Source organism: Centroberyx affinis, unplaced genomic scaffold, assembly GCF_046629955.1.
Source record: "Centroberyx affinis isolate AG114_WGS23_722 - 3 ecotype Tasmania unplaced genomic scaffold, CSIRO-AGI_Caff_v1 ptg001577l_1, whole genome shotgun sequence".
Lineage (NCBI taxonomy): Eukaryota > Metazoa > Chordata > Actinopteri > Beryciformes > Berycidae > Centroberyx > Centroberyx affinis.
The window spans coordinates 434,556-499,497 of NW_027280027.1; the positions used below are offsets into that span (position 1 = coordinate 434,556).

Genomic DNA, 64,942 nt, shown 5'->3' on the forward strand with positions numbered 1-64,942 from the left:
TAGTGGAAAATATCAGGGTGGGTGAACTATGACCTCCAGTCGGTGATCATCATAAGGCAATACAACTACCAATATGAAGAAAAATCAGTTATAGGCTACTCTCAGAAAAACATGAATTAATGGTATCTTCCTTTCAGAGATCCTCATATAACATGCATCAGTTTGATACTAGCCTACTTACTGTGTGATGTGTGCTACGAATTTACACCAGACATTTACAATATTTCCACCTAAAAGGCTGGGTAAGCTCTATTTAATCAAATAAAAATGTGGCTAAACGGATTTTAGGTGGGTTCACCCACTAGCCTACATCCTGAGGAGGAGTCAACAGAAAGAAGCCTTCACTGATAAACATGCATAACTGCCCTCCCTCCCTGTAAAGCAACAACTATTTTATGTAAAATTGTACCAGGAACATATAAAACGGTACAATGTATTGCTGTGGGTGGGGGCTGAGTTGTTAAATTCACCATCAGCACTGATGAAAAGCGATGTGCAACAATGCTATTCACATCCAACCAGAGGCAGAAAGAGGAGCAGACTGAGAAATTAATAGAATAATTCCTATATTTATGGATGATTACTTTTCTTGCATTAAAAAATGCTAACTGTAGAAGATATCATGACAGATGTCATTTTAGAAACTCTGTATTTATTATGTATTTTTAAACTCATCAGACCCACTATCACCTCTTCACTGGGCATGACCACTGGGGTTCCAACATCTGTATGATTTGCACTGTACCACTTCACATAATATTGATCTATGCCTGAGGTACACTACCAGGATATTTTGCTGGATATACCAGCTTTCTTATCATTCTCTCTTCCAGTGGGAAATACTGTGAAATAGAGATAACCACAGCAAACCTCGGAAGCAGCAACAGACCTATCACTTGTTAAAGTACATTCTATGGCTTACATAGTCACTGCTGCAGTATGACACATTTAAACCAGTGACACCCAGTATCATCACAGGATAAACCTGATGCTCAGATGTTACAATACTGTCCTGATGAAGCATAATCCCTGAAAAATTCTGGCCTACATGTAGTAGCTCTTCATAAGAAAAGGCAAGGAATCTGCACACTACTTGGATCAAAACGACTGGACACAATGGAAAAGAACATGACCTAAACACACATGCACATACAACCTGCGCTACTTATTTACTGTATATTGTAATGGATAGGAAATGCATGAGGTGATAATACATCAAATCAAATGGTTCTTACCAAGGTCTATTCCAATCCCAGCCAATCAAGGAGTCAAGACACTCAAACTGAGTGAGGTTTAGTCATGAGTGGTGTCTCTTAAATATTCCACTGTCATCTTAGTAACCTCCCCTCAGGTACAACTACTACATGAGGGCTAAGGTCTGCTTATTTGCATACAAAGGCCTTTTGTTGTGGGTAAAGTCAGGGGATAGAAAGTTTTCCAATAGCCGATATTCACTTTTGATATTCACTTTCATCCTAACTTTGATTTGTGGCCTCTAGATTGGCTGATTATCACATTTAAGTGAGAAATTTGCTCTCTGATCTGGACTATAAGATACCCATCATGTACCATACTCACAAGGCCACAGATGAATCACACACATGCTGGCAGGGATGTACACACACACATACACGCACACACACAAACCCCATTTCTTCACTCATACTCAAAAACAAAGTTGTTCTACATTTGTTTTAGTAGTTGTTTTGAATTTCTATACCAGGCTGTAAACTTTGATCTCCAGTCAGTGATCATCATATGGCAAACAACCACCAATATTGTTTGCCATAAAAAATATATGTATATATATTTTCAACATTTTACTAATTTATGTTTTTTTATCATAAAATATACATTTATTTGATACTACTTAGTCATAGTCATATGTATAGTATGTAGTCGTAGTCATGGTTTGACCCCGTTTCCATTTTACAGATACCATGCATGTTTGTGAACTGTGAACTGTTGTGATGGTCTCAGCAAATTAGCATACAATTGATCACTGTGTGGCATTGATTTGAGTCTTGATTCAATCAAGATATTTTGGATTTACAAGATATCCTTCTATGAAATGTGTGAATGGCTGTTTTGCGATGCATTATATTGAAGTCTGCTCTCTTTTCCCCCAATTCTTCTTTCTGATTTGTTCCAGCTAATATAAAAGAGGGTTCCATGCAGCTTTTCCTCTCCCTACTCTTCCATTTAAGTTTGCTCCATCTCAAGAGTTTCGGCTGCATACTTTGACCGTGACATGACCTCCCCTCCATTAATTGGTTGGCCATAGGGGAAACTGGAAACTAGCTCTGTTACACTTGTAAGTAAGAGAGAGGGATTTCCTTCCTGTGCACCGTATCACTAGTCCTCCATTACCATATCACCATGACCCCAAGCAAAAAGGAAGGATTACTTCAAAACACACAAGATCTCATTAGCTTTTGTGCTCCTTAAAATCTTTCACACCTTAATAAGCTATGGTTCAAATCATGTGCCTACATGTTGATGGCTAGTCTATCCCCATTATCAGGACCTTTACGTTGTGGTCTAGGTTATATGGACAAGAGAGACACCTTTTTAGTAAAATGTCAGTTTTCCCAGTAAACCTTTAGGGTCTTTTCACACATGGTGGCTCATGGTTTATTTCTAGTGGAATTCATATATTATAGGTATTAGCTGCCAAAATAAATTAATAGCTTTGATTCATTTTCTTTATCCATATTTTAGGTACAAAACCACATTGAGATAACAATAGAAAAGGGACCTTATACAGAGCCACTCACAGGACCATGCATGCATGATTATTATTTTTTTTTTTACTATTTTGGAAGAATTTGATTGCAAGCTGTCAGTTTGGAAGAAGTCCTAGTCGTTTTGGCCGCTTAGGGACATGTCATGAGGGATTTTTCCCATGGAAACGGCAAACTCTGATGAGTTTCCATAGAAACGTCCTCTACAGTAATTGTGCAGAAGTCCAAAGTCCATCTCCCATACCCTAATGCCAGTCATGAGACTATTCTCCTCACGGCTGCGGAGGTAGCCATGCCAGCTGGCGACGTGGCCCTCCATGATCCAGCAGCATGGAGACGGAAGTCGTTCAAGTTTTTCACAACAGACAGACTTTGATTACTTCTCCTTGCTGTGACCGTGCCTTGGGTCTTGCTCAAGTAACATCACTGCTGATCTCTGCCGTTTGTTAGAGGTCAGGTACTGAGCTTTAACGACATTAGAGGGTCGCAGCACAGAATACGGCTAGACAGGCGGGGTCATAGCAGGAGACATCAGAGGACAGTTGTTAAATTGTCTAGATGTGGGTAACATCATTGCTTTAATGTGATAATAAATTCACTAACAGAGTGACATCTCATTGCTCATTTAATGCTTATTTATTATAATTTCCTTCATTGCACGTGCTTTCCCAAAGGAAGGGTTTCAGTTTGGCTGTGTGCACATGGAACAGCATGGACCAACAGGCCAAGAATAAACCTGAGCTGTAACTTTTACATAAGAGAGACGCACACATACAGAAAAGTATACCTTGAAAACATTCTATCCTGGAATCTTGTGATCTGAATAAAGACATTGTCATCGAGTAGGGTGACAATCTTTATAGATTATATCTCTTCCCCATGCCATCCACATGCTTGGTTTATGTCAAAATCTATTGTACTGTCAGTCCAAAACACTGTCTGCTATGCTAAAGAATGAATTGTCATAAACTAAGTTGCACTGAGTGGGGAGTTTTAGAAAGTTTTGATGGTAGTGACAATGTCCCTGGTATAGTTGGCTATGGTAAAAATTAAAAACACCAATATAAAGTCCCTCCCACAAAGTTCTTATGGTTTTAGCTGGGGGTTAATGCAACACTCCCAGTTGATACTGGAATGCCATCTGAAACATCATCTTTCCCAATGGTCATAACGTTTAGAGGGCCCAGATGATCAGAAGTGATGTGCTACATCCTCTGCTGATTCTGATTGGAGCAACAGTAGGTCTTCAGCCCCTTGATCTGGCTATACATGGAACAATGATACAGAAAAAATCCATGTCCAACATTGTCAGTTATCCTACTAGAAAATCCTTTCCTAAACATATTTCTTTCTTGACAAAACACCCAGACAGATAAATCATTGATTTCCTCTAAACAGTTAAGCATTAAAACCCATTTGTGTACTCATAAGTAGCCAAGCATGTCACATCATTAAGAGTAGCCTACAAAGGACAGGAGCAGCAAGGCTGATCAGTGTTGGGGAAAAGCTCCACATGCTCTCAAAGGACCTTGAAAATGGAAGCTCTGATAGGTCTACATTTTCAGCTTTCAACACTTAGTCTAAGCTTTCAATTTGGAGAAACTAGATGGAGAACCATTACAGTGGGGTCTTCATAAGATGCACATCGCCAATTTATGAGCAGCAGGCATTTCCTCACAGCAATAAGAACTGAGCAGTGAAAGGTGGTAGCATAAAACCTTTATTGGACAACTTGAAACAATATTTACAAAGGGAGAATACAAAATGCACTTTAAGGTCTATACTGAAGTAGGCAATATCTGCATTAGTGTAAAAAAAAAAAAAAAGCAAATAAACATCATACCGGCCTCTTACATACGTTTAAGTTGATAATACAGCTGGAGGACGGCTAAACAGATGAGTAGCTATTCACAACTTACAAAATTACACCAGGTATGAATATGGGAAAAATAAAGCTTGAATCAATTCATGGAATATATTTTCCAAACTGTTAAATGCCTTCAAATCAAACTTACTATATGAACATAAGACATTCTGTCATTATCCCCATCTGAACATCATAACCTGCCCCATTCACAACCAATTGCGCTAATTATATACAATGATGTAGCTGTCCTCTTGACTTCCATACACTGACAACATTTAAACATCCTGTAAATAACTAAGAAAGCTAAAACGAGAAGGCAGGCCATAAGTGTTAATGTCAGTCCTGAGGAAAAGGGTGTAAGACGGGGGGGAGGGAGCGAAGGACTGCAGGGACCTAAAGGTGGTACTACTGAGCTTCATCCTCTGGACACGAGTGCCATGTCAGTCTCTCCTCATAAAAGGAAATGACCACCTGGGGGCAGCGGGTGTTGGCCTCGCGGGCTGGGACTAAATCCGCTTCATCTGAGTCTTTCCTGTAGCACAGGGCAAAGAGGGAGAAAAATAACTGTTAACTGTAGACCCATTTCTATTACAAATCTGCCTGCAAAGTTATTTATCACCCCATGTAATAAGATAGGTACTTTATTTAACCTGGAGGGAAATTCAGTTATCACAGCAGCAACGCACATTTATTATTTATCCCAGAGGCCTACAATGTAGCTATGGTTTCATCACAAGTGGCAACAACAGATTTAATTATAGTTAAATAAAAGGTCTCAAGTGTGAAACATGCAAAAGTGCCCAGGTGTGAGCTGTGTGCAGATAAACAGGGTTACTTTCTTATTCGTGACTCACCATTTCATCAAGAACATTAACTCGCCACTGCTGTCTGTTGCCCCGATGATCCTCTCTGGTTCTAGTTTCCTGGCAAAGCCACGGGGCTTCTCACTCTTAAAAACAGTGACAGCAAAAGACATTCATCAAAAGGAGCTTACACAACGAATTGGATCAGTGTTTCCTGTAGACCTTTCTGCAGATATGGGGGTAGTTCACTCCTGGGCCCATTCCAGGATCAGTTCAGTAGGTGCTGCAGTTTGATAACAGCTCTTATTTGGATATTTATAATCATGATATATAAACAATTGTGTTGTGATTGTTATTTTTGTGTGGGCTGAGCAATAAGGCAAGGTGATGTTTTACCATTTACATTTTTCTGGCTGTGGGAGCAATTTCCAGCTAAATCTATGTAAGGGAAACACTAAATTGGGGTCACCTTGCTGGAAAAGTGATAAAGGTTAAAGGGGCCTATGAAACAAAAGTAGGCCTAAGTGAACTCACCACATCCTTCTTCTTGGCTTCTGTCTCTGGCTCATCTGTTGAAGACTTCCTCTTGACAGGTGCAGGCTTCTCCTTCACATTCTTCTGTGCTTCCAGAAATGCTGAAATCAGCTCTGGGCAATCCAGGTTCTCTTCTGGCTCCCACGTATTGTCAGCACTGGATGAGAATCAGAGGATCAGAGTTTGCATGTCTACAGTTGAACACTGCTTAACACCAAATTCCATTATAAACAAAGCAGCAAACAGATTAAATTTTAAAACTGGCTTTGTGTGTAGAATTCAATTTCTTCATGCAGCCATAATGACCATGGACGAAAGCATTGCACGACCCCATACCAGGGAAGCACTTCCAGCTCAGCGGAGGGCAGGTGTCCCAGGCACAGTGAACTCACTCTGTAAATCCTTTCCACTTCAGGAAGAACTCTACTTTCCCATTGACAAGACGTTGGTCCAATACTTTTTCCACAACAAATTCTTCAGGTTCATCCTGTAAGTCCTTCTTGCTCTTTGGGTTCTGCTTCTTGCCCATGTTCTGCTATAAAAACAAGAGAAAAAAGGTCTGAGGGCGTCAACTGATGCTCTTATCCAGATTTAATTTTTCATGTAGCAATGGAATGAAATCAGTAGCCTATGCCATAGGTGGTACATGTTTCAGATGAGAGGCCAGAGCACTTAGTTTGGTGACACCATACCTAACCCTAGCCAAGGTGAGTGTATCTGTCCTACCGAGCTCGTCTTGCTGCCTTTTATCACCAATTAAATGGCCTTAAGGTCCTTTTCACATGGCAGCTAACATAACATTAAAACTGGCTAACGTTAGTAGCTTATTGTGTTAAGTGACGTGACGTTTAACGTCAACTTATTTACGCTGATCAACGCCATAGGTGCATATCAATAACCTTGATGATATTGTAAGTGTTGTGCAAATAAATAGAGTACTTACCCTAGCCGAATGTAACTTCGGGTAAGTTAGGTTAGCCAGCGTGCTAACTTTAGCTAGCTTATTTCAGCCTGAGTGGGAGAAACAATCCTTTGCTTTACTTCAATTACAGCTTCGTGTTTTACTTATGAGCGATGTGAATAACAAACTCAAACCCAGCTTAAAATTTTAAACCCAATTGTAGGCAAGCTAACGTTACCCGAAGTACAAGTTTGTAGGCTGGCTATTACCGAAACGCTCACATCGCAATGTTAGCTGGGCCCCATACAAACATTGTGCCAACAATGAACACTTAGCTTTAGATGGGAACAAGACTAAATGCTGGAACACAATATTCAAAGGTTAGCTAACGTTAATGGAGCTAAAAAAATACACAATACACATTCGAATTAATTAGACGACGGTTATATTGCACTCATATTTTAGCAGACTTTCAATCACTGTAACGGTATAGCGAACTCTCTGCAGAAATTGTGTGGTCTGCTTCAGGTTCTAGCTTGTAGGACAACGTTAACAAGCCTGGGTTCGGCGATTAAGTCGCGTAAGTGCATTGTGAAGCAGCAACGTTTAAAATTACAAGCTATTTCTGCATACATACCTTATTATCTTGATAAAAACAATGGAATATGCCGCAGTGATGCTTCCTAACCACGCGGTCAGCCTCTTAATCTCTTGTCATCTGCGATGCTGCAGCAGGCGCCAAAATTTCCTCTAGTGTTTCTACGGGAACTGGTAAGGCAAACGCGCTTCGCTTTCTCTCTCATACGACTATACTGGATTTCTATAATACAGTTGTTGTGCTTCCTTACAAATCTTATAGGGTACAGATCCTTGAAATAACGTAAACTGTGTTAGTGAATGTTCTATAATCAAATTCAAATACAGGTAATTGTAGCCTTTTAAGATTTCCAATGAGAAAATGATCCAGTTATGCAGGTTTATAGTCTGACAGAGCTAGTGTTTGTATTCCTTTTCATCTTTTTTACTGCTGTGACAGGTGTAAAATTTATTCTGCCATTAAAAGGGTCTTATCTTATATCATCACATTGTATCAGCTGTCATCAATACTGATACACATTCATACAGACAAGGGCAGCCACTGTCCGAAAACAGTGCCACAACGAAGAGACAATGTTTGTTTGTTTTTCTTTATTTTTTAAATCAGAAAGAACAATGTCTGCAAGAACATCATTTTAGGTTTTCTAAGCGACCTCATACCGACATTCAACAATCACCATGCAATCAAAACACTCGTTCCCACCTCAAAAAACAAACAAACAAAAACAAAAAAAACCGAAATGTATACAAAAACATAAAGTCTTGGTCAAACCAAAAATTAAATAAGAATTTGAGGAACAAAGAAAAAACAATACCTCATGAGTTACACTAAAACTATTAGTATATTTAGTGCACCTTTCTCCAATTACTCACTCACTCACACACACACACACACACACACTTTGTATTAACTGCATAAGGGTGTACCCATGAATAAGATGTCAACGTCTACTAAATACTTTGTTCAACTTCTTTTTCAGGTAATCTGAAGTATATAAAAACAACATCCAAACAACATTCGATCCTTTTACCAGTTGGTGATTGTATTATTTTGGAAATCAGGTGGTTTAGGTCCATTTTAGGGCCATTTCAACAATGAAGGATTTCTAGTGACAGAGTGCCCTTAAGTTCCCTTAAAAAAGGTTTTTTGTTTTGTTTTTAATTTTGCCCAAATCCATAACCTAAAATAAGGTGTGAGGTAGAATGTAATCTTACCAAAAACAAAGTACTTGAAGTTAAAGGGCTAAGCAAAATTGTGCTTGAAATTAATTATTCAGAATGTAAATCATACAAACCTAGTCTCTTAAAAACAATTTGATATGGCAATGTACATCTGTGTATCATGGATACACAAAACACTTATCAAATTTAAATTAAGGCCTTTTCACTTTAGTCATTGGTATACGGTATGTCACCATGACATATGATATAGGTGGAAATGTTTTCCAGTATTTTAGCTTTTAAGTTGAAATGTCTCATCTCTACAGTACATGCCCTCATACAACTTCTGACACAAATCTGTAACTTTTAGATCAATAATGCTGTCTCACTTCTTTTACCACATTACAAAATAAAGTTACCATTATGAACAAAAAAACTGATACTGCCCATGGCAGTCTCTAGATGAGAGAACAGCATATTAACCTCTCAGAAACCTCTTAATGGATACAATCTACAACCTCTTGCTTATATTGTATAGATATACAAAGAGGCAAGGCTAAGTGGGGAATAAAACGGACACACTCTTCCCCTTCATAGATTCCCATCCAATCCACATAACTCTGTTAGACTGTCACAATGCTGGCCATGTTGACTTTTATATCTGGTTGTCTATGCTTTCATCAGTCTGTAAAAATGGTAAGAATCGGTGACTTTATAATACTAACAGGCACAAAGAGAGACTGGTAGCATCGCTCACGAGTTAGCTGTACCTCGCAACTACCCGGATTGCCTGTGTCTATAATAAGCAAAATATTGTCCAGTGTGTAAGCTACATTTTTCCCATGAGAATTTTTATTTACAGATGTTTTGAGTTTCTTTTCATTGTTGCCGCTTTTGCCATTTTTGGCTCCCAACAGAGGTGAATCCACACTCGGAGAAAAGGAGATCAAGTCAGGCAAGAGAGTTCAGAAATATGCAAAAACCTAAAGCCTCAAGTCCCAGCTCGCAATGCTGCGTCATTGCTTTTTGTCCTTCTTCCTCTTGTCTGTTTTACTTCCAGCTGTTGTGGAGACAGCGGGCCTTCTTACAGGCTGAACTACAACCCTCCCATTAGCCCCGCACTGCAGGGTGAATCTTTCAGGGCTCAGGGGTTGTCCTGAATCATCCCTCAGCCTGGCTAAGACGTCCCTGGTGAGCTGCTCAATCTGCTGGCCCACAGCGCCCATTGTCTTGGCTGTCAGCTGTTTCTCCCTGAGCAGCCTGTCTCTCTGAGCGTGCAGCCTTGCCACCTCCTCCTGAAGTCCTGTGATGGCATCTAGTTTGCGCTTGCGGCAGTTTTGTGCTGCCAGCTTGTTCTTCCCCCGCCTACGGATGTCCCTCAGAAGCGTCACCTGTTCGGGTGAGAAGCCGTGGCCCTCAAGGACCTCCAGAAACTCTTCCACAGGCATATTTACAATCTGCAGGGCAGAGAACGGGATGTACATGGCGCGGGCTCGCAGCTCATCACGACTTAGCTCCCTGTCTTCCGCCCTCTCCTCCTCTTCATCGCTGAGAGGCTCCTCTTTGATGCCTTTGTGGGGGAGCGTTGCTACTGATGGCTGGTGGAAGAAAGCAGGAGAGGAGTAGCTGTGGTCATGCCACACGCTCTCACTGAGATCCACAGGTGACCATGTTGTGGTGTAGTCAGGGATGCCTTTGGAGGGGATGGAGTCCACCTCACTGCTGTAGCCTGTAGCCCCACACTCGTCCTCACAGTATGAGCTGGATGACGACGACACCTCGGATGTGCCTGGATGAGTGAAGAATTAACACATAGGAGACATTAAGTATTAATGCCAGCAAGCTTGTGCCTCCACAAAACAGGGTTGGGAAGCAAAGACTTTTCATCTAGGAATTACTGTAGAGATTTTAAACCAACCTGGGGAGGCTGGACCTCCAGAGCTGCTCTCCAAGGAGAGACCGGAGTCTGAGTCCGGGTCCTCCAGGACTCGTGGTTCTATGCTCCCCAGACCACCCAGCAACTGAGTATCAATGGTGTCCAGGCCTTCCAAACCCAGCAGATTGATCTGGTCAAACACTGCCTCGTCCAGACAACCACCCAGTGTGCCATGCGATGACACGTTCCTGGTTACATTACATACTGAAGCAAAGGGGAGTGCAGCCGAACCCAGGGTCATCCCTGGTGATGAGTCTGAGTGGGAGGAGTTTATGGATTCCAGTCGGAAGAGGGGTGCTTGTTGCTGGACGACTGGTCTGGCCTCCACTCTCTCCGGCGTCACACCGTAGGCTCCAGCCCTGGTTACCATGGCGTCACGCAGACTGACATCCTGGCTGATGGCACTGGTGATGTCCGAGTCGATGTCTAAAAGACGCTCAGTAACCAAGGTGTCCAAGTCCTAAACGTGAGATATGTACACTTTAGTAGTTCCCCCAGAACTGTATTCTTGGCAATGTAGAAAAGCCTCTCACAGCATTTAGACCATCATGTGACAGTAAAACTCATACTGATGAAATTATTTTAGGTGGGTTACTAGCTCCTTAAAGCAGGTTGTCCCACCGCACCTGTTCAGTGGTAGAAGAAAGTCTGGTACACTTGCACCATTGTATTCATACACATCTTTAAAAAAAAAAAAAAAAAAGTATTTTTCAAACAGATATTCACCCTAATGTAAAGAAGAAGATACCCGAATTTCCCCTAGGGGATCAATAAAGTGCATCTTATCTCATCTTAAGTTCATCATCATAGGGAGGCAACTTACATCGAGGTCAGTGACAGGCAGAGAGAGGAAATGGCTCCAATGCTGGTCAATGTCGATGGTAGGAGGATGGTGCCGCGCTGGATCAGAAGGGGCAGCGTTGCCATTGAGCAGACCCTGAAGTAGAATTCATAGGAATACAGCATTTATACAGTAATACTTTGTTAGCTTGATGCCCAAGTTTTGACTCCAGTGCCAATTCTAGTTCAAGTGTCACAGTTTCAATCCTAAAACAATACCATGGTGAAAATAAAACATTCACACAGAAACATCAATTTAACATGAAAACATGTAAAGCTGCTAAAATGCAATAATCATATAAAATTTTGTTTTATTTTGTTTTACATCAAAAAGCCATTGATTGGGGCTTTTGAAGAGGAGGAACTGAAAACTAGAATTAGATGTGAAACACTACAAAATAGAGAAAAAATTCTAGCATAGCAACATTTCTGAAATCAGGTAAGACACATTTTTCAATATTGATGCACTGTGCAACACTTTCTACTGTATACAGCAAGTAATTAAGGCAATCATAATCAGCCAGGACCGTACCTCTTGCTCCAGTGTGGAACTGTGTGCCAGCTGACTGAATGAGGCAGGTTCCTCTTCTTTAACATGAGCATCATCCTCCTGGTGGGGCAAAGAAAGACAGATGGAGAGAAAGGGAAAGACAGAAGTGGAAAACAGGAGGATAAAGAAAACAGGGATGAGCATAGAAGAGGAGGGGGCAGCCTATTTATTAGCTGGCATACAAAGATCTTAAAGAATGTTACATTTCTGGCTCGGTGACCCCAATCCAGCCATTACTGTTAATTGGATATCTTAAACAATGATTATTGTTCTGTTCTGGCAGAGGAAAAGGTTTGTTGTAATGAGCAAGGGTCGTAACTCCTGAAGGGACTGAACCCAGCTTAGCTGACTCTGGACTACAGTTAACCACAACTGTCATCATCCTCCCGTCAACTGTGCTCATGGCCATTCAGTACGGTTACATGAGCTCAAGAAGTGTGTGTGTGTGTGTGTGTGTGTGTGTGTGTGTGTGTGTGTGTGTCTGTGTGTGTGTGTGTGTCTCCAACAACAACAAAAGGACTATGCATTAGGAATGTATGAGCAGGTGTGTGTAGACACATGCGTGTATAAAACTGGGGCTTAGGGCCTCTTAATATCCCACCAGTTAGGCTAATAACCACAGGGGATGACCTAACCCTGCTAGCTATTGTAAGACCCTCCAGATAGACCAAGTGGAGCAGTAAATGTAGGTTACCACCTGTCTGCCAGAGACAGAATGCTCTTTATATCTCTACAGACAGAAAATTATTTTCCATGCCTAAATAATATAAAGGAGATGAAACCCCTCTTATATAGGAGGGGTTTCACTTGCTGATGCCAGAGGCAAAAATATGACAAAGTGTACCCAACCCAATCAAGTTCTACTCAGACTCTGTTTGGGCTTGTACACTTCTGCTGAAGAGGCTTTCCCACCCTGAAATGGCTCTCTAGACACAGGCCTACTGGCTTACTGTAAAATGGCACAGCTGTAGTCTTTTTATTTGAAAGAGTATATCTAAACAAACCACAACATCTCAGCCTATAAGCCGCTTAACTATCAATTATTTTACACAAAGAGAAGGTAAAGAATAAAAGATGTGTCAACATGATCCTTGTGACCAAGATTTGCCCTGGGAGGGGGCAGTATTCGAGTATGGACCACCGCTTTTGTGTAAGCAAACAGGGTGTGGGTCTAAGCCTCACTTCTCCACCTCTCTCAAGGCCCACAGCTGGTGGTTGAGCCTGAAGACGGGGATACAATTACAAAATCGGCTACATCGACTGGCCTCAGGGGATCACATCCACCAAGCAGCTGTTCCTACCCTGAACCAGGAAAACTGGATCATGAGGGGGCTCAAATAGAGGCCTGAATATGATTACAGTCTATAGATAGATAATGACAATCACTGCCACATTTCAGTAAGAAACTACACACACTTTCAATTATAACATTCAACAGTAATCTGAGTACACTGCAGCTATTAAGGAAAGCAAGCCCTACCTCTTGGCAGATAGTGGTCTAATAACAAAATGGTCATCCAATACAATTGCTTTATCAATGAAGTTAATCTAATACACTTAATCTTACTGTAAAGAGTTACCTGACTTTTCAGAGAGGGCTTACCATGAGTTGTTCCACAATGAAAGGTGACAGGTGCACTGGACAGTTAGCTGGATACTTGTGAACTTGTGCACCAAACCAGTCAATCTAGCTAACTTTAGCCAGCTACTTACATAACTGGTTAAGTCTTGTTTAAAGTACCCATATTGCCATGAACGTTAGTCCCAAAATCCAACTGGACAAGCCATGCCTAACTGAATTACTGAATTGAAATCGGTGACAGGGGATTGGGCTTTTGCAAAGTGAAAGTGAATCTGAATGCACATTGCCAAAGTTGCAGAGATAAGTTATAAGTTATTATATTATGTTGCCCTGCTTCCTGGTGGATCCAACACAAGTGACTTGTGGAACAGAAACCCATCATTGCATAACTATGGATTAACGTTAGCTTGCTAACAGTTAGCTATCTACAACGTTAGCTGTGTTTTAACTAACGTTAGCCAATTCACAACTTTTAACTCCAGTTCACTGACTTCATTTAGCTAACCCTGTACTGTAACTTAGCCAACCAACTTTCCTAGGTTGATTACTGCCCACACTTGCCTCTTTATGAAACCCGCAGGCACCAGCGCTACAAGGCCCTTGTCCATCGAGATGCTGGGCTGTTTGGCACTCCTCTTGGCCACTGTCAGGCAGGTGTTCACCGTCATCGCTGGCATCGTCCCCGGGGCTCTCCAACCCCGAGCTGGTGTCAATGCTGTTGCTGTTTGAAGGCTGTCCAGAGTCAGTCTTGTCAGTGGCAGACACTTGGTGCACCAGCCATGCGTTCAACTGTGTGGGGAACCGCGGAGAGCCCAGAGTCCGCACCTCGTCTAGCAGCCGGCGACTGGCGAAAAAATAGTCCAACTCGGGACATTTGGGGTGCACGCTGTATCCATCTAGAGTGTCTCTCAAACTGTGAAATGGTGTCTGGATGTAGGCTGAGCTGGGTCCCAAGTTAATCTCTAGCAGAGGCGTAAAATAGCCATTCAAGTAGCTGTCGACATCCACACGAACTCCAATCAAACTCAGTAAGATCGTAAACTGGATCAGGCCTTCTGTGAAGTATTTTTTCGCGATTTGCATTTTCTAAATACTTGGAGAATTGCGAATAATGGTGAAATCCTGACCCAACAGTTCCCCTTTCCCGAGTGAACAAAGAGAAAAGCCTAACAAAAGAGCACGCCTTCTCCTGTCAGACAAAGAGGTCCGCCCGTACCGGCGAAAACGTTGGTTAGCTAGCTACTAGCTGTTAGCTATCAGTTTCAGCTAACAGTTAACGTCAACTTCCTGACAGAAACATAGCGTACACAGTTGTTCTTCAATCACTTACAGCGGATCAAATATTTTAGACTGTGCTGTCTATCAAAAACTTGCTAACGGTGCTAGCTTAACATTTCCCAGCGGATGAAATGTCAATCAAGCTAAATATTCTCACCGTAGTGTGCTCACTGAGGAGGACTTCAGTTCAGGATTTGCATAACTCATGCAGACTGGGCCCAAAAGCTTCCACCGCAACAGAGTTTGATTGGACAACAACAATGCCCGTTATATTTTTGACCAATGAAAGCAAAGCATTAGTGTTAACCATCACCAGTCGCCACCCCCAGTCATAACAACACAAATTATTTACATTTATAAGGAAGAATTTAAATTGATGTAACTTCTGAAATGTATACTGAACACTACTGTCGTGTTGACTTCTCATATTCAACAGTGCATGAATCTCAAAGGGATTACTTAACTTCTGTGTGACTGCAGTTCCGGGGAGGTTTGTCCCACTGACCTGCATTTGCACGGTGCTTGGCCTACTGGCAAGTGGATGAATTACAGTTTGAACTTGATCAACTCCGTATAGGCCCAAATATCTCTTATAGCCTATATGCGACCTTCTTGACTAGCTCTAGAATAATGGAAAAAGGGGTTGGGCAAGTTTATTTAGGCCTAGCCTAATATTCATTGTTTGAATATATTATTTGAAACATTTACAACGGAACTGTAATGGTTGAATTCAGACACCGGTTATTCCTGGGATACAAAAAACAATTGATAAAATGGACATATAAAACAAGTCTACTCTTGTACTGTATTCATATTCTGTGAGTGACATTAGGAAATGCTAGACAGAGAAAGAGAGAAATTAACTTTATAAAGGAGGTAGGCTATACTTATCATTATGTTATGAAATGTTATTATGAATGAAAATGTGCTTACACTGTCTACTCAGACTTATTGTACCAGTGATTTTATTAGAATTAATTGCAGTCCCAGCTACACCACTGTCTATAAGTGTGAATAAAAGACACTTTATACACAGTTAATGTTGTTTAAAACATGAACATTAAGCCCCTCAAATCAATAAAATGTATTTCGTAATTCAGCCTGATGATGGAATCCCGTACCATTTCAGTGTACTCTGATGGTGTTGGCAAATTAACTAAATGATTAGTATTGTGACAAAGCAAATTCCGAGCAAACTTTAACAGATTTGGTTCCACTTTGGGACAGCATCATCACCAACTACTTCCAGAGGCCTTTTTCTTAGAGGTGATTTTTCTTCTCTTGACTGGGACAATGTCATTATCACCTACCTAAATGCCTGGGAAAGGGAACTTAGAAGAATTGAGACAGACACTGGTTGGTCCCAGGTGAGGAGAGAAGTTGCTGGATCCCAAAGTGGTGATGGATGATACCAAGCTTGTGCTTTGATTCCATTGCTTGCTCCCAGGTCAATAAGACAGCCACTGTTGCATCCAAGGTCAATAAGAAACCTATTGGTTGATTGCACACCAGTTAGACAATGGGTGGGCCTCAGGCCAAAAAGACAGATATTGGTTGATCCTGTGACAGTGAAGCAGCCATTGGTGGATCCCAACTAGGGGTCTGTGTTTTCCTACCTCAAAGTCCAGGTATTCTGTATTTATTCAGTGTACACCCCTGTACACTGTACAGTGCTGTATGGTTTTACTGTAAAATATACATCATAAGTGGACTAGTACTGAAGCACCTTTATAACATTATGACCCCACCCCTGACTCTATAAAACTATTTCAGGTCAAAAATGACCTAAAGACAATCTTTGTACCCTGATGGTGTACAGCTTTTATTAAAACAAAAAATATTAAAAAGTAAATGTTTCACTTTTTCTAGTTGTGAGATCACTCCAGGAGAAGTCATCAAGTTTCTTGCAGAAAAAAAATAATTTAGGAGGTTTTCACTGCTGTTAAACTCAGAAACAGGTCATTTTTGACCCAAGGACAACAGGAGGGTTAAAATAACACCTCTAGTCCCATTATTTGTACACAAACCTTTTCCCATAGAAATTGAATAGTGTTCACTGTTTAATCTCTATGCATTTTCCTTCATCCTGAAAACTAGCATCACCAACCTGGACTAATTTTGCTGTTGAGGAAAGTTCGAGGCTGAATGCTTCTGTTGTTGTTGTTGTTGTTTTGTGGCTTGGCCCCTTATTGGTTTATGGAGGTGGTCTCCTCCAGCTGGGAAAGCTTGGTGCCTTTAGGTATGTGACTGGGCAGTCAGCTTCTACTGCAGTAGAATTATATAGAAGTCAAATGGAAACACAAACGATTAAAAACTGAGTTACTCACTTTTCATATGCTGAATTTACAAGGGAAGAAAACTCCTACGTCATTTATCTCTTTGTCTCTTAATGTTTGCATTCCAGAATTACACAAACATAATGCACATGGTATGCTAAGGCCTCTGCATGCATAAATGAAAAATAGATAATAGGGAGACAAAGTCAGACTTGTTTTTGAGAAGCATTATAGTCCACTACATACAGTCTCCTTAATTATCTCCGGCCCTTCTCCAAGACCAAGGCTAGTAAGTTTATATCACAAGCTTGATGACTGATTCCCTCTGCTACAGACATTCTGAAAGAGAAAGTGTTTGCGTGAGAGCATGTGTGCATGTGATTTGTCTGTCTCTGGCCAGAATAAACATGTGTTTGCTGATATGTGGTTAACCAATACACAGGCTTTATCTGAGTCAGTGCTGCAAGGTCGAGCCCTGAGCTAAATGAAAAGAAACAATACAGACAGACAGATTAAATAAACAGAAGTTGACTTTATCTTTAAAAGACAAAACATAGGCATGGCCTCATCAAGATATATACAATTTAAATTAATTATACACTAGGTAACATCAAGTACAACATACATAGTAAAACTACTGAAAATTTGAATATTTAAATTAAATCCAGTGTGCTCGTGCTGGTTTGAAGTGTCATTACAAGAAACAAGTTACTAGTTCAGAGTGTCCTGTTATGCTTAATAGAGCTGACAATGCATGAGTCTTAATCTGGGATCTGGTTTAACTGCGCCTCCTGCTGGTGAACAATGGTAATATGAATCGACGACCATTGTTAGTTGAACTGACATGATTCCTATACTGTAAACTGTTGCTTTGTAGACTCGTATGCTACAGTATAAGAGTGTGTTAAAGAATGTATTTGTACAATCTACTTCATTTTTGATTGTAAGCTAAGTCTATTTGCCATAAGAAGACCAAATTTTCACATTTATTATCAGTGTCTTTTGTTATGCAGACTAAAATATGTTTTTGTTGTTGCGTGCAAGCTATCACATTACCCTACGCTATTTGATAAATTTACAGTGTTACAACAGTGATAATATATATATATTTCTTAGAATTTGCAGGCTACATTTCAGTGGATTGTGTTTTATTAATAGGGGTGAATTTATATCCTTTTCTTATCTCTCTATAGATATAATGCGGTTTATGTGAGGCCAAGAAGAAAATAATATTGATAATATCATAATATTGATATTACTACAGGCAATGACTCAAAATACGGTCTATGCATTTGGGCCCAATACCTTTGTGACTCAAGTCCATTACTGCTAAACGGTGAGTTAAATGGCAAACTGGCATTAATATGGGTGTGCTCACAGTAAAGTTTTTCGATTTTTCACTGGTGCAGCATAGCATTTTGACCCCATGAGTGGATGATAATATACAGCGTATGAGAAACACCACTCCCACCAGGTGTCTGATTGGTTCATAGCCCATTGTTGAATATTGCATGACCTATTTAACCAGCTCAGTGCGGGCGCTGAGATGGAGCGTATTTCTGTCCTATGAAAGTCTGCCAAAGTCTGGGATGGGAAGTAGCCTGCGGACTTTTTATGTGCCATAGCATTCTACAGAAGTCTAGAAAATGATATAGGGACATATGGAGCTGGGGCTAAATCACGTCTGTTTCCCAAGAAGTTCAAAACATTGTGTCAGTCCGAGCCTAACTTCAAAAGTAGGCTATAATAGGATGAATATAGGCTAAATCTAAACTATGAAGTGCATACAAGTTAAACGTGTCTTATCTGAATAGAGACATGCATCACACGTCATTGAGTAGGGTATACCTGTGGGCTAATATCGTTCAGTAATGACACGCATAACATCCACACGGTAACATTTGCAGATATTGAAATCAGTCTATAAAAGCATAAAACATGTTCTACAATAATGTAACAATTCATGTAGCGTCACAGTATTGTAAGTATATAACTATTCATGCTCCCAGTCAAGGTCTGGCAAACAGCCTGAAAACAAAGTGTCATTAGAGGTCCGCATCATGCAAGCTTTACAAATCGACTTGGTGGCCCGACAAGTCCAGAGTGTCTAATGCTACAAGCGACTTAAGCTCCAAAATGCGTCGCTTTGAAAAGCTGTGAAGAGTGATCTACTCCGATTGATCTGACGCCAGCGTGCAGTCATTTGATTAATCCACAAGTATTTTCATAACGATGTGAAACACATTTAAATCAACTTTGTGAAGTTCTGACAGATTTATTGGGGGGAGAGCTCTTAAATCACCGCACGGACTCCTCTGAGGATGAAGCTGATTGGTGGGATAACAGATGATGTGTGGGAGGCCGAGACGCATGCGCAGTGGCTTCGTTGCCGCAAGGACTCATGGGTAACCCGAGGGAAGTCGTAGGGAGGAAGTGGAGTTAAGAGCTTGTCCACACGTCCTGATATTAGCCTATACATTATAGACTTTTATTATAGGCTATTTTTATTGTTTTACAATTACACTGCCGTTGGAAAGTTATTCTCACAAATTGGCCTTGGATCAGTTTGAGGCCGATTTTGGATTTTGAGTGCAAGGCAAATGTAGAATCTGCCTGTCAAAAGTAGACTAACTTGTCTACTTTCATGCACCATTGCCTATTTTATTTTATGTTATTTGACAAATATCTGATGAGGCAGAGAGACTTTGTAGGCCCACCCTTCATTGAAACAGGATGAGAAACATCAAATTTGAGCATGGACTTATTGATTAGTTGCCTACCTCATTTAATACATTACATTATAAAGCATCAGTTGTGAAATCATCAAGTCAAATCAAATTAAGTTTAGCAAATTAATCCATTCAATACTCTAAACGTATTTAATTACTAGGTTTGCAGGAGTGACAGTGTAGGCTTTTGAAAAATATTTTTGAAACCTATAATTATTTAAAATATTTTTTTTGTCAGATAATTGTACAACAAATACATAATTTGGTTATTATAGGTCTATTCTAAATGACAAGCCAATATAAATCTATTCACCCAATTAAATGTCAATAACTGTTTTTTTTTGGTTTTTTTATTTGACCCGATTTCAGTATATTTACCACTTTTAATTAATCATTATTTTAGGTCAAAACAATTCTTTCATTAATTTATGGTAAATTCAAATAAAATTCTGTCAAATATGATAAAGTTTATTCAGTGGGAAATATTTATGAGATTTTCTATCCCATGCCTATTGGCCTATTTCGAATATTTTTTTGGACATCTTCAATTCCCTGTCAATAGGCTACTAAGACAAGTTTTTTTTTATTAATTGCTACTCCATAATAATTGCCTTCTAATTAATCTTCCCCTAAAAGTGAATTATTCTATAAGTGTGTGTTGAAATATAGCAAATTTTAGCATACAAAAATAATTTGTTTAAGTTCGTCATTCTAGTGTAAATCTAGAGTGAATTTGAGGAGGCAGGCTTGTGTAGGTTCTGTCCCATGCAGCTGTGAGGCTGAGCGGCTTCAGGCTGCGGAGCTCCGTCCTCCAGACAGCAAAACAACCGACTGGCTGCTCTCCTCCTCCAGACCCCGCTGCTGCGTGATTGACACCCGCACGTGGCCAATCAAACGAACGAAACAAAACGCTGCCTTTCTATTGGTCTACCGCGGCAGCTACAATGCACTGCCTCAGCCAATCACAGAGCGCAGATTTTAAGGCTGCATCTCTGGCAGACTCCGTGGCGCCCCGCAGCGGAGGCATATGGAAATAATTTTACATCGAGCTTGGTTCTGCAAATTGAGTTGTAAGAATGAAAAATGCCCTGCACTTTTCATTACTTTATTTCTCCTCCTTTTCAATACAAGTCTTTGTTTTAATGTTGATGGACTAAGCAGACCTTCTCTACATTATGTGTCCCGCTGCTCTGTGGTAACTTGATTAGACATGTTCTGAGCCGCGTTTCTTTCAGTCAGTGGTGTTCCTGCTTTCTTCCATCAGCAGTGCTACAGTAAATCTATAATAGACACGAACATAGGACTGCAGTTTTCATTACCACGCAAAGCCATGTAATAGACAATAATATGTAACGAACAGATAGACATTTTATGCCCCTTTGCATTCAACATGTGATGCTATTATGCACAGCTGCTGTTTTGCTCAACAACTGCTATTGCAGATTTAACCACGTGGGGGCGCTACTGTCCAACTATAAGAATGGATCACAACAAGGCCCATGTTGGGCTTTGACCTATATCAGGTTCTCACATCTGAAACCTGTGTTCATTGATTGAAATTTTACTGTCCCACATGCCCCATGCCCCATGCTTTTTAACTGAACAAAGCCATAATTATGATCAGTAACATCTAAATTGATTTAAAGAATCCAAATTGCTTTAGCCTTACATAATCTCATCTAGATTTTGGATTCAAACTATCTCTCTCTCTCTCCTTCCCTCTCTCCGTCTCTCAGGAGTGCAGAGGTTGAGGGGGCCAACACTGGGGCGAGGCGTTGACAGGACGTTTCTCAGCGCGAGCAGCAGTTGTGGATTTGATGTCAGAGTGTGAGATGGCTGCCTTGATAAAGCTGGTCTGGCTCGCAGAGATTGGCAGCCTTCTGCCTGGAAAAGAAAACAGAAAGGCCCTACATAAACAGAAGAAAATGGCCCCGGCCGAGCAGAAAAACAGCCCTGTGTGATGTGAACTGGTAGCTTTGGAATGATATCAGCTCAGGCGTGTACTGTAGACACACACACACACACACACACACACACACACACACACACACATAGACATGCACACATACGTATGCCAACTACAGCGCTGTCCTGATCTTGGAGAGCCGTTAAATTTCTTCTTCTAAAAATTATTATTATGGGGACTTATTATTATTAGGACTGTCAGACCTCTGAACCTCCATATGGATTTTTGTGCATATTATGTAAAAGAGAGGCAGTGTGTGTGTGTGTGTGTGTGTGTGTGTGTGTGTGTGTGTGTGTGTGTGTGTGTAGTGTGTCTTTAGGCCAATAGTGCCTTTTTCTGGTCTTGAAGGAAATCTCCATGTGTCCACTCTGTTCCTGTAGCTATTGTGTCTGCTTCACTAATGGACTCCTCTCACCCTGTCTCCTTTTCCTCCCTTCTTTCTTCCCCTCCCTTTTCTCCCATATCATATCCATGTATTCCCCTGGGGTCTGATTAAAAGGCTTTCTAGCCGGGGTGAGGGGAGAAGAGAGGAGAGAAGAGGAGGGAGGGGGTGGCAGTGGAGAAGAGTGGTCCTTATTACCCCATATGTCTGGACAGAGGAGGGTGGAGTGGAGGTCCTCTTCCAGTTAATCAATAGAGATACCGTCCCTCTACTCTCTCTCTCATTCTCTCTCTCTCTCTCTCTCTCTCTCTCTCACTCTGTCTCCTCTCCCCTCCACCCCAGACTCTCCCATTAGAGATAATGTGTCTGGTATTGACACTGCGAGGTCTGGTCTCCGGGCAATATGACAGAAATACGGTGCTGCTCTGTGAGGCCGAGTTACGCGTCAAAACTCTGTGGTTGAAAAAACGTCCTGAGTCATCGACTCTCTGTTTAACCCGGTTGACTGCATGTAGCGTCTCTTCATTGTTGGCCATTCGCTAAAGAGTCGCCATTGAATTAGAGGTGGTACAATGGATACTGAAAACAAATGCTGTGTTGGTCCTTGGTAAACTGAATGATAAATATGATGGTATCGATGTTGAGTATATAACAACACGTTTACATGCACTCAGTATTCAGGATAGTCAATATTTCATCTGTGAGCTGGTACATGTAAAGTCATTATCCTGTTCACAGTAATCCGAATAGGCCCTTATCCTGGACAAGGTACCTGAGATAGTCCAGTATTATCCGGGATACTGATGTGTGTAAACTTGTTACCTCTGCGCAAGCTCAATTTTGCATATTATCATGGTCATTTGGTGAAAATATAGCAGTTAGCTTTGGTAAGTCCAGGTCCTCTCATTTTGGTATGAAGATGACACTGAAATGTGTCAATATTCATGGTTGTTTGGATGGCAGACGGCATCGAAGTAGCAATTTATTTAGTTAGTTGTGGATGCAAAAATGCAATTTGCTGGGTTTTAGCAGACTACTGAGCAAGTCAGGTCGCAGTGGAAAGTTCTACAGTTCTTTCTAAACTCATTGGTGGGCAAACACAGATAGGCATAAATTCAGTTTATTTGTGGGTACATGGATTCAGGGATATTTGAGAGTGGATTATTGAAGGTGCATATAAACAGTCTATAGACATTAACCAGGATATGAGCCAGTATCAAGAGTATTGTGCTGATGTAAACACAGCCAATGAAAATAACCCAGAGAAATGCCGTTAGGTATGGTTGTAGGCATGGTGTAGGCCTCCTAGACACTGGCTGACTGGAACAGACCATTGTTGACTATAGGAGGGGGGTGGGTGCCTGTCTCTCCTGGCTGCCCGAGGGTCGTGTGGGTGTCGCTCTGCAGGGCCGCGGGGCTTCAGACACAGAGCCGGAAACTTCTGAGAGATGCCTGGGGTGGCTGCGGGGAGGACGACCTCTGACCCCCCTGACTCGGCGACCCCCGGGGTCATGGAGGGAGGGGCCGGCGCTACGGGGGATAGGCTGTAATTGATGTGGCGAGGGAGGCCCGCGGCGTCTATTGGAAGGAGAGAGGGTGGGAGGGATGGAGGGGAAACCCGAGGCCCCAGAGGCGGGAGTGGGAGAGCTGACGAGGGCCCCGGTCTGTGCGCCCGGGTCCACGGTGCCGATCTGGATCCGATGTGCCAGGGCGATGGTAGATTAGAACCTCAGCTGTCCAAACCACAGACAAATCTTATTAGTTAAACTGACTGGTTAACTAAACAGGTATGAAGAACAAAATATGCTAGGATTCAAAAATAACATTCTATCAATTATATGCAACGGCTTGAGTTTCCTCGTTGGCATATGCAATTAAAAGCATTTCAGCTGCAAATTGACACAGTCACATGAATGCATAGTTTTTACATTGAACAATTTTTGGCCTGTTTTTTTCCACGTATGTCAAGTATCTGAACTTCTCAATAGTTTAAACGGCTGCTGTTTCCAAGAGGCTGCAATTAGCCAAGTTCTGCTGTACTTAAAGTCTAATTGCCGGGACGTTGAACTATGAGCCACGCAAGTCTTTGTTGTTATGATAACACCGATTTATCCATATACAGACAGGCAGCTAAATGTGTCTCCCTGCGCTATAAAATATTCCCTTTTGAGGTACTTGTCAGTAAAGTGAACCCTTTGCTAGTTTTTGGCAGAAAGTCACAGTTGTTCTTTTTTTCAGCTGCAGGTCAAAGGGCAGACTGAATTGCTGGGGTCTGGGGGGGGGAAGGCAATGGCTGACAGATGTTTACAGAGGCCTGACTGCACCTCTGTGATCATGAGAAGGGGATAGGAGTGTGTGTGTGTGTGTGTAGGAAAGAGAGCGTGTGTGTACGTGCATGTGTGCATCACTGCGTAAAGCCTAATCACGACCCCCCCCCCCCTCCGCACCAAAAATCCCCACTGTAGCCCACTCCAGCTCCAGCTAGGGGACATGCGGTGAATACCCCTCTTTGCTGTGGCCCAAACACCCAAACACTGGGTTCCCCTGTCAGCCGCCCTGGCCCCTACCCTAACCAGATGGCCTGGGTCTGTCTCACCAGGGGCCCAGGCCCGGTGGGCTCTCTGTGGGCCTCCTATCCCATCCATCCCGCCTATCCCGCCCGCTCCGGTCTGGACCGGCGCGCTGACTGCCCCTCATTCACAGCCACGGGATTCCTCAGCGCGCCGTGTTCTCGCAGGCCACTCTCGAGTTACCAGCAACCCGGCGCGGATCGTGTCAAAGCTGTTATTTTAGAGAACTGGGTGAGGAGAGGGGAAAAAATGTGTATGGCGGTGTGTGCGAGGGAGAGAGCGAGCGAGGCAGAGAGATTCAGAGTTTCCTGTCCGCATCACAGCGCTCCTGAGGATTCGAGCGCTGTCACAACGTCGAACATAAACATGTCCTCCCCAAGCTATCCAAACACGCTCAAAGAAAATAGATTGAATGGTGATATTGGTGATCACTGATTCATTCCCCTTCTCCGTGTGTATGCTGACACACTGTATGTTGATAATGTAGCCAATGCAGTATCATTCTGAATTTCAAGTTCTCTTTACAAGCTTGTGAAGGAATTCATAATTCCCACACACCGCTGGGGATTGAAATTTTTACAGGTCACATTTGGGCAATATTTCAATTCTTTCACTCTATACCCCTTCAACTCCAATGAAACGTTTTCTCATGTATTCAAAGGGAGGGGTTGGAAACCCACGCGTTGAAAAATTCACAGCGGCTTCTTGCCATTTTCTCCGTGTAAACTTAAATCGACCGAGGGTTTGCGTGGAAATTGTGGAGCGGGATTTAGCAAACACGCATATTAATGATGATGGCCCTTGATTCGCCACGCTTGACTAAGAGAAAACAGACGGTGTTATGAGGGAAAACGATTTGGCCCGCAGAACATGTTCCCCACTCCAAGACCACGGGTTAGTTAGGCCACTGAGAGAGTTTAGTTTGCATGTTTCCAATCCCTGTATTTCAGTGTGGAAAAACAGCAAAACAAACAAGCAAACAAAGCCTCACTGGAAAATGTTGCCAGTCAGCCAGATCTGCTTAGTACAGAGATCTCAGTGCAATTTTGTGTCCTGCATTCAAAATTGATTTAATTTGTTCTGCCAGAGATGGTAAAAAACAAGACCCTACAGTATGCACTGTAAAATGAAATGAAGTGGAAAGAAGGCTTGTGGTGAAAGCTATGATGAAAATGAAGAAAAAATATAATGCACACCTGGTGCTAATATAAATAATGTAAAGACAGGGATGGAAGTTTTACAAGTCCACCCAATCCCAAGTATTTGTCCTGTCTGTGCTAGTACATAATTGTCCTTACAAACCATTTTAAAAGGGAAGCAATGGAGCTGGCATTGACACAGCAATCAAACAGACAAACTAATGCTCAAAATCTATAGGTTCTACACTTTGTAACAGAAATACAACTAATAAATAGCGGCAAAACTTCAAAGCTATTCCGCTGCAGTTGTTACATGATAAGCTGCGAAGGCACACCCCGCCTCTCTTGTTTAAAGCGGCTGATCCCCATAGCTAATACCCATGATGGAGCAGTGCCTGTGTTTCTTTGGCCTCCATGAGTGACACTGTTGTTGGATCGGGGGGAGGAGGGGTGTGTGCCGCGGACACGGTGCTGGTTTCACGGGGCTGTGACTGGTGGAGTGTAACGCTGATGAAGACTTCATCCAATCTGCTGTGTTCATGATGGGAGAGCAGGCAGGGTGACCCTTATCCTCTCTTGACCTCTCCCCCCCACAACTCATTCTGTATCTGTTTCCCCTCTCTCTTCTTCTCCCTCACTTCACCACCTTCCCCTGCAGCCCATGAATCCACAAATATACGTATAGCTGTATGCACACGGCCTACGTAGGAGATTGCGCGTGTGCTCTTGCATACACACAAGCACACACGCATGCATGCACACACACACATACAAACACACATGCATGCATGATTTCCCGACTAGTTTTAGCGTCCCATGATGGTCTAAATGCTGTTTCAGAGGCCTTTTCTCCCTGCCAAGAGTGAAATTCTGGGGGAAACACTGATGTATGCCTGTATGCACGCAAACACACACACACAAAAAACACCATCCATCCCACCATCTCACTCATGCATTGCCTCTCTCCATCATCCACCATTTCCACCGACATACACACACTACATGGAGCGTGTTCCAGCCCGTCTTTGTTTGTGAATGGCGACGCAGGAGCTCCTAAAGGGAAATGGAGGGGGAATAAATGGAGGATTTTCAGCTTGTTAAACGGGGCATTAGAGGGCTTGTGACTGGGAGTTGTAGGCTATAAAACCAAACGGTTCGGCTGCACTCATGTTTTAGTGCATTGGCTCACGGGCTGACAGCTTTGCTGTTTGGGCGTCGTTTTGGGCCATGCCTTGGGGCATGCTTTACGCTGCTCATTTGGCACAGGGGCGCTTTCAGGACCCACCGGAGGCAGATTTAGGGAGAGCCAGAGCCCCACATGCAGAGTCACTCCCCCGTGGCAATCTGAATGATATAAAACAGCGAGTGGAGGAGGAATGTAAAGCGTATATCATGCTCTAGCAGTTCCCGACCATTTCTGCCTTAGAGACTTTGTGTCTCAGTTTGTCTTGTGTTTTTTTTATTCATTTCTGTGTTGTTACAGGGTTTGGAGTTCTAAGTCAGATGTAAAGCTAAGTGGGTTAGCGCTAGATATGATTTGCTATCAAGGTTTCTGAGAAACAGGCTGGCATGTGTTAGAAATCTTGTGCACATCTGAGTTTGGTGCAGATGCACATGAATACATGCGTGCCTTCACACACACATGCACACACATTCATCCTTTTTATCAGGAGGCCTGGAGGTAATTTTCAGGGGTGCTTAAATGATCTAGGCTGCCATAATGATGTCCGCATGCTGACATATTTTCATATTTTCAATAAAGTATTCCTCCTGTCTGTTCTCCATATAGCACCCTGCCGTCTGGAAAAACAACATCACTCTAAGCTGCAGAACCAGGGAGGAGAAACAGATGAAAGAAAGAGAAGAATAAAAGAGAAGAAGAAAGGAAGGGAGAAAGCTGTATACAAGGCCTGCTGCTCTCTCCATGGGGTTTGGGGTGGAGCATTCCCTGTCAGCAGTTCTTATAAGGTAAAATCAGTTCAGTCCACATCATTTATTACTATGAAAGTGCCATAAATGTGTGAAACTACAGTCATTAGCTTGTTCACTTTTAACTGATCCATCCAGGCAGAAAATTCATAAATATCATAGATATTCCAGGCATATGAGCAGCAGTATCTCCTTCTCTCCCCCTTCAAAAGTTATTGAACCGACAGAGACGATCAAACACAACCTTGTGTGATCTGTATGGGATGTAACTGTGAGCAACAGTGTCCGGGCAACCATCCTAAACCTTCTGAGTATCCAAGCGAGGCATTCAGAGAATCTGAGGACTGCCATGTTGTATGAACAGCCTCCTGGCTGCTTCCACCAATGGACAAAACTGTCAACAGGCAACACAACACAGACAGAGGCAGAGACATTCAGCAGGCCGGCCTTTTCACTAGGAAGAATGTTTGGCCTCTGCCTGCCTGTGTCAGTTGGTCTTTGATTGGCGTAAACTGCAAGATCAATATATCGAGAAAAAAATAAAACATAATTTTTCTTCTAAATATCACCAGTGATATGATGGTAAATAAATAAGTGGGTTAACTGTGACCTGGAAGCATTATATCTTCAGTAAAGCATCCATTTAGGTTTTTTTCTTCAACAGACCCAATCTTCATATGATATATTACTTAAGATTACATCATAAAGACTTTTGTCAGCTTAAAAAAGTGGATAAAATCTAATCCACAAGTTTAAAGGTAGGTAACCTGAGTTTAGCTGGGTTTACCCTCCACTACATCCCTGCAATATCAGGCGCTTTCAGGCGCCTGTTTTTGTTGTTGATAATTTTGTTGTTGCTGATGATGACGCCAAGAAAGGTGATGAAACTGTGAATGATAATGCAAGCGTATCTCTGCGGTTAATGGTTTTGTTTTTACGCACACGTGGTCCAAGCTTTCTCCCGCAACCTCCCTGAACTCTGACATCTTGTCTTCTGACCCTGATGCAGTGGGTCAGAGAGAGGGAGAGAGAGAGTGACAGAGAGAGAAAGAGAGAGAGAAAGAAGTCAGACTCTCAGGAGACACGAGCGAAGAGGGAGAGAGAGGGGAGAGAGGAGAGGGGTTCCTCTCTAAGATGATACAGTCATCTGTCATAATAGTTGTCACAGCGATATGGATCAACAGTTCCCATTTCCCCATCTGCTGTGTGTTTGTGTGTGTGTGTGTGTGTGTGTAGTGTGCGCCTGCGTGCACACATGTGTGAGCCTGCCTGTATGTGTATGTGCTCAGACACATTTCCAAATGGGACCCCGAATCCTCCCATGCAACACAAGCACACAACAGGAGTTTACATCTCACCGGTTTGTATGGGTGTGATGTTCCGACCAAAAAGCTCACTTGTGCTGGGTGGACCAATAGAGAGGAACAAAGTACATCACACACACAAGAGCCAGAAGTGTTTTTCAGTTGACAGTCACTTCATCATTATTCACAAGACGGGCCTTTGTCCCCTTTGTTTTAGTAACCATGTTAAATTAGCTCAAAACAGATGGGTGCTGTCTTGCTGCCAACCCGTCTCTATATGAGTGCTATGTGTGTGTCCTGTGAATGTGTGTGTGTGTGTGTGAGGAAGAAAGCAAGCGAGACAGAAATCATTCATGTACAGGTCTGCCTCTATGTGTGTGTGTGCATGTGCGTGTGTTTCTGTTTGTTTGTGTGTGAAAGTGTGTTTGGGTCCCCCATTACAACTGAGATGTATGCACAAATCTGCCTTTCCTCTTTGGCTGTCTAACTGTCCAGCTGTCGTGTGTGCAGATGTATGTGTGAGTTTATTTGTGTGTGTGTGTGTGTGTGTGTGTGTGTGTGTGTTTTCGTCTGACGGTTCTGTTGTGCAGATGTCCTGGGCTTGTTGTCCTGCCAGTAACAAGGGCTTTTGGGGAGCAAAGTGGAGGGGAGGACAGCCAAGGGATTGGCAAGGCCATGAGGTGCAATCCACAGGGAGTCAAGTTGTGTGTATGAATGTGCGTGTGTGTGTGTGTGTGTACGTGCGTGTGTGTGTACGAGCGCCAAAAGGTGTCGACAGGATTTTTGGGGATCTTTCGGAGTCCAGGATTTGTCGAGTGTGTTCCAAATTTCCAAATTCGACGTGTATGCGTTTATGTCAGCGCATACACACACACACACACACACACACACACAGTTTGGGTATGTGCGTTCCAAACCTGATCTTGGATGATGTCATATGCAGCTGCTGCGCGGCTGACAGACAGTTTCCGCACCACAACATGGGGCCCTATGGTTTGCCTGTCAGGCCGATTGACAGGTGAATGACACCAATGAGAGCCAACCGTCCCTCCCCCCTAGGAGCCAGGGACTGAGTGACAGCCAGTAAGCAGCCAGAAAGAGCGTCTCTGAACCTGAAAGTAATCTATTTAACTCTCTCTCTCCATCTCTCTTCACTCTCTCTCCTTCCTCTCTCTGGGCTTCCCCTTCCTCTGCCTCTCTTTCTCTCTGTCTTTCCTGGCTTCTCTCGCTCTCTCTCTTTTCAAACGAAAAGAGAGAGAGCGCTTTTCTCCATGGGTATTTTCCCTTTTCACTGAAGGCCTCTGTCTTTTTTCACTGTCTCTCCTCCGCCCCTCTCTTGCTCTTTTTCACTCTGTCTGTCACCGCTCTGTGCTGTTTTCTATCACTGTGTCACCGAGTCTTAAGGAGCAGCTTGACTGCCTCTCAGTTCTGCCTCTCAGTCAAAATTGGATGAGAAGTGTTTTAAACCGAGTCAAAATAGGGAGAGGGCTGTGTGTTCTGGGAGAGAGGGAGTTCAGTGTGTTTGTGTGTGTGTGTGTGTGTCTGTGTGTGTGTGTGTGTGTGTGTGTGTGTGAGAGAGTTGAGCTACAGGGGTGGTATTCCTCACGTCAAGCTGTTTACTCTGGGCATAAATCCCTCTGTGCCCTTCTCTGTTGCCAAGTTCCTCTCCTCTCCTCTCCTCTCCTCTCCTCTCCTCTCCTCTCCTCTCCTCTCCTCTTTGCCACCTACCCTTAAGCGTTGACACACTCTTCAAACTATTAAACAGTTTTAGCTCAACATTGCACCGTCCCACCCAAATTTGGAAGACAGAGTGCGGGCCGCACGAGTGTGAGGCCTTTCTCTGAGGCTTTTTTCGGAGCATCCCATCCTGGAAACATTACACGGGCGGGTTATTTTGACGTTCTTCAGCTCGTTTTTTTAAAGGAAATCTTCTAGTTTGCATCCCCGCCCTCACCCACCCTGTGGATTTCCACCCTCCACTCCATGCCTCTCTCCCCTCTCCCCTCTCTCCCCTCGCGGCCCACCCAAGTGCCTTTCAGCCTGGCACTCCGCCCGAGGCCCACACACCCGCCTGACCCTGCCGCCGCCGGCCCGCCGCCCCCGACCCCCTTTGCGCCTGCTGACCCCCTCACCCCCTGACCCACTGTCCCACGCTCTCTCGGGCTTTCTCGCCACGCAACTCCCTGACTCTCGCCCCAACCGCCCACAATCGCCCCCCCCCCTCGTCTCCCGCCACCCTAAAATGTACAGAAAAAGCTTGGAAAGTTTGTCTTGCAAAGGTGTTTAGGAAGGGAGGTGCACATGTGCAATGCAACTATTTGTGTATGTTGATGGGCTTGGTATTCTGGGTATGTGTGTGTGTGTGTGTGTGTGTGTGTTTGGGGGTGGTGGGGGTCTGGCTATGGAAGGTTCATATAATCTGCTTTATTTACCCCTGTGGTTCGTCTCTCTCTCTCTCTCTCTCTCTCTCTCTCTCTCTCTTTCTCGCTGTCCTCCTCTCCCCTCCTTGTCAACTCCACTTGCACTCTGCCTGCCTTCCTCTTTATCTCAATATGTTTCTGTCTCATTTGTCCATCACACTCTTTCAATCCATCTTCGTCTGAGCGGTGTCTCGCTCACTCGGCCAGTCAATCTCCCGGCTCCTGCGAGCGCTGAGCTGTCTCCCGGGAAGTCTCTCGCTGTCTGTTCCTGTCTTTCTCTCCGTCGTTTTTTTCTCTGTGTGCCTTTCCTCTGCCTTGTGAGAAACTCTTAAGGGGTCTTTGTTACCAGCTCGAGTCACTTCCATGGCGACCGGCGGTGACTGACAGCTCTGAAAGAGGTCTCTTCATCGCGGCGGCCGGGGCTACGGATGGCATGGAGGAATGTGTGTGTTTGTGGGTGCATTTTACATCGGAACATGTATATGTATACTTGTGTGTGTGTGTGTGTGTGGTGTCTGCTCGCCAATGTGAGCGTTCATCCTCCGGCGGGTTCATTTTTCTTGTCGTGGGGTTACTGTGATGTTTATCTCAGTGACATAGACAAATAAACTAGGGCAGAGTCAATCTAAACCGGGCAATCAGAGCCGAGCCTTCTACGGTCCTGCAAGTCTGTTTGTTTATCCTCTATGTTTCCTTTGAACCCCACACCCCCGACCCCTACACACACACACACACACACACACACACACTTATATAACCCAAGAGAGAGTTAAGTGTGTGTGTGTGAGAGAGAGATGCAGAGAGAGGCCAAAAATGATTGAGTTCAAGAGAAAAAGATAGACATCTAGAGAGGGTTTGCCTAATGTAACGGCACCATCAAAGTCAAACTGCTGGAAAAATTATACCCACCTTTGTCAGTTTTTTTTAAATAATATGGAAAAAGTCATTCTTTGACAAATGAGGGGGTTCGTCCAAAGTTAGGTCACCATTACGGTAGCTTTTAGTTTGCTTGTGGCTGCAGTTATTTCAGTCTTGGTCAGCTCCCGTCCAAAGAGAAACCCTCCACTAACTATCTTGGAAATCTGACTGCTGAAGTGAAACAGAAGGAAGCTTTTATGCGAGTATTTTGTCGTAATTATTTCAATCTTCAAAATGCGCAAAAGAGCAAAAGACTACGCTACGCACTTTATGCACTTTATCTTGGCTGGACTTTTTCTGGAACGGGCCTCATTATTCTCTGTCAGCCGTTTAAGAGCCGAGTATCTGAGCAGTGATTTTAATCAGAGCGATAACATCAGTCGCTCTGCGGAATGGAAAACAGGATTGTCGAAATGGAAGGCTATGCTATAAGTACCTTAACTGGACTGAATGATAAGAGGCGGGACAGGACGTGGTCAGAGGTTGACCTTTTGACTGACAGGAGCCCCCCCGGCTTGATGGACAAGCACCACAGACCTGTGGAACTCAAGAATGTCGGCTCAAATTTAAACTGAAAACCTGTTTCATTTTCCACATTTCTCTGTGTCTGTGCAGTGTCTAAAAGATGGAAATATGTGTCTGTAAACCCCGTATCAACCCAAGTCAAACATCAACACACTGGCAGTCCGAAACTCAAAGCCATACAATAACACAAGCAATAGACATTCCATAGCACCTAGTGAGAGGGCTTGAACTGTTGAAAAAACAGTCACCATATAGGAAAACCCCAGAAAATACATGGGTACGGCATCTGATATTTTAAAGAACATTGCTCTTGAAATGATCTCGAATTGGGAATAACAGCAGGTCTTTGCCTCCTTTCATTTGAAGTCAGCAAACCACATTACCAAAATACCCAGCTGTCGAAAGAGTAGATTGTATTGTGGTAAATGGCTGACAATCAAAGTGGTCATGCGTCTTAGAAAAGCAGCAAGGGAAACCGTCTTGAACTGGCAGCGGTAAGAAAGCACGCAGCAGACTGGTGGTCACTCATTTCAGCCTTCCAGTGTTCAGAGGGAACCTCCATCATATGGAAGTCAGGGAGGAGAGAGCGCAGACAGGCCAGACAGAGAGAGATGTAGTCACATGTAATTTGTAATTTTAGGTCGGCTTGTTATCGTTAAGTCGGAGTCTTTTTGAAGTCAGCAGGCATCCTTTGAAATGATCCAGCACAATGTCATGGACTGAGATGGAGTGAGTGAACGAAGCAAAAAAAAAACAAAAAAACGATGAGTGTCACGGTTTCTTGAATGTGACAGGCCGCTGCCCCATCTCTCTGAGCTATCAATCTCCGGGGCATTCTAATTGGCCATAATTGGTCATAATTGGATTTAATTGCCTTTGATTGGCTGTAATTGGGGCGATGGGCTAATCTGATTCAAGATCAGAGGACTGGGGGTCCTGTGTGGTTTGTGAGTGAGTATTCCCTCGCCCTCCCACTGACCCGAGATGTGCACATCAAACGTATGCGTTTGAATCACAGCTGATTGCTACCGGGGTTGCCGTGTGTTTTGGGAGTAGAGCTTTGAGTTTTTATGTGTTTATGTAGTTAGCTACAAACTCATTGACAATGCACAGCGAGTTCAATGACAGAAATCCAGAGGGGAAATCCTTTATTGTCTTATATAAATAAATTCCTGCTGTGTATGTGTATACGGTGCATGCATGAACGCATTCATGCATGCAAAGACACACACACTCACACACACACACACACACACACAGACACACACACACGCGCGCACACACAAGACAGCCTCAAAGAGAAACTGAGAGGGTGTGAGATGGCAGGAGAGATCATAAGTAAACAGTAATGTAATACAGCACTAATTTGAATCACATTTTCTTGCCCAGAGCCGCTGAATTCCTAATTGTGCGTGAAGCTGTCCAGAAGTCATGCTGAATTATAATATCCTGGACAGAAAGAGAAAAGTGACTCTGCAGCACGTTTTGATTTGGTCTGACGAGGGACTTTGAGAGGGGAGGGAGGAGATGTGTTTGTATTGGAGAAGAAAATCTCTCTCTCCCTCTCCGTCTCTCTCTCTCTCTCTCTCTCTCTCCCTCTCTCTCTCTCTCTCCCTGCCTCACTGTCTTTTGTTCCTGAGCTCGGTCTACCCGGTGGCTTGACAGGCAGATGGAAGCGATTATGCCGTAATAATAAACCATGGGAGGAAACCATGGGAGAGAGGGAGAGATGACAGAGAGGGAGAAGGAGAAGGAGAAGGGAGATCTTCAGAGCGCTCACGGGCCAGCACACGTGTCGATCGGGCCCACGGATCAGCGCCTGCGCTCGTTTCCATCACCCTGACGGCTCGGACCTACATGGGACCGCCGGGAAAGGAAACCGGGAACGCTGCCTCTTCGCCCCAGAAATGGGACTCGGTTCCCAAAGTCTGATGCGAAGTCTTTGATCACGGCTTGATTAGATCTGATTCGGCACGCAATCGTTTCACACTTTGAGGCCTGGTCTTGAAAGATGAACTCAAGCCTTCATTAAAACAAAGAAATAATTTCTCCTCCCTCTTTTTCCTCCCTTCTCCATGGCAGGTGCTCCGTGTTTTTCTCAGTTTTGTGCTGCGGTCGGACTCTGACAGTAGCCCTGTCTCTCGCTCTGTCTCCCCTCAATCACAGTGTGTTTAACATCTGCCCTGTAGGCCTGCACCTCTCACAGCCTTTCAGCACCCACTGCAGTCTGCAACTATAGACATTGTGGCTCAACAGTGCCAGAAAGAACTCCTAAAACCACCTCAACCACCCAATGCAACGCAATTCAAAGCCATCCCAACTCAGCATGGCATCACTGTCAAACAGACAGCAGTGCTCGTTTACCATACAGCCCCGTCAGACATTGTGGAGACGGAGCAGGAGACTGGGTAAATGTCAAACCATGACCGCAGGAAAGACGTGAAGCACCTGCATGAAAAAGAGAGAGTACTGCTGGCATCACATGGTGAAAAAGCGCTGTTGAAAATAGGGAGAAGTGATTGGAGCTTGGGGGGACAGAGGTTGAGCGGGTTAATGTGTAGAGTGTGCTTACGCATGAATGTCAGTGCGTGTGTGTGTGTGTCACAGGCAGCTGGTCTGCGGATGAGGGAGAGAGCCGCCATCCAGAGGCAAGCCACCCCCCAATACCCCCCCCCCCCCTCCCCCCTCTCCTCTAACCTCTCACCCTTCACCCCAACAGCAGTATAATAAGTCTGTTGAGGGATCGGGGTGGGCAAGGTTGCTTTCTGCTCGCATCAGCATCCTCTCTGTCCTCCAAATTGCCTTTGAAAGCGCAGAGCGCCGCAGGGGGAGGGGGGGGGGCTGTTTTCTATGGTTGCAGCGTTAGCATGGCCCAGACACCCACAGAGAACACATGAATTGTGGAATCTGTTGTGTAATTGTACCGAGAGTCTCAGCCAACGTGGCTATTCAACAGCAACTCGCTGAGGATCAGTAACGGTAAACAAGAAGGAGCTCTTATTTGTTGGTATGAGAGTTGGAAGGGGAGATATATGGCATTCGTGTGTGTCGTCTGTCCCAGAAATGGATGCACGAGTGTGTCTAAATGGAGCGTAGCCCGTCTATCGCCGATGGCGATCACAAAAACAGACGTTCGTGTTCTTACTCTGTTGTGATCCGCTCTGTCTCCCAGGTCCAGCGAGTCACTGCAGTCATCACAGTAAAACAACCATGATTTCACCCAATATTCCTGTCATGTTTCAACAGGCTGTTTATTAAAACCCCTCAGCCGGCCAGCAACCGCACCGCACACTCTCAGCCACGGCGCCCAGAAACACTCTCTCCCATCAGAACCGTCGCCTCCAATATCTCTCTTTTCCGCCTTTTTCATACTCCAGCTCTTATTTTCCCTCCCGCTGTCCCAGTGGTGGTTTCCTAAGTATGACATCATCACTCAGCGCCTGAGTGAGGGCTCGGCGACCCGTGGTGCACTTTGAATGCAACCCGAGTTTGACTTGTTTGAAAAAAAAGCATTCTTTGAAAATTTTATGCAGCGGTGTTGAGCCATTGACTGTAGCTAGTGTGTATTTCTGTCACATCCATCAATAAGATGTCAATCACTGAGCTCAAAGCAAACATCCCACAAAAGACCACACCCCCTATTCAGGACAGGATTCTGTAGCTGGATTTGGGAATGATCGCGGATGGGAATGGCGGTTTTCCTTTTCCTCAGAATAAACGTCTATTTTGCTGTGGGCACGGAGGCCTGCGAGGCCAGCTGCACTGTATCAGACAGGCACTTCCTGGAACAGGGTTTCCTTCCGGCCGCAGCAGGAGCCTCAGCTCTGATTAAAGAGCAGGGGAATGAGGGACACCTGAAAGAAACAGCAGCTAATCAGACAGGAGACACACACACACACACACATAAGCTCACACAGAAGAAAACTTAGCATGTCCATACAAGCTGACAACACAGGGAAAGAAACATATCATCAGCAGAAACATACATCACACAAGCACACAGCCTTTAATCAAGATGGGTACGCTCTCTTGCCAAGTGTTTGTCAAACAAGGGCGTGTGTGTGTGTGTGTGTGTGTGTGTGTCTGTCCAACTGAACTTGATTTCCCAATGCTTGCTGTTCCGGATACCACACAAACACACTGCTGCCTCCATTGTCTCCCTCCCAAGGAATTCCCAACCTCTCCCACCGCCTGATTAGCAGCTCGCCTGATCGCGTGATCGTCGGGCCTGTCAAAGTTTCCCCATGCCGACGAAAACACGCGTTGCTATGACGACACGAGATCCGAGTTGCAGAACATTGGAACAACATGTCCACCCCTTTTTTCTTCGCAGCTGAGCAAAAACTACATGGGACAGATCTCGAATAACTAAGAGTGAACATCATGTTGGGGAAGAACTGAACGCTGAAATGCGAGCGTGTGTGTGTGTGTGTGTACTTGCACACGTTTGCAGTCATGATCGCAGTGCTGCCCGAACACGCATGTGCCCTCGCACACGCACTCACACATGTGCCCACATGCAGGCACAGACGCTACCTCAGTTTATGGAGTTGCTGTGTATTGATTACCTAGCAACGTGTGTCTGTATTTTGGCGAGAGCGTCCACGTCTCTCTGCGGGACGCTATTGGATTAAGGGGATGGAAAAGTTCAGCGTCGGTCTGTGTCTGCGCTACACACACTGCTATTTCTCCCCATCTCCGTTGCTTTTCTTCTTTTCTAATTGCGATTTACACCTCTTCCTTTCATCCCTCCATCGTTCTATCCCGCCAACCATCTGGTGCACCTACCCCACTGAGCCGAGCTCGCTACTAACAACCCACAGCTGGGCTCACACACACACACACACACACACGCTCCCCGGCTCTAATCCATCTAGCCGAAAGTTTAGAGAAATAGCCAGCAGCAAGTGATCTCCAGCACTCACAAGCCATCCTGTGTCTATCTCTCAAGCGCTTGCTTACGAGACAGCGTGGCCCGAGGGTTGGGGTGGCACAGGGTAATGTTGTCCCAGCGTTAGTTAGGGCTTGTCGGGGGCTGATCGCTGGCAGATGCTGTTTGTGTAATGGCAGAAGGTCACAGCGGGGTAAACTAGGGGGAGGTGGGGGGGGCGACAGGAGCGCTGCAGATCTGCAGAAAATAGAACAGACGTCGTCGAAGCCAAGTCCGGGACGAACAGAGAACATAGAGCAGGTCTCCTCGGTCGTGAGCTGAGATCCGAACCCTGGTTCCTTCTCCTGTCAGGACCTGGGGCCTGGACACTGTCAGCCACCGGACGGGCCTGCTGACACACACACACACACACATATACACACGCTCACACACACACACAAAATGTACTTTAGCTTGTTGGAGCCCTTTCACACCTCTTGGAGCCATTTCCCCAGATGCAAATCTAACATGTCATGAGGCCGGAGGATTAATTGTTAATCTTAACAGCCGTCATTATCTGGGATAATTCTAAATTTTCTCGTTCTCGCCTTGCCAGCACATGTGGCCAGTCTGTTTGAGTGCTGAGGAGATCCAGAACACTTTTTCCCCCCTAAACTTCACCCTTTTTCTTTCACTCTCATTTTTTTTCTTTCTTTTTCTCTCTCTTTAGGACTCTGTCTCCCTCCTCTCGCTTCCTGGAGCTAATTTTCAGAATGATTTCATGGCCGCAGAATGTCCTAATTGCGGCGAGCTGGTCTCCTTCGCTGCGGGGCTACTTTTTGGGCCTGGTATGTGTGTGTGTATGTGTCTGTGTGTGTGTGTTTGAGTGTGCGTGTGTGTGTGTGAGGGAAACAGGGTTTTGGGGTGGGTCGGGGAGTTTTAAGGCTGGGGTACCTGTCATTTTGATGGACGTCTGAGGGACCTGACTGCCCTTGTACCCCTGACCTCCTTCTCTACCCCTCCACCCCCCCCAACATCTCACTCTGTCAGACAGTTAAACCCAGGTGGGGGGACACGAGGTGTGTGTATGTGTGTGTGTGTGTGAGAGTGTGTGTGTGTGTGAGCCAAAGGGCATAGACATAGAACAGGGGCTCCCTCACAGAGAGACCCCAAAAGGACGAAATAACACACTTAAACGCTACTCAAAATGTCTCCCTCAATGCCATACAGGAACACAGGCCTCAGCTCACATGGTACACACACACACACACACACACACACACACAAACACTATATTGTGAATGCCCAGTTGACACAATTTTAAGAGGAAGAGGAATTCCCAATATCATCCTCACTTCATAATTATTTCATTTGGAGGTGTGTCTCTCCATTCAGCTCAGTTTTTCTCAGTTCAGTTTGAAGGTAATGAGTTATGTCGCATGGCTTGCGCGAATAGTGTGTGTGTGTACACATGCGTGCGTTCACGTGTGTGCTCTCAGTGTTACACGCCATTATTTACACACGCTCTTTCTAATTTCACACTTCACACGCTTTCTGTCATCGGTTGGAAATAGAAAAATGAAAAAACAGGCGGCGGCGCTTGATGAAAGTGAAATTGAAAAATGAAAAGGAGCCAGGTCGCGGGGAAAGGAGGGAGCACTGTCGATGGTTTAGCCCTCGGACGCGTGATGGAAACCAATCACCGTGGAAACAGCACGAATCAGCAGACCGCATCCTAACCCTCATACAGTACGCACACACAAACACACACACACACACATACGCACAGTAACCTCAGTATTGCTTGTGCCTGAGGTCTGTCCCGTTAAATGAACACGATGGGTTTCCCCAGTTGCTCAGAGATTCCATTAAACACACACAGTCAATCTGAAAACACAAACACATAACCAACACACCGCAACAACCCACCACTATATACTGTACACCTCCCTGTGTGCTATTCTTCTGCCTCTCCCTGGCTCCCCTCTTGTTCTCTTACACTCTTTTCTCAACCTCAAATCCACTCGAATTCTTCTCCCTTCTCCCCTCTTTCCCCTCCTCCTTCTTTCCCAACATTTCCCTGTCAGATGGATGTGGCAGGGACTAGCGGCCTAGCGGTGGGGGTCCTCTGGTGAAGGGGAGGAGGGGGTGGGGGGGTGGGGTTGGGCTGTCCATGTCTGTGCCTGACAGGAGCGGGGCTGCCTTTACACTGTCCAAACGGGCCGGGCCGTCACTCCTGATTAGCCCTCGTCCTGCACAGAGCCGGGGAGTCGGGGGTCTCTGGAAGCCATTACTCAGCCAGTGAGTGAGTACCCTGTCCCCTCCTCTTAACCCCCCGCCGCCCCCAGTCTCCCCCTCTCCCTACCCGCCCCTCCGGCTCAACTTAATCACTCACAGCTGAGGAGCGCAAGGGAGGGGGGGAGGAGGAGGAGGAGGAGGGAAGAGAGGCAAGGGAGGAGAGCAGGGGGTGTGTGGGTTGGTGGTGGCTCAATCAGCAACAAGTGCGATTGATTCCGTTCGCATGCATGCGCGGGACTTTTCATTCCCGGTGGTAAGTTGCCATAGAGCGCGCACACACACACACACACACACACACACACACACACGCACACACACTCCCAACTGCCCCATTTGCCCCCCAACGGTGAGCTGCCATGTTCTGTGAGAGGAAAGTCTGCCTCACAGGAACAGGAAATGAAGGAGTAGACACATATACAGGCTGCCTTGTGTCACAGTGCCAGCCTACACACACACACACACACACACACACACACACAGGGACACACACAGTGGCCTATGTCCACCCTCAGCTGGAGCTTGTTAAAGCAGAGACTGCTGGGCCGGCTTGTCTTTGTCAGAACTCTGATGTCACATAGAAGCTGATGGCTAGGACATTTGGCTGCGTGTGTGCGTGCGTGCTTGTGTGCGTGTGTGTGTGTGTGTGCATAGTGTCAACAGGGCCAGAGGACACTGAGCGATGGTGACGTGCTGACCCCAGGCCCCCATGTTTTCCCAGAATCCCTCTCTTCCGTTAGCAGCTACCCATGATGCCTGCTGGGTGGGCACAAGTCAGAGCGAGGAAACCCAAGCCTTCATCAAACACATACTAATCAGCGGAGTTCTCACACACAAAGACACACACACACACACGCAGACTGACAAACTCACAGCTAATGTATAGTTCAGCACAAAGAGCAAGCAACCGATAGTAGTCATACAAGCCGAAATTACAAGAGTGAAATCAATTTCAGACGCTGTTTGAGTTTCAAACTGCTCTCCCGTGATTAACAGTGAAAGTGCTTCCAGAGCCGCTGTATCCCTGGTAAAAGGCACTGACATGTAGTAGTCCTACAGTCTGCTTTGATTCAGAGACACCCCACAGGAACCAGGGGGGACTGTGGCGCAGGAGCTGAAAGGGAAGACTTGTCTGATGATGGATCGCATTTCCCTCTCTCCTCCACCTCTCATCTTCTGTCTTCTGCCGTCTCTTTCCTTTCATCTTTAAAGTGCTGAGCCCAGGTGCAGAGAAAAAGATGCGTTTACGTGTGTGTATGTGCGTGTGTGTGTGTGTGTGTGAGACACCCACGGAGAGGCAGAGAGGTGAATGAAAACATTCCTCACCTGTCGGTGGAGGAGCACGGTTCAGCTGACAGCTTATAAAGTGTGACCGTGGATCACTTTGTTGCTCTTTGGGGTAATGGTTCACCGGTCAAAGAACTGGGAGCCATAAACCTCAAAAAGGGAGGCACACGGGGAACAGGGAAGATCGAGAGACAAGAGGGGGAAAAGACAAGGGAGGGGCGGGGATGGAAATAGAAAAGCAGATAAAGGAATTTTTTCAATTTCAATCATTGAAAAACCCGGGTTACATCACCTAATTTTATTTCTTACACTTCATTATCTTTAGTACCTTGTGTGTATGGTCACGCTGGAATCCATTTCGTTTCATAATGCATCTGCGGCATCCTCGAGAAATCTCTATGAAAACATTGACATGCATTATCCATTACCGTGAACATGACATCCAGGCAAATGTTTTGCCAGTAAGTGTTGTTGTTTTTTTCAGTGTAATAACCAAGTTATAGTTTTGTTGACTGGAAGCAGCGCATTTCATGGGAATAGATTTTCAAATCGATGTCTTGCATTTACACTTGAACCACAATAATGGGAGTCTCTTGTGTTTGCTGCTTCCACAACTGCATTCTCCTATGCACGCAATGCATGCTTTTGAAGTAGCCCAGAAAATCAACTTAAGGGGCATATATTGTTACAAATTGAAGACCATAAAACACCCTCTCTCTCTCTGTCTCTCTCTCTCTCTCTCTCTCTCTCTCTCTCTCTGGGGGTTACTAGGCAGACAGTGTCCCTGGCTGCTGTGTGACTTGCCGGCCAATTAGTGCAGAATGTGAGCGTTGTAACGAGCCTGGGGGGAATAGGGGGAGTTTGATTACAACACCTAAACCTTCCTGTCGCCCCCAGCCAGCACCCCAAATGTCTCACTGACAGCCAAGTCACAGCTGGGGACCTGGGACACCGGCATAAAATAATGCAGTGCACACAGCGCTCTCTGTTCCCATACAGTTTGTGAATGGACAGTCAGACAGCAACGGTGAAAAAAAAAAAGAGTGGCTACAATTTTTAGAATTGTGTCAGGTATTGTTTGTGTTTATTACTGTACGCCAATAAAGAAAACTGCGATAAATTTATCTGTAAGAACAAGAGACTTATTCAGGGAACGACAGACATAAAGTGGGAGAGAGAGAAATATACAGAGCATAAGTGCCTGGTTTTTCCTACATGCCTGTTCGTGCTCAGGGCTTCATTTGGAATGTGTGGCGTAAAAACCATAATAAACGGTGGGATTGAATCATTCAACAGTGCTGATTTGCTCAGCCAAACGAGCGGTTGGAGTTTATTTGTCTCTGTTGTAGTGAATCAGAGCCTGGGAGAGGACTGGCTTCAGTCAACCCTGTTAGGAACAGGACTCAAACAAACTCAGGACTCCCACTATGCGGGGATCTTTGTAAACAACGTTGTATAAATTGAGTGGATTGACACTTTGGTTGTGTGTAGCTACGTGATTTTCTACCAATATGACATGTTTCATGAGGTTTGGATTGGATTCAGCACCCTCACTGATCAGACCACAGGGCTAAGCTGGTGCCAGTCCCATTCTGAGCCGCAAAGGAACAGAATAAACTAGCAGCGGTTGTCAAACCTAGTTTTGGACAGAAAGGCTGGAAGTAGGACGACCCAGCTTCTCAAAGTTTATCCACTAATAGCTCACACAGTCCAGCTCCGGCACCACGTGGGCTTGTACCCTGGTCACGGACCAAACTCCTGCAGAATCCAGGAAAAGATCCGTCGGATCGCGGGGGGAGCGCCATGTCCTCGAAATGACTCGACCTGGCCACCTCAGATGTCATCATGTTCCACTGTAATCCCGATGTGACACCAACACCAAAGGATTCTGTTGATGCCAATGTTATCCTCAATGTCAGGCTGGATCTGCCGTCAGTCCTCTGCTAATGCACAGTGACAGGAGCCCCACTGCGAGGACCCCACTCTGTCTTCTGATCGGGCAGCCAGATGGACAGCTCAGCAGCAGGGGGGGACCTGATATCAGTGTCAGCAATCAGATCTCACCCTCTGTGAGTGTGGTTATGTGTGTGTGTGTGTGTGAGAGAGAGAGAGAGAGAGAGACTGCACAGTGCCAAGTGATTGTTGAGAGCATATGTGCTGATGGCGGCCAGAGTGTGTTGAAATGAAGATTAATGAATAAGAGATCTGAATGTGTGTGTGTGTGTGTGTGTGTGTGTGTAAGTGTGTAAGAGACTGGAGGGTCAGTGGACGTGTGTCCAAAGAGTGCACATGTGAGTAAGTCCAAAGCGTCTCCCTTTCCTCTGGGTGTGGTGTGTGTGTGTGTGTGTGTGTGTGTGTGTGTGTGTGTTTGTCTGTTTTTGCGTGCACAGGCTTGCTTGCGTGCGAGAGAGGAAGAAAGAGGAGGATGTGATCATTTACATGTGTACATTTGTAACAATTACAACATCAAACTCACGGACTGACAAGTGAAACGTCCTGCCGCTCCACATCTATCAACACCCAGAGAGAGGAAATATGCTTCTCCCTCTCTTCATATTAAGAGAACTCCTGTGACGTACCTTTTGCAAAGAGTTTGTCAGATGGATAAAGGCCTAGCATCAAAGGAAAGTGATCGGCAGGCCGGTCTTATATGTGGATCTTAGCGGTTGTCGTCCACAAACAAGCAGCAAATCACAAATATGCTCAACACACCCATGAGGAAGACAAAACATAGCTGCTCTACAAAGCCAAAGAGCATTAACTGTAAGTGTGTGAGCAGTAAAACTTTATCTCCCCAACAAAAGTGTTGTTGGTACAGAAGTGGGATGCATATAATTTAATAACATTTATGGCCAGACCTTTTGTGGATATGAAACCACACCTTTATTAGGCAGATTTGATGTAATTGATGGACTATAATGGGTTAGCATTATTGCCTCTTTATCAGCACTGCCTCTGTGTGTAAATATGTATATACTGTATATACAGCATATCATTTAAATAGCATGTCATCAACTTCTATGTTATTTAATAGCACTTATGGGTGTATTTTCTGTGGATATGAAATCTGTGACATTGAAAATACACAAAAATGAGTTACTGCCTTTCGCCTTTGTTGGGCAATTTTGATTCAATTGTTGCTCCACAATAAATATGGAAAATAATGAATATTACTGCCTCTACATGAGGGCTCCCTCTATGCAAAGAGTTTGTCTCAAAAGACAAAAGACAGTGAGCCGAAGCAACAGCAAAACAAACGGGCAACACAAGGACATAAATAGCAAGACGTCAACATGCACAGCAAGACTTTGACAAAAGCCGTATGAGGTTTGTAACCATGCAATATAATTATCAAGTACAGATGTATTAGTCAATCTGCCCCCACCCCTCCTCTCCTGTTTGTGTGTGTGTGCATGTGTGTGTGTGTTTGATGAAAAGTGTGTGTGCCTCTGAGAGCTCTGCGTTTGCTCTCTCATCCCGCCTTTCAGCCCCGGCGTTGATGGATGTGACAGGGAGAGGCAGGGAGAGAGAGGGAATCCACTCTTTTCAGCGTCGGATGGCTCCATTGAGAGGAAGCAGGGGAATGCCAGCCAGCCCCCCCCCCCCCTCCCACACACACACACACACACACACTCTCTTGCACACCCCTCCACCCCATCCCTCCTTTCTGCCCATCCAGTCAAGCGGAAGAAATCGGAAGTCCACTCTCCAACTGAGAGACCGGGTTTCTGGACTAGCGGTGTTCTTAGACGCTGGTTCACATTGAGAAGCTGTCAACATTGGCTACAGGTTGGGCCGCAGTCGACGAGCTGATGTAAAAATAAATGACTTTCCGAGCCATTTGTCAGGTTAGCTGGCCACTGCTTTCGTCACTCATTGGCTAACCGCGAGGAAGCCACGTCGATGTCCTCTTTCAGCAGCGTCTGCGATTGGCCGAGAGATAATCTGTCTGTTGCTTTCATTTTTCACGCGCGTTTCTTCCCTTCTTTTTTTCTTTTGGTCATTTTGTCTCTCTATTCATCTGTCTGCCCGTCCATCCATCTGTCAATCCGTCCATTTATCCGCCGGCGTTTGTCATTTCTCTTGTCACTTAAATCATCCGTCCATTAGGCCATCTATCTTTCAAGCGATGCACTCGTCTATTTTTCAGTCCATCCCTTATTCATTCATCTGTCCGTGCCGCCTTTTGTGTGCGGTGACGCTGTTGTGGCTGCCGCTGTGATCTCATCTGCTCACCTCTGAGTTATGGTGACAGATCTGAAGTAGAAAAGAGCTCCGGCTGGCAATACGCTCACATGCATTCACACAGATAAGCCCAAACACACCTGTGTAGACAGCATCACACACACACACAAACACACACACAGATGCGTACACACACACAAATACACTCGTTCCCATGACCTTACATAGGTGTTGTTTTCACCTTACGTGCCAGGTGAGCCGTTCCTGAACGCCCCTCACACACACTCGCACACAGTCGAGGGTTTCAGTCTGACTTGTAAACAGGTTGTGTAACTTCTGTGAAATGAGAGCGCTCAGTTGCTAGCTGGGCCAGTTAAATGAATAGGGAGGATGAATTTGCTCTGTGTGTGTGTGTGTGTGTGAGAGAATGTGTGTGTGTGTGTGTGTGAGTGAGAGAGAGAGAGAGAGAGAGAGAGAGTGTGTGTGTGTCCCTGAGTTTGACAGGGGGTTAGAAGCTAGGGGCCTCTCTCACTCTCTCTTTAGTGAGTGAGTGAAATACAGGGCCGGTTGTCACGGTGACGGGCCTGCGTTCCCTCACACTCCAAGTAAACCGTCAACAGCCTTTCACTGAGGACACACACACACACACACACACACACACACACACACACACACACACATACACACGCTTATTCCCTACATTTCCCCTCCTTCACATGTCTCTCTCTCTATCTTCCTTTTCCACATTTCTTGTTTTCAAATTGTTCATTCCCAACTTCTCTTTCTGTCTGCCTCTGACTCTATATATCTGCCTCTGACTGCGGGTTCGTACTTGCGCACACAGCTCACCTTGCCTCATGCCCAGGCAAGTTTGCAACACTCAGGCACTTCAGTTGGATTTGGATTTGCTTGTGTGAAGTAGCCGGGTAGTGTAATTTTACCATTCGTCCAGATGGGGGCATGGTGTTGAGAGATGAGAGAGCTAAGCGTTGCAGTAATTGAGACAGAAACATACGAGGGAGGGAGGTTAAGAAATGAGAGCAAGGATGGAGAAAAGTAATCATAAAGAGAGAGAAGGAGAAGAGTGAAGGTAAAAGAGAGAGGGATATGGGGAGTGACTGGACATAATTCATAATTCTAATGTTTTATCTCTCATTGATTTGCACACATCCCAGTCTGGTAAGCAGTGACTCAGTAACTGTCCTCTCCTCTCTTTATCTCTAGTTTCCTTGGCTTGTCTGTTTGTTTGACAGCTGGGAGGCCCGCCACCATGCCGGACCTGTCAAAGCCTGTCACAAACTCCTTTCTGCCCTGCGGGTACACACACACACACACACACACACAGTCACACACACAGGAGAATGAGAGAGAGAGAGAGTTGTTTAAATATAAAAAGGATTAACTAATACCATATACTTTTAAACATTCTAAAGGCTCTTTTCTTTTCGGACAGGATTAAGGGTAATAAATCGTTAGCCATGCTCCTCTGTTATTTCATTCATCGCTGCGGACAGTTGTTAGCCAATGTTGAGTTACAGGCGGATGTGTGCGGTATGGTCAGACCTTCCCAGATGCAAACGTCACTGTGCACATGCTTGATTCCAGCACAAATTAAATGGGTTCCACAAATTAAACCCTGGTTAGCCCACAGATTGAATACTTACCCATAGCTGTCATTACAAGGGCCAAACGTAGCAGCTTGCAGGATCTATAGCTCCACTGATGGACTTTGACTTCTGCCTTCCCATTGGCTCCCAACAAGGACTGTGTGATATATTGTAGGTGGGTGGGTGTACTGTGGGCAGGTTTGCACCGGTTAAATTGGAAGAGCTCCTCAAACGCTTCCATGTCAAGCCAAACTGGCACCCATATCATCTCCAAATGATTTGAAACACAAAGGTGTCTCTCCAGATGAGACATGACACATCAGACTACCTACAAGTGCGTTAGAAAAAAAACTAGGTATTTGAGCCCTAAATTAATACTGAGGTTGAGGGGAAAATCACTGACATGGTCGCTCCAGACGGGATTGAAATTGAAGAATAGCACAAGTAATAATTACACTACCTACCCTGGAGAAACCAATCCCATCCGAATTCAGTGTGGTCTCCAATCACATAGGCCTATGTACAAATCACAAAAGACTTATTGAATTCTCCATTAACTTGCTAGGAATGTAAGCTTACTCTATGCTATTGCCCTCATTGTAAGTCACTCCAGATAGGGATGTCAGCTAAATAATGCCTCCAATGAAATGAAATGAGACACTCATCCTTCCTTCTCTCTGGTCACCACATCAGGCCGCTGAAACAGATAAAAATATGATGCCTAAAATAATTAGTACAACAAACACAATCCTCCCAAGATGTAATATACTACATAGTCACAAATTCCCTCTTTGCAGAATAATGTACTGCACAAAGAACACCTTAGACAAAAAGCTCAAGTTAGTGGTAACAATACATGTATTTCTCAGCCCAATCAAGGTAATGCCTTAGATGCTGTTACCCCCTTTAACAGTTCCTGTGTTCACATATAACCTCTAACCACTTAAAGGCCACCGAAGCCCCGAGGGTGAGGGCTCTTAGACTCCGTCTGCCTCTGGGAATCGGCTGACTGAGAGGCTCCTTCATTAATCTGAGGGCCCTGACAACTGTCTGTCAGCGGCTTAGTGGGGATTTCCACACGTTCTGTCGTTGGTTGTGTTTCGGAACAAAACCGTTTATTAGCGGGAGGGATACATTTTGACATGGGATCTCTCATCAGTGACTTTGACACCGCGCAAACTCAGGTGCATCCCCGTCTGTGTTTGTATTGCACTCTCGTGAATTAAAGACATACCCGATCGTGCAGACACACCTACACACACACACACCAGAGAAAGTATACGATCTACACTAAATCACTTGGAACATGGGTCTAAATAATCCGCAAACCTAAACAACCCACCAAGTGTAAACAATCCATGACAGCAAATGGTGAACACACAAAAGCTTTGAGCCGATGGTGCTGACATTGCAAAAAAAAAAAAAAAGAGTCAGTAAAGAGTGACTGCTGACATCTTGCCATTGTGTCTGCACCGGTTAAACAATAGCTGCTGATGACAGGGAAATGCTGTCTATGTCTAAGTCTATGAGTTTAACTAGCACTGGATTGCTGCATCTGTTGTCTTTGATGGTGAAGTGTATGGAAATAGAGAATGAAAAAGACAAGAATGTAGAAAATTATCACATTTCTCTGTGATGATAACTATTTGGGACTATTACAGAGGTGAAATAGGTAATAAACATAATTAGGTAATGTAATAAGAGTGATCAACCAGGGGATGGTGTGAGAAATGTAGATAAATCAAGCACTTGCGTGACTTCAGTGCCCATGCATCAACACTGAACGTTTTTCAACAGCAAACCGCTTTGTGACGGGAATACCCATCCTGCTGTGATGTTGAGCTGTAGGCTTAAACATCTGTGTTCATAAGCATGGCAATAAACTCTCACAGTGGCTTTCTTTCAGAGAGAACCACTGAGTAATAAGTGGGAGATAAGATGAATGGGTGGTCCGCTTTTCATTGACTCCAATGGAAAATCCCCTGGTTTGATGCTAAGAGAATTCAAGAAATGGAGAGTAGGCCTGTGTGTGTGTGTGTGTGTGTGTGTGTGTGTGTGTGTGTGTGTGTGTGTGTGTGAGTGTGTGCTTGTGTGCTTGCTCGCATGCATATGTGTGCCGTTTGGTGTGGGTGTGTTTCCATGTGGGTCCCATGCTCTGGGTGCACATCCCATGCTTGAATTCCTGACATGCTTTCTCCCTCTCTTGCCAATTAGAGAGAGAATTTTATCGCCATAAAGCTGAGTTTAATTATGGGCAAAGAATACCAGGTTTGATAAAGTTTGCAAAGCGGTTACACATAAGATGAAACAAAAGTCGCCCCGGCTTCTAAGCGGGCATGTCTCTCTTCAATGCCTCTTTATTTTTCTCTCACGCCTCTCAGTTTTTTTTTCTCATCCACCGAGTGATGAATTACCGTCGCTATGTCGCATGGGTCTATTCTAGTGTGTGTGCATCTGTGCTTGCGTGCTGTATGTATGGATGTTTGCATGCATCCACTTTCCCTTTCTGCCGTCCTCTCCCCCGCTGTTGTAACAGTTGCTCACCATTCACCATTGTTGGTCAGAAAAATACAACACGTGTTCATGTTCCCAATGTAGGAGGCTTACACTGGCTCACACGCCTGATTCAGTCACTAAGTCTTTTGTGCTGGCTCAAGTGGTGAAGTGGCTCATCTTCATTCAGTTTTTCATACCCTGTTGGAAATATTCATAATGTTATCTTAGATGGGAGGCTAACTTCTTCCCACTGTATTTTCTGTGGCTGTGGGGGTCCTGGAGGTATGGGGGTCCCGTCTCCCACTCACTCTCACCAACAGCAGATGGCCCTGGCTGGGCCGGGCGGCGTGAATGAGCCCCTATTGTCTCTGGATGTAGCGTAGCCGCCTAGCCCAGATGGCTTTTGTACCTTTTGTGTCTATGCTGACTTTCTGCAGAGTGAGACACTGTGTGTTGTCTGCTCCAATGGGTGGTAGCCCTCTGCTCTCTTTCATTAGCCCCTCTCTCTCTCTGTCTCTTTGTCTCTCGCTCTCTCTTGTTTCTCACTCTGTCAATTCAGTCCAATTCAAATGTGCTTTATTGGCATAACAGTAAAGAAACACTATGTTACCAAAGCCATATAGTATATCAGCTCAGGTTTACATTATCAGATGACTAGTAGTAATTCAATAAAAATCAATAAATATGAGTGTTATCAGCAATAATATAATGAACAGTGATGGTAAATTAAAAGCTGTGTAGACTATGACGTCCATTTGGTGATCATCATAAGGCAAACAACCACCAATAGAAACAAAAATCGATTAATTTGTTTTGTTTTTTCCTTAAAAGTCCTTCTCTATATGACTTGCATGGGTTTGATGCTACTTTCCATTATGTAAACTATGAATGTATGTTATAAATATTTATGTCAGCCTATAAAGGTGGGTACACTGCGAGTTCAGGTGGGTTTACCCTCCATTACATCCCTGATAATGTAAAACATTCAATAACAATTCAATTAAATTTTATTCAACTGTTCCATTGTATTAATTATAATATAATGCTGTCCTCCCTATGAAACAGGAAAGAAACCTATGTTTCCAAAGCCCAGGTAATATAATAAACATTAACAGATGGCTCGTAGTCACACACTGTCTGAGCCTGTTTTTGTGTGTGTGTGTGTGTGTGTGTGTGTGTGTGTGTGTGTGTGTGCGTGTGTGCGTGACCACCCAAACATGTTGTTTTGTTTGGGGGTCTTGTGGGAGTTGGTATTTATGGTGGCGCTCACTACTTCTCTGTTTAAAGCTGCACTTTTCCCATGCTCTCTCTTCCACAGAACAGGCTTAAATGTATAAAACCACACACGCACACACACACACAAACAAACTCTCTCTCTCACACACACACACACACTGATCTGTTGTTAACTGGTTTGGCTGTGTATTGTGATATGCTGAGAGTAACAGCGGATGGTTTAGGTGGTGAAGGCTCTGGGAGATTAGAGCGGTGATCTCACTGTGTAGGTATCTGCTAACTGAGCGAGAGAGAGAGAGGGAGAGGGAGAGAGAGGAAGAGATGCCATTCAAATGTTATGACACATGTATGTGTGTGTGTGTGTGCGCGCGCTGTACTCCCTCCTGTGTCATATTCACTGAACCGCAAAAAGTCACATCCCTGCACCACCTCGCCGCTCCGCTCATTTCCATGCAGCAGCTAATTTACTGCTGAAATCAAGTCCGGCGTCTAATGAAGCTACACATCTATGCTAACACCGACCCTGGGTGACCCCTTTCTCTCTCTCTCTGACTCACACACACACACACACAAATCATCATCAGATTGGACTAATCTTGCCATGGCAGGACATCATGTGTTCTGCCTCTGATCGTCACCACAGCACGGTGCCAGTCTTCAGAGCGTGGTTAAATCCAGCCCAGAGACAGTCGGCCTGTCTGCCTGGCAGCCTGGCACTTCACCAGTCTGTATTTACTGCAACCGCTGGAAGAAAGGGATCTGATTACCACCAGGAATATATACAACACATCAATCAGCAGGGAGGCATGGAGGGAGAGAGACAAAGAGAGACGGAGAGAGAGAAGAGAGAGAGAGAGAGAGAGTGAGAGAGGAGTATCTGGTTCAATCTTGTGGTTTTATTGGTCCTCTGAAAGCTTCACACACACAGACACACACACATGGATACAAGCACACACACACACACACACATATATATACAGGGTTTTTCTGGCAGGGGATGTGGGTCCAGAGAGCAGTCTGGTGTTTCAGTCCCAATCTTCCTCCTCAGGCCAGATCAAATGCACCAGCCGGCAACTAAAGATGATGTCACTATCCCACAGCTGTCCCTACCACTCAGTACTGCGCTGCACTGTGGGTGTGTGTGTGTGTGTGTGTGTGTGTGTGTGTGCGTGAGAAGTTGTACTGAGGTCAAATTGGACTCTCTCCCGCTCTCCCTTTCAGTCTCTCTCTCTCTCTCTCCCTCTCTCCCTTTCAGTCTCTCTCTCTCTCTCTCTCTCTTTAATTCTGTCTCCCCTCAAAACTCTGGGGATCACACAGGCCGTGCTGAAAGCTATGGTCCAGATCAAGTTCCTCTGTGTGTATGCGAAAGAGACTGCGAGACAGGAGCACACACACACACACACACCAACACACTCAAATGCTAGCTGCCGGGAACGACACGGGGAGAGAGTGGGAAAGGGAGGGGAAATGAGGGAAAAGTGGGGATGCTTTTACAGCAGAACTATCACAAACCATCAGAGGATAACAGCGTTTTATTCACACGTAACTGGCCACACACACACAAGCGGATACTGTGTATGTGCATATACACTAGGAATAGAAAGAAACTCAATACGGATAGTATCGTACTTGAGTGCAGTTTTGAGGTACGTGTGCTTTACTTAAGTATTTCTGTTTTGGGGAACTTAACACCTTTTCTCCTCTATTTCGAAGAAAATAAATGACTTTTCCCTTAACTACATCCGAGGAGTTTAATTCCAAAGGGGTTTCATTAAATCAAGTGCCAACTACTCAAACTAAATCACATAATGAATAATAAATCACTATGGAAAAACCCATTTAACTTATTAGCTATTCCAAGACCTTTGCCTCCAAAATAGGAAATTTCTTAAGATGTAATTATCTATATTTTCAAATATTAAGTCATGAATTTCAGCTAATATTAATTTCTCAAAATGGATTCATAGCATTTGGGAATCTTACAATAATTTTTATATTTTTGAAGAAATCAATTTTGCAAAGGAAACTAAGAAAAATAAATTCATACAAATGTTCTAAACTTCAAACAAGCCAGCACTAAGAGGAAGAGATGAGCATAACTAGACACTTAATTTATGGAGGTTAACACATCGAAGGTTGAAAGCTTCCTGGAAGTGAAACATGAGTGCATTATGCTGATAGTGTAGCTGCACTGTAGGCACTTAGGTGCATTTAATAGCAAGCACTTCAATTCTTGTATTTACGTAAGTAGATTTTTGAATGGACTTTTACCAGAGCGCTATTCTATTGTGTTATATCTGCTTTGATTTAATTAAGGGATTTGTGTACTCTTTTCACCACTAGTACACACACACACACACAGAAAGAGACGTATAATGCAAGTAGCACAATGTGAATCACACAGGTTTTGCATTTGAAAACACTTTGCATAACAATGACCTTATTTCAGTATATTAACCTTTTGAAAACCAAGAAAAAGTACACAATACTGTGGTAAGTACTTAGTAAGTACAAAGTTAGTTCTTTGTCAGCACACTGTGTATGAGGGAGATTTGCATGAAGTACTTACACAGTATTAGTGTGTACTTACAACACTTACTCTGAATTAAAGTAGTATAAAATAAAAATAAATGTTTTGTGAGTCAAATAAATGTGATATTCGAGTGTTCAAAAACACAAAGTTCCATTCTCCCTCTCTCTTTCTCTCTTTCCCTCTCTTTCTCTTTCCTGTTTGTGTGTCTTTGCTTTAGGCGCTGTGCAGGGTTCAGCTGTGTGTGTGGGGGGGGGGGTTGGAGGTCACAGTGTAGCTCTGCGTGTGGGTGTCAAGGTGACCTCTGACCTCCAGTGACCCGCTGACCAGCAGCCAAACTGGCCGTCCAACTGGGAGCAGAGTGAAGGCTCAGAGGTCAGGAGAGACACTGAGGGAAAGACTGCTTTCTCAGCCTCTCTCTCTCTCTCTCCCCAAACCTTTTCTTTGTGCCGTCGTTCTCACCCTCTTTCTCACTCCACCCTCACATCACTGTTGCTGCATAAATGCTATATCTGCAAAATTTAACCTCTTCATTCTGCAAAATAATATGAAGAAAAGAATGCTAATTTTCTTACTGACATCAATGTCACTGAAAATTATGCAGTGGGGTTTTAAATGGTGTCCAGGGCCCAAGGATCATGAAACTCACTCACCACATAAATAACGGTGTAAACATTCAAATCAAGCAGGAGGAAGAAAAACACCAAAAAGGCTGGGGCATGTTTGTTTTTGTTTTTTTGTTTTTTTTTTAAAATATATTTATCTCTTTCATTTTTTTTGTCTGCTCTCTTGCTACTCAGTGACTGATTATTGTTTGTAAAGTTTTGTCACACTCTCCAGCACTTTTTTTTTTTTTTTACAAATTTCCTTCCCCTTTTTATTATACATATATTCTCTTTCTTGCCTCTTTATTTCTCTCATCACAGTATTTTTGGCTCTCTCTGTACTTTATTGCTGCATCTCAATCGCTCAGCTTCTCCGCCATCCATATGATATTTATGTCTTCACACTTGAACGGACCTTTTGCATTTATGTTTGGGAAAAGGAATATATCTTATTATAAAAACATACGCCAAAACACATGCTTTGGCAGATTTTTCAACCAACCCTACACTTCTTACACACACCCCTCTCCCAGGGCCCCTTTTCCTTCCCTCATCCTTCCCATCCTCCTCCTCCTCCTCTCTCTCATCAAGGGTCATTTGCTCAGTTTCCTGCCCGCCTCCCCTGGCTTTTCCTCTCCGTCTCTCATTGGTGAAATTCTACAAGCCTCTGATTGGCCGGTGCTTATAGCTCCTCCCCTCTTTGACAGACATCAAGACTCCTCCTCTTTCACCAGGACACTCCCTCTTCTCTTAGGACAGGCCTCCTCTGACACTCCGCCTCCTCATGGGTGCTCCTCCTCCTTTACAATGGAGAGAAGAGCTGTTAGAGTGCCACCTGGTGGTTTACGCCTCTGACATTACACAGCATGTTATTTAGAGACCAGCGTTACTCTGCACAGAATGCAACACAAAATTAATCTACTCACCCAAAGGCCAAAACACTGAATGTCTGCAACATTACAATCAGCATTTAAAGAAGTAGAATTGGTCTAGGAGGTCCATACAAAGAGATCTGCAAGCTCTGGTTTAGCTAATCTAAGCCTAGTGTGCCATCTACTGGCCTTACAATCAAACTACACAATTCTGACAGAGATCAAAGCACAGAAATTGTACAAAACGTACATTAATTTATAACTAAGCCAGGGAATCAAGGTCAGAGAGAAATAATATTTTTTCAGTTATATGTGGATGGTGAGACAGTCACAGACTTAATTATGTGGAATCTACTAAAGGCATCATAAATTTAAAGTGTGTGTGTGTGAGTGAGTAAGTGTGTGGTCTGTGTGCGTGCATATTTATCCACATGTAACAGAATAAACACTTTTATATATAATTCTACAAAAACTTAATTTATAGTGTTATTACCTGAGGAAAACTAACAGAAAGCTGAAACCTCCTGTATGTATGCCTTGGTGTACAGTTTGTACTTTGGCACTCTAACTTCTCCTGAGTGGAGGTTACGGATGCGGTCGTTCGTGAGAGATCTGGATCCAGCATCGTCATTACCCACCACAATCACAACAACACAACAGAGAACTACACCGGCCACACACACTGTAGTACGAGCCTGTGTGTCTGTCTGCCCGGCGTCAGCTCCACTTCCCATACATCATAATGCAGTGATCACACAGAAATGGATTTGATCATTGATAAAACTATAACCCGTCAGAGGCGCTTGATGAATGTGTCTCCTAGCTGAGTGTACGGGCATGTAGAGTGTTGTGATGATGACCCGGCTGATGTCTAAGTGAGGGGGAAGATAAAACTCTGCATAAATCAGCTCAACAGGGGGATAACAGCGCATTCCCACAAATCATCCCGGGAATCCGAGGGTGTCCCAGTCCTGGGCCGGAATTCTGGGAACGCTGCCAGATCCCAGACGGAGGGAGACAGGCGAGGATCAACAGTCTCTCTGTGGCCTCTGCTGCTCCGCTTCCTCTCGCTGTCTCTGTCTCTTCCTGTCTCTCCATCTTTCTCTTATCTCTGCGTCTCTGGGTCTATCTCTATCTATCTCTGCCTCTCTGTCAGTGAGTTCTTCTCTTTGTTCTTTATTCTTCATTAGGCGACGCCTCAGCAGCCTGCTAGTCTTCCTGCGGTCCACAACAAAGCCTGGCATCACAAGACAGATAGACAGTAGGACACAATAGACATTACTAGACATAGATATTACAGCATAACATTTCAGGAAATCCGACAGGTCTCATAAAAGTGATCTACAATTGATTAACATGCAGCACGGAGGATGCAAGATTAGTCAAAAAAGATATTAGGTATGGGAGAGGCGAGGCCTGTTAAATCAAATCTCGCCTGTATATCTAACCAGGAGGTGCTGTCTGTCTTCAAGCAAGGCGGACAGACAGGGAGAGGCAGAGAGGAGGGGAGGGAGAGGGAAGTGAAAGCAAGAAAATGGAAAGATGAAAAGGCCGCCGGGGCTGAGAGGGATGCACATTAAAAACATTAAGAAGAGAGAATTACAGTGGCGGAGAACAAGGTCTTTGAGGGAGTGCTCGGATAGCTGGGTGAAAGAACAAAGGGAGAGCTCGAGGTAGGGAGGCCCTCGGCGGATAAGTCTCTGGATAAGTGCTGGAGACAGGATCGTAAATCCCGACCCCATAGTCTGCACGCTGCAGCCAGGGTCAGAGGGAGCGAGCGGGCGAGCGAGCTCCAAAGAGAATGACAGAGAGAGAGAGCACAAAGAGGACGGTTCAGGAGAGGCGGGAGGTAAATGATAATACAGAAAGATAGACAGAAAACATAGCCATAAAAAAAACATCTTAAGGTTGTTACTTCATTTACCAAAACCAGATGCTGTTTAGATACTTTTCCAGTGAGATACTTCAAACGCTACCAAGCTCAAAGCTATAGCACTGGACATGGCAACAGTGGCAAATGGCAACAATGTCAGGGTCATGATGCATGGATCAAATTAAAGTTCCCTGTGGCTTGTCATTATAACCCTCTGTCTCGCATCAAGCATTCCTCACATTCTGCCTGCTCCGGATGCAAATCCAGCACCAGTGAGTCATTCAGTCATTTAAATCCAATATCAATGCATTCAGAGCCAGAACCATGAGCGACGTCATCTGCACTCCGGTGTTGCAAATTCTTGTCCAGGTTGGATTTTCTGTATTACATATGTCCAGACCAGCAACGGTTGCTAGATACAGTACTTTGGGTAAATGAATAGCAGTTGTCATGAGAGACAGAGAGAGAAAACGAACGGCTCACATTTTGTTCGCCAGCGAAACATTTTGTCTGTCCAAGAATAGATAGATAGATAGATAGATAGATAGATAGATATGAAAAATGTGTTAACAGCAGAACCAGCAGAACATTTGAACAAATTATTGTACTTTTTAAAGCTTAGTGGGTAATTCAAGTCCTTTCTTTGCAAAATGACAACAATTATATAGACTGGATTATCTAAATTTTAGATAATCTTATTATGTTTTTGTGTTTTACAAAAACTGAGTGCAGTTTGTCTTGAACAATCCTGAGAAAACAAGGCTCAGTAGACACCAAGGGAAATAAAAATCTAGACTGTACTATTTATTTGTATATACTACATCTCATTCCAACAGTTCCCAATTAGTCCATGATCACAAATTTGTTCTGATGTTTCACACACTATGTTAGTGTATGTAAATCCACATTTATCTCTCCTGCTTATGGCATAACACTTTACAAGTACGAGTAGTATAAGTACAACTCAGCAACTGAAGAGATTAGATGTTTGTTGTCGTGTTTCATAGACAAAAAAAGAGGAAAAATATGAAGGTTCCTGACATATTTAATTTAGTTTTTCTTCAGTGTTACATCAGGTGACATCACGGTCTTATAAAGGTCTCTGAATCCTGAGGTCTACACTGCTCCCTTAACTATTGTGAATTTGATGTGGTGCTCTTTAGGAACGGTATGTGTGGTTGATTAGCCCTTTTAACCCTTCGCCTTTCATCGAATCTTAACACAAAAGCTCACCAATAATCATGTTTCCTTTGATGCATCTTTGATCTTTCCGCTGCTGTTGCCATTCACGTTTCCTATAGAGCATCACCTCTCAGTTCCTGCTTCTACGAGATTGGGAACTGGTTCATTTAGTGATCCAATTAGGAAACACATACTGAGCTGGGTGATTATTGAGTCAGGAATTTGTGAAACTTAAATGAGTCTAAGGCACAGGAACAAAGTCCATTTATATATATATATATATGTGTGTGTGTGTGTGCATGCATGTGTGTGTGTGTGTGTGTGTGCATGTGTGTGTGTGTGTGTGTGTGTATGCACGGCTTGAGGATGGGTCAAGACGGATCATTATGGGGTGTGTATCGATGTGCACATGTGCGTGTGTATACGTGGGTGTCTCCAACACACGCCATAGGTGACGTTTTCAGTGGTCTTTAATAACAGGAGACAGTCTGGTCTACAGGAGGTACGGCATCCCAGTGCTGTGCAGAGCTCACATGTTACCCACAATGTTACTGTTAGCACTCTTGACGCTGGGATGTCTTGGAGGGGCAGCAGCTTCTGACCTCCGGGTCTACGGGAAGCCCATCTGCAACGAGAAAACTCCGCTGAGCAGTAAGGATGGCAGACACACTGTCAGAAAACAGCCGCACCTACAGGTAAGAATAAAGATATTTGATGAGCCAGACCGGGCTATTTCTTCTATCAGGCTGTGATTTGTCTTCTTAGGCGTTTCTTGTGTTCTGTAAATGCCAGACAAGGAAAGTCAAGGACATCAAAGCATGCTAAATTGTTATTATGCCCCACATCTATTTTTACTAGAAAGAGCATTAGCCTGTCCAGGAAATAGATAGTAAAGGCCAGTCAGGTGCACATAAGGGGCTCCCTGGGGTGGGGGGTTGTTTGACTGCTCACAAATTGCCTGGTTATTTTAACATCAGCATCTCTGTCACTGTTTGTGTTAGAATAAGTTAGTACAGCACATAACACATGACAACTAATTTGCCATCCAGTGATATCAAATTTACTCATTTTTTGTACCTATTTGACTATGTTTTTTTCAAGTTTTCCACTAGTCTTTGGAGTTTCTGCCACATCAAATTATAGTAGATATGTATGCATCTGCAGATAGTCAAATGAAACCATATTAAGTCTTCTTAAAGGGGTTTAGAAGCTAATGCAGTTAGGCATTGGGCAATTAGGCATGCAGTGATAGCAAAACATGGAACTATAACTTAAACTGCAGAGGAAATTTGATTTTTTAATTATAAAATGTTTGAATACAGACAAACATATGGAAGAGTGGTCTGCTGAAAGGCAGGTCTGTGAGCTTTTAAACAGCAGCAGCCACTGAAGGTGAACCCAATGTTGGGTAGAGCCTTATTGATAAAGGTCGCTCTAACCTATTCCTTCCTGTTCTTCTTCTTTAAAGTAAATAATGTGACTGAATTTAGAGGGTAACAGCACATCAACAATCTAAAATATACTGACCTGAATTTACAACATGTTTCTGTTTCCAGACGAGCAACGGCATACGCAGGAGTTTGGATTTGGAAACCCTGAACATACACGTGACTCCTACCAGCAGCAAAATCAGCCTCCCAACCATGATCAAACTCTACCCGCCCACTGCCAAACCTCTGCACCTGCACGCCAATTTGCCCATGCGCTTTGGCAGAGAGAGTGACGCCAGCAACGACAGGTCACCTAAGTCCACCCCCAACCTACCACAAAGGTTTGGAAGGTCTTGGGAGGTGATTCGAATGCGCGCAGAGTGCCCTGATGTGGGAGAAGCATCCAGCCCCACCCTGCCTCAGAGTTTTGGGAGAAACAGCCTGTACCGGAGCCTGTTCTGGACTCTGGCCAACACACGACCGCTGAATGTTGACTGGCAGTGGTAGGCATTTCTTCACCTAATGATAGTGACATTAATATGTATTTCAACAGAAGGATGCCACAGCACTTCGACTTGCAGGTAAAACAGCCATGCCTCAATAATGCTGTTTTCAAATCAAAGTGCATTGGTATCCATCTTTCGAAATACAGTTCTATCCCAGTATCGATTCAGTGTAACAGCCAGAGAAGCGCTGTTTGAACATTTATCTATGAAATGAATGTGTTAAGTTTTGTTATATATGAACAATACATTAGTCTTTGTATTCCCTTTCCACAGGCCAAGAGAGTTTGACCTGCCTGAAAACCTTTGACAGGATGAAGGGGACGGGGCCTATGGGTTGATATTAGTACAGTGTTTCTACTATAAAGACAAATGTATGAAAATAGCCTAGAGAATGGACTGATTTGATTTTACGAGGCCCTATAAATAAAGTTGTATTCAACATGTACACATGGAAAACACATTAAAGTGAGTGGATTGTGTTTATTTTGCACTGTTCTTGATTTCTACTGATTCCTACCATGAAATCACTTTTTTACATGAATCAACTTTTTCCCCACTCCTACTTGGGCCCCATATGGGTGCATGTGGCGCCCTTTGTGGCTCCGCTCAGGACCGGACTACACCCAGAGCCGCCTGTGGCCTGAGCACATCATGGGACTTCAAATGCATCACATCTCCCACAGAACTGAAACTGAGAATCCGTTCTAATTCTAAGAGTGTCTGTATTGTGAGTTCATCAGAGCGGTAGAGACCGGAGACCAAGCTCCCAGGGTGCACTGGGCTGGTAGTGGAAGCAACAAATGAGGTTTTGGGGGTTTTACTAAATAGTAGAATTTAGTTGAACCACCATCGACCACAGATTGTCTTTCCATCCAGTGCTGACGCAGGAAAGCAGCAGGTAATCTCACTCCAATTATATGTATGCCTGTCCTTATCTATGTGAGTGAGTGTGTGAGAGAAACTGAATCTATTTTATTTTCCTGTGAATCTGACAAAAGAATCTTTACCCTGTTTGTGGGTGTCTTGTCATAGACCAGGATCTAATTCCAGATAGATTGAATGCAGAATAAACATCTTCTTGACATTTCCTAGCCATCTGGAATGAAACAAGTATTCCTCAGCTAATTGCTTTGATAATGCCAAATGTGTAAATAAGATAGACTTAAAACTAAGATGTTTTTCATTTACTTTTAAAAGGACACTTCGCCAAAAACAAAGCTGCTTTTTTCTGTAAAGTTGATATATGCGTTGATATATTCTACATTCTATAAAATGATCTAGTTTTGTATGACTTTGTTTGGTTTAATCGTTTCTGAGACTTTTGAGCGTGACAGTGTCCATTAAGCAAGATGAAGATGTAGATGAAGAATGAGCATGACTAAAAAGAGAAAATACACTTTTAAAGTTAGTTAAAGCTTAATATACAGTAAATATACAGTAGTTTATAGGGTGTAAATCTGTGTGGAGGAATAGATTACACCCAGGGTAAGGGCAAAATAAAGCATTAATGTGAATTATCAGTGAAATGCCGTTTAAAGGAATCACACTGGTGTTACTGAGGTTTTCACTCATCTCTATCAGTTCCTTATTAACCCACCTTGATTGTTTAATGCACACTGTATGCCTGTGTTGTGAACATTACCTTCCACCGCTAATAAGAATCCACTTTGTTTGTTCTCCCTCAGATTTTCTGCTGACACATCTTTGTCTACTTGAGGCTCAAATACATCAGTGTGAACTGAAGTGCTACATTAGTTGTAGAAATAGCTTCATTGTTCCTTTCAGGCAATTACTTTGACCACTTCCAGTGAGTTTCAGGTCAAGAAGCATTGGAATCAAATAGAGATAATATAGATAGTGTTGGAAATGAGAGGTGTAAACTTGTTGATACCTGTTAGATATCAACACTGTAACAAAAGTCAGAGCTTACCTTTGTTGTTACGAACCTTGTCCTACACAAGAAATGCCTTTCTACATGTGAAATAAAGTGACTTTGCCCGAAATTATAGCAACATACCCATGCGATTGTAAATGGCCCACAGATAATATAAAATAGAAATGCAATGAAGAAAATAAGCCAAAAAGTGAATAAAACTGATGATTTTCTTGAAGGATCATTGCCATGGCCTGCACAACGACCCAGGACACCGTTATCAGCCTGAAGCACCAAGAAGCTTCCACCTTTCATCCAGCTCCTTTAAGCCCAGCTCCCTACCACCTCCCCTTCACTGGGAACTTATCGGAGGATGACTACATGCCCTTCCTACAGTTAGGGTCTGCCCCAGCTCCCAGATCCTCCTCCTCTCCACATGGGACAGCTGCTGTGACTCTGAGCGGCCTGACCACCACAGAGAGCCACCTGGACCTGCACACAGCACTGCCCAGGTATCAGGAAGACAGTTTCCATAAGACCACCGAATGAGCAAATGTTGTTATTTTAATAACTGATTGATTGATTGGCTGGTTGATTGATTGATTGATTGATTGATTGATTGATTGATTGATTGATTGATTGATTGGTTGATTGATTGATTGAGGATGCATTAAAGAAGATTTTCACTGTCCCATAGCACAAAATAACCATAATATATCTGCAGGGGTTCGATAGGGTTGTTGATCAATGCCAATTATTCAATCATTATTCTGGCTTTCAAAACTCACTTTCTGACCACACAATAACACAAAGAACACAATAAACAACCTCTTTACTAGACATCTCTGTTGGATCGCTGCTCTAATTAGCAAACTAACTTGTTCTATTGTGAAAATGTGACTTTTATATTTGTGTCCAGTACAGGCCACTGTAAGCCAGTGTTGTTAGTCACAGATAGCGGTCAATAAAAGTCATAGATTACTTAATGCTCCTTTAATTGATTGACTATTAAACTAGGATTCACTAACCAAACATACTAAGTCAAACACACAGTCATCTCTCTCACTTTCTCTCTGTCTTTCTCTCTCTCTCCTTCATAACAACAGAAGTGTATAATGCAGTGTGTTGTCTCTAGGCTCTCTCTCCCTACAAGGAACAGTACTCAAACACAAAGAAGCAGCCAGCACAGAAACACAGAGAAGCAGCCAGCCATGATAAAAGGACATCAACACCATGACTATAGAGGAAGCACTTTACCTGAGTACTAAGAGAATCCTCTTATTATTACCTTTCTAATGATAACCATTACATCCTTCAAAATCAATTAACAAACATCAGAAGGTACAATCACGCACAAAGAAGAAAATCTGATCAAAATCCTATGTGTGCCTGTGTATGCGCATGTGCGTGTGTGTGTGTGTGTGTGTACGTGTGTGTGTGTGTGCATGCATTCTCAAAGGGATGTAGTCCTACCACAGCTCTATGACATAACCACCTTGAGGAAAAGCCGTGTCCGCATCAATGACCAATTGTAAGTAGCAGTGCACCAAATACAGCAGATCCAGCTGACATTAGGATTTGATTTAGCCATTCAGTATAGTAACTGACCACTAGATGGAGACAGAAACCAAGTCCAAGTCTTCACTGAGGCATTTTCCTTTCCTTTCACAGAGTTCCCAAACCATCAGAGGTCAACCTCAGGTGAGCTGCCGCTTGTTTTCAGACCAGAGAGGGTACAAATCACAAGCACTCAGTACATTTTATAGTGTTTTTTGTTTTTTTTGTTTTTTTCATTTCATGGCAATACAAATGACCAAAGGCAGAGCACATAATACTGTTTATTAGAATGTTTTATTTTTTTATTATTATTTTTTTTTTTAGGATTTAGTGGAATTGAATTTTAGATTTTAGGATAATATTTTATGGAAAATGCTGCTGAGTAAAATTCCTATTGTTTCTTATGTATGTGCTTTCTGTTACTCACAGCGCTTTGTTATGTTGTGTACTATTCCCGAATTTCCCCAAGGGGATTAATAAAGTGATATCTTATATTATCTTATTTCTCAAGTGTGCGTTGCTGCTGCAACAATAAAATTTCCCTTGAATATGATTAATAAAGTACCAAATATTTATCTCCCTACACATCGCTCTGTGTATCTAACTGCATACCTTTCTCCCAGTGAGAGGCAGATAAAGGTGCCAGTGCCCAGGGAACACCCCTATCAGTCCCACATCTCCCGCTGTGCCATGTTCCCATCTTTCTGCTGTCCAGATGAGCCCGTGTCTGGAGTGAAGGCAAGGACGAACAAACCACCTGGCACTGACCACATCATCGTCCTGTCCAAAGGGAAAGGTGTGTATGAAGAGGGGGTGGGGGTGAGGGAGACACGTTGAAACATGAAAGACATAGTTCACAAAAAGACCAACAGCAGACTGACAGGCTACTTTTACATACTCACCAACATTGAGATCCTATTATCTAGCAGTAACAGTCATACACAAAGTATGAATACTGTGATTAAGACATGGAGAGTAGGCCTAGTGATATTACTCATATTACTGGAGAGTTGTTTGGACATGTATACCTCATAGAAAAGTCTGTATGAAGGTGTTTTCACACGTTGCAACACTTGCCTGCACTTTCAAGCTGTTACCTTTCACAGCTACTGTCTTTGTTTACATCCAACACTTGATTCTCAGCACTGGGTAATGTGGCACCAACAGAAATACCAAGAGAGCAATTCAACTGCAGTTAATGACAGGAAGGACTTGATTGATGTTGCCTGTTGCCAATAGTATACAACGATCCATTCCATCAGTAATTACAGGATGCAAGATTGGACACCATAGGAATATTAACAGCACCTTCTTTGCGTGTAAACAGCTAAATCAAATTATGCTTTTAATCAAAGTAAGGTGAATAATTTGATTATTGTGGGCATGTGAACATACACATGGGGAGAGGGACAAAAACCAGATAGAGAGACAAGTAGACAAACATACACAGATGGTGAAAAGGGGGAAATGGCTGAGTAAGTTTCTAAATCACTGCAAAGTTACCTTGTTGATCGGCAGGTGAGAAGCCTTTCCGTCATGAGGTGATCGATCGGACGATGCAAACTAAGAAGCAGGCAGTGTGCTGGC

General features: G+C 43.9%; 3 protein-coding genes across 5 annotated transcripts; 1 reads left to right on the forward strand and 2 right to left on the reverse strand.

Annotated features, from left to right (window-relative positions):
* Positions 1-4,451: 4,451 nt before the first annotated feature.
* On the reverse strand, positions 4,452-7,608 carry cbx3a (chromobox homolog 3a (HP1 gamma homolog, Drosophila)). 3 transcript variants are annotated; one of them, XM_071527803.1, is made up of 6 exons: positions 7,487-7,597; positions 6,892-6,959; positions 6,341-6,480; positions 5,949-6,105; positions 5,466-5,560; positions 4,452-5,143 (listed from the first exon to the last, which is right to left on the reverse strand). In XM_071527803.1, exons 3-6 carry the CDS (start codon positions 6,475-6,477, stop codon positions 5,017-5,019), a joined length of 516 nt encoding a protein of 171 aa, XP_071383904.1. In that variant the 5' UTR covers positions 6,478-6,480; positions 6,892-6,959; positions 7,487-7,597; the 3' UTR covers positions 4,452-5,016. The 3 variants fall into 3 exon arrangements, with proteins under 3 accessions (XP_071383904.1, XP_071383902.1, XP_071383903.1); XM_071527801.1 differs by having other exon boundaries at positions 6,341-6,483; XM_071527802.1 differs by lacking the exon at positions 6,892-6,959 and having other exon boundaries at positions 6,341-6,483; positions 7,487-7,608.
* Positions 7,609-8,039: 431 nt separating this feature from the next.
* On the reverse strand, positions 8,040-14,948 carry nfe2l3 (nfe2 like bZIP transcription factor 3). The gene is made up of 5 exons (XM_071527806.1): positions 14,077-14,948; positions 11,916-11,993; positions 11,367-11,480; positions 10,526-11,003; positions 8,040-10,396 (listed from the first exon to the last, which is right to left on the reverse strand). Exons 1-5 carry the CDS (start codon positions 14,596-14,598, stop codon positions 9,624-9,626), a joined length of 1,965 nt encoding a protein of 654 aa, XP_071383907.1. The 5' UTR covers positions 14,599-14,948; the 3' UTR covers positions 8,040-9,623.
* A 34,668-nt stretch (positions 14,949-49,616) lies between these two features.
* On the forward strand, positions 49,617-60,289 carry npvf (neuropeptide VF precursor). Its single transcript, XM_071527830.1, has 4 exons — positions 49,617-49,639; positions 58,516-58,684; positions 59,546-59,922; positions 60,199-60,289. The coding sequence occupies exons 1-4, from the start codon at positions 49,617-49,619 to the stop codon at positions 60,230-60,232; spliced, it is 603 nt and encodes a 200-aa protein (XP_071383931.1). The 3' UTR covers positions 60,233-60,289.
* Positions 60,290-64,942: the final 4,653 nt, after the last annotated feature.

Excerpts from the sequence above, each read along its gene's own strand:
- cbx3a (XM_071527802.1), bottom strand. The coding sequence starts at position 6,477 with ATGGGCAAGAAGCAGAACCCAAAGAGCAAGAAGGACTTACAGGATGAA. Across the intron at positions 6,106-6,340 it reads AAGTGGAAAGGATTTACAGA|TGCTGACAATACGTGGGAGC; the intron begins GTGAGTTCACTG and ends ATTCTCATCCAG. Across the intron at positions 5,144-5,465 it reads TTAATGTTCTTGATGAAATG|GAAAGACTCAGATGAAGCGG; the intron begins GTGAGTCACGAA and ends CCTGTGCTACAG.
- npvf (XM_071527830.1), top strand. The coding sequence starts at position 49,617 with ATGTCGCATGGGTCTATTCTAGT. Across the intron at positions 58,685-59,545 it reads GAAAACAGCCGCACCTACAG|ACGAGCAACGGCATACGCAG; the intron begins GTAAGAATAAAG and ends TTCTGTTTCCAG. Across the intron at positions 59,923-60,198 it reads CTGAATGTTGACTGGCAGTG|GCCAAGAGAGTTTGACCTGC; the intron begins GTAGGCATTTCT and ends CCCTTTCCACAG.
- nfe2l3 (XM_071527806.1), bottom strand. The coding sequence starts at position 14,598 with ATGCAAATCGCGAAAAAATACTTCACAGAAGGCCTGATCCAGTTTACG. Across the intron at positions 11,481-11,915 it reads GTTCCACACTGGAGCAAGAG|GGTCTGCTCAATGGCAACGC; the intron begins GTACGGTCCTGG and ends ATTCTACTTCAG. Across the intron at positions 10,397-10,525 it reads TGGAGGTCCAGCCTCCCCAG|GCACATCCGAGGTGTCGTCG; the intron begins GTTGGTTTAAAA and ends TCACTCATCCAG.